Raw genomic sequence first — 72089 nt, 5'->3', positions numbered from 1 at the left:
GGGAATATACAACTCAAAGGGGGAAAAATACACCTCAAAGGGGGAAATATACACCTCAAAGGGGGGAATATACACCTCAAAGGGGGAAATATACACCTCAAAGGGGGGAATATACACCTCAAAGGGGGAAAATACACCTCAAAGGGGGAAATATACACCTCAAAGGGGGAAAATACACCTCAAAGGGGGGAATATACACCTCAAAGGGGGAAAATACACCTCAAAGGGGGAAATATACACCTCAAAGGTGGAAAATACACCTCAAAGGGGGAAATATACACCTCAAAGGGGGAAAAATACACCTCAAAGGGGGAAAATACACCTCAAAGGGGGAAATATACACCTCAAAGGGGGAAAATACACCTCAAAGGGGGAAAATATACACCTCAAAGGGGGAAAAATACACCTCAAAGGGGGAAATATACACCTCAAAGGGGGAAATATACACCTCAAAGGGGGAAATATACACCTCAAAGGGGGAAAATACACCTCAAAGGGGGAAATATACACCACAAAGGGGGAAAATACACCTCAAAGGGGGAAATATACACCTCAAAGGGGGAAATATACACCTCAAAGGGGGAAATATACACCTCAAAGGGGGAAAATACACCTCAAAGGGGGAAATATACACCTCAAAGGGGGAAAATACACCTCAAAGGGGGAAAAATACACCTCAAAGGGGGAAATATACACCTCAAAGGGGGAAATATACACCTCAAAGGGGGAAAATACACCTCAAAGGGGGAAATATACACCTCAAAGGGGGGAATATACACCTCAAAGGGGGAAATTGTAGGATAAAGCCTCACACTCTTGATCGGCGGTTACTGCAATGTATGCTGGGTAATGCATGTTTTCGTGAATTGTGCATGAAGGAATCTTACTGTAGCCCCTGTAAGTAAGAGCGGGCTACTTATCCTTCTTCTACTGGAGTAAGCCCTGGTAAGGGCAGGCGCCAGTAGCAACCATGGGTTTTTCCCCCTCACCAAGCCCCACCTCTGTGATAGAGGCAGGCCCCTTGCTCTGTGCAGGCCTAGACAGAGGGGAGGTCCTGCTGACATCATAACGGGCAGGGCTGTGTCTATTTAGTGGGCTGTCCTGTGTGTGTGTGTGTGTGTGTGTGTGAGTCAGTCTTGTGAGTTCTGAAAGCTGAGAGTTTGGAGTGGAGTGTCAGTACTGGCAGTCTGAGAGATGACCCTGTGAAAGCTGAGCGTTCAGCTTGTCAGTCTGTGGAGCGTCAAGAGAGAGTTTGTGGAGTATGGCATGGGAGCTGAGGAGTGCGTACTGGTCTGAAGTGGAGTAGGACCCAGTAGAGCGAAGGACAGAACTACAGAGGTGGACCAATGCCCTTCACCCTGCTCAGGGGGTGAGGGGAAAGACATCTAGCCTCACCCCACAGGGCCTTCCCTGTGGAGGGGGTGGAGGCAGGGGTATTGAGGCCCCATCCAGACCATCCTGTCTGAAGACATTACTGGAGGAGAGGAGAGGAGGAGGAAACATGTACATTTGTGAAGCCTGCTGCTACTGTGTGCTGCTGATTATGAACTGCTGTGTATTAGCCTAAGAGCCAATAAAGAGACTGTGCTGTTTTACCAAGAGACTGAGTGTGAGTTCTGGAGCATTCCCCTGGGACCAGGGTTTTCTCTATAAGGGTCCTATCCCACATCCCTGGGACTTATGGAGATGGAGGCGCTGCATCACTAAGAGAATGGAGGCATATACCCCAGAAGCCTGGTCCTGTATCCCCAACCCCAACGCGGGAGACTCAGGCCCTCCTGTTATCAGCAGGTATGCATCACCCAAGTACATGTAACCAGCCCTCACTACACCCTAGATATGCTATCTGTGTCTGGGGGGTGGGGGGGGAACATGGGTTACATTACCATAAGACTTTTCTACTGGCCCTTGCTTATCAGTGGAAAAGTCCACTTTGTAACTGTGTGAAACTACAAAACACTGAAATCTTGCTACTAAGCAACTATAGCAGACACACTTCTGCTTTGTTAATTCCACAGGTCCTATACATACTACACATGTAGTAGATACCATTTCTCCTACAGAGAGGAATAGGAAGTTAAACGCTTTAAATCATTTATTTGTTATTAAACTTGTTTATTTGTTTATTTTTGAGGCAAAACAGGACCATGATTTAATACTACTCAGGCCTGCGGTGCGCTATCATTAGGGACCTTTCGTGTACTCTGTACACTCCATTCCATGTATCTTACTGTAGCGGTCATGTAAAATGGCTACAGTCATCTCTCCTGCTGACAGTAAGGCCTGGTAAGTTGTGAGCATGCCAGCAGTAATTATGGAGGTTTGCCCTCACACCCTGGTGAGGTGCCCTATGTATGGGTGGGAGTGGTCACAGGCTCTGACTCCATGGTTAGTGATGTCAGAGGTGTGTCAGCTTCCAGAGTGTACATAAGGCACAGCACTGAGCCAAAGTTAGTTGTGAGAGTGTGTTCCTGGAGGAGGAGTAAGAGTAGGAGCAGTTAAGAGTTATGTTATAATAGCTGAATAAGAAGACTGTGTCCAGGGACCTGGCACAGAGTAAAGACATCCCGGCTGGGATAGGGAATCCCTATTTAAGGAGAACTACACCTTGTAAAGGGAAGTGCTGTGACAATGGAGGGCTAATACACCCCATTACAGGAACAAATCCTCCCTAAGTCTCCTGGTCAGAAAGCGTATCGCACAGCAGATGCTAATGCCAATTATTGACTATGGAGACATAGTATATGGCTCGGCTCCTCAAACCCACCTTAGCAAACTTGACACCCTCTACAATTCAATTTGTCGTTTTGTTCTCCAATGCAACTACAACACACATCACTGCAAAATGCTCAAAGAACTAGATTGGTCATCACTAGAGTCTAGGCGCAAAGTTCACCTTTCCTGTCTCACCCTCAAATACTTTCTGGGCAAGCTACCCAGCTACCTGAACAAGCTCCTCACTCCTACCACATGCAGTACCTATCACCTGAGATCAGACTCCAAAAGACTATTCATGGTCCCAAGACTCAACAAAGTATCCGGACGTTCCTCCTTCTCCTTCCGTGCACCCAAAAACTGGAACAACCTACCAGAGACCCTCATATCCACCACCAGCTTAAGTTCTTTCAAATCTAAGGCTGTCTCACACTTTAATCTGGTCTGTAACTGTTTCATACGCTCATAATATATATTTTCTTTAACTGTGCATGCAATGTCTTGTATATAATGTATACCTTGTTCATTTATGTAACTGTATTTGTAACCATGTATTATTTGTTTTACTCTGTGCCCAGGACATACTTGAAAACGAGAGGTAACTCTCAATGTATTACTTCCTGGTAAAATATTTTTATAAAAAAAAAAAAAAAAAAAAATTGTGGAGGGCAGCATGGCCCACCGTCCAATAAAGATGCTCTTAATTACAAACCCTCTCGTGTACATGTGTGAAGTGATTGTACAGAGAGGAGCACCACAGAGGAGTTCCTCGCCAGGACCATCCCCAAGTGACCGAAGGGACCCTGATGAGGTGGAGGCGCTGCACTGGATATAGGTAGGACTCAGCACACTACCTCAGCTGCCTGTCTGGACGGGTCCTCCCCACACACCATCATGCGGGAGACTCAGGAGTCCTGTTGCCAACAGGTGCACCACCAGACACTACCACACTATAATGGGGACTGGTTAGACCACAGGGGCCAATGTGAGATTGGGTGGGTCAGACCGGTTCACAAAAACCGTTACATTTGGAGGTGAGCTGCTGAGATCAGATCTGTCAACAGGACAGGCTCTAGCTAGGCACACTGGGAAACAGGGAGAGTGTCTGCTGCCACTCTGTGCTGCGTAGGGACGGACCTAGGGGTGGTCAGGGGCTGACAGGGTATTGTCAGTTCGCAGGGACGACCTAGGGGCCTGAAAGGAGTGAGGGGTTTGGAGCCGGGCTATAGCTGACCGAGTCACTTTGAGGTAGTGCTAGTTGGTAGGACGCCAGAAGGGATAGCCTGTTAACGTGGTCAGGAATCCTGGAGAGGGTCTGCGCTAGGCTGACCAAGAGAGGTAGACGCCCCAAGTACTGCATGGCAGAGCCAGAGTACTCTAGCCCATTCCAGACACTTACCATAGGGAGCACAGACTGGGAGGAAGGAGTCACAGCAGACACTGAGAGAGTGAGCCTAGCCTGAGGTAGTGCAACATGAGTCCAGCCTAGATCAGGTACACATGTGGTGGTGCATCTGAGCAAATCTTTATTGTACTGGTGTGGTGGCTGCCCCGCAGAGCGGAGCCCCATGTACGATAATTGGTACGAGAGCGTGACAACCCAAGGAATGGAGGATCCGCGTGGTGCGGGGAGCCCAAAATGGCGATCAGAGGCTGATGGGGAAGGCACCCGTGGCGTGCGCCCCACTGAAGAGCAAACTGTCGCCGAGCTGTCTCTAACTAATCTGCTCTGGAGTGGAGCGAAGGCGGTGGCTGCCCCGTTTTTGTCCTGTCTGGGACACCGAGGTGCCCCCCTTGAGGAGTGTGAGGACATTGTGATAAATGGGGTGGAGCACAGTGAGGATGGATGTCAGTGGACGTGCAACCAAATGAATGCTACCTTATCAAGAAAACAAACTGACATTTCGGACTCAAAAGCTATCCAAAATGGCGGCTCCCGCTTGCTAGGGAGACCGCGTGGGCCAGTCGCAGAGAACGTGGCTGATTCAGGACTTGCAAAAAGCTGGCCGGGAATGGCGCGAACAGCAGAGCCCCGCCCTGATGGGGGGCATGGCGCGAAAGCTATGGCTGCGCCTTCATGGACAGTGACTCACTCGGCCCCTGTGCTGAGTAAACCGCTTAGTTTATGGGACCCTCCCCTGATTTCCACCAGGGGGAGTGACTTTCAATTATGGCCTGTGGGAATGCACCCACTGGGCCCAGGGACTGATATCCAGACGGCGCCACTACAAGAAGTAGTTCCGGCCGCGGCAGTAGTGTGCAAAAAGGAGGGATATTTTGCACGCAAGGCGGCTGCCAGGAGAAGGCGGGAACTAGCCGCGGGAAAAGAACCTCACCCTGATGGGGAAACTGGCGCGAAAACGCAGATCGCGCCCACCAGGACTGAGAAAGGCGCGGCCTTAATTAAGGGGCATGCTATTCCCCTGTGGGACCCGCCCATTATTGCAACCCCTGGGGGCGGGTTCCAGCTATGTCAGCGGAGGGAGGAGCCGAAGCAGGAAGTGGCTGGCCCAGCAACTTCTACCAGTCAGTTGCGAGGAACCACTGACCTGGAGAGACCCATACAGAAAGTGGACCCTATTCAAAGAATGGCCTGCTCCTCCACTGTGGGCACTATGGTCTCCACCCAGCCCTACTCGGTACCTGGCGGGTTACTGGTAGTCAGGGTGGCCAACACCGAGACGGTGGTCGGGCTCTGCCTTCAATGCGGGCTGCCCGGAGGCACTGTTAATACAGCGGCATGTTGCCCCACTGCGGGACATTATATTTGTGGCCAATGCCGACGTTCATCCCGATCCAACCTGCTGACCCCCCGGGGGATACGGCTAGGCGCTCTGCCGAGTCCCCTGGTGCACTGTGGATCAGTCGTGCAAGTCCCGGAGAAAGGGGACTGGAGTCGATTAAATCGGCTGGGTCAGCAGCAACCGAGACGGTCGGGTCACCCCCCCGACCGAACTGAAAAGAGACTTTTGCCCCGATCGGTGATCCCTAAGTCGGGGAAGGGAGACTACTCAGATGAGGATCTCCGCGAGCTAGCGGAGGTGAAATCAAGGCCCAGGAAAGAACCCGGGGAGGACGACACCCCGTGGCGTGAGTAGCAGCCTGGAAAGCAGGGCGTCCCCCGCAGATCGGCGAGCCGAGAGACGGAGTCCCTCTGCCCCAGGATATGGCGGCGACGGGCGAGAGACGCCTACACCCCTGCGGAATGGTAAGAGAAGGCCACTTACTTACCTTGCTCCGGTAGACGGTGTAGCGGAACCAAGGCCGTGCCAGGCCCAAGACGCACGTGCGGAGAAGACATCACTTCCGGTGGAAACGACAGCGGAGCTTCCGGATGTCGTCATCGAGGAAGAGATCCCGCATGGGGGTCCAACCCAAGATGGCGGCACTTCCGGTTCCGGAGAGGACATCACTTCCGGTGGCGACGGCGGAACAGACGGGAAGGATGCAGCGACGCTTCGGCGATCGGGTGAAGGTCCCCGATCACCTCAAGGGCCCAAGAGCTGGATGGGCGAACCGCAGACTGAGGAGGGTGAGCTATCCTCATTGGATCACTCCATGGACAGCCGGGAACAGGTCGTAGCCCCGTGGCGCCCCCTCGCTTGCCCTTACGCCCAACCCCACGCCCTAGGTAAAACCCCTGCCCCCATCACCTGTTCCACGGGGTCCCCGCCTAGCCTAGAACTTGTGGACGTACCTTTGGGGGGGGAGGAGAGACGGACTGGGGAAAGACATCGCAGTTGCGCTACAGAGGGCATTTCTCGGGGTGGGGGAGAATTAGGTAAAGCCGCGGTAGGCCGGTGGTTGCCTCCTGCGACCAACAAACCAGAGGAAAAGGCCCTGGGATCATCACGGTGGTCCGTACCACGGTCGGCACGGACATCGGGGGTATTTTCGTGGGGGGATGCGGACGAGAGTGACTCAGGGGATTCGCACAGGTTCAAAGAACACCGTTGGTGGGCCCCACTCTTTGAAGGCTATGTAGCCTGGATGGACCGTACGCGGTTTCTCATCCGTAGGGAGGAGGTAGTAGATTTTTGGTGGGCCGAAGGAGAATTCACCCCTGAGCAAAGAGATAGGGAATTGCAGGACTGGTGGATAAAGATAGAGCACAGGGAGATAGAGCCCATGGGTCCCGACACACTGTCAGATCCTGTGGATCCGGACGAACCCCTGTCATGGGTGCTACCTGGGAGGGCAGGTAATGCTGATCTGACCAGGATCAGTAGAGCTGAAAGGGCCATAATGGCTAGATATAAGTCTTCCCACGGGTTGGAGTACCCTTACGTCCCTGAACCTCTCATGGAGGAGATAGAAGAAAACAGAGAAAGGTGGCTCAGGGAAAACATTGAAATGTATCTGGTCAATAAGGGGAGTGCAGTTACAGGACGGAAGGCAGAGGACAGGATAGATCACCTGATGCGAGTGTGGAGTATAGGGAGGAACATACATAAACACAAGGTGACCTATAGGCCCGAGAGGGGACTGCCTAGACATTATCATGTCACGGTCCTGGACATGGGTGGTAGAGAGGTTAGGAAGCCTGACCCGAGTCACTACTATTAGGGGGTACTGAGACATTACGCGGGCTCGTGGCTGCTGGTCGGGGCGGGCTTGGCGGGATGTCACTGTAGTAATTTTCTGTTGTATTGTGCAAATCTGTGTGATGTTAACAATTATGTTTTGTGTTACAGTGCTTCCTGGAGGAAGGTATGCAAATTTAGGTCCCAGCGAGGACGATGGGATTCACCAGGGGGAGAATGTAGCGGTCATGTAAAATAGCTACAGTCATCTCTCCTGCTGACAGTAAGGCCTGGTAAGTTGTGGGCATGCCAGCAGTAATTATGGAGGTTTGCCCTCACACCCTGGTGAGGTGCCCTATGTATGGGTGGGAGTGGTCACAGGCTCTGACTCCATGGTTAGTGATGTCAGAGGTGTGTCAGCTTCCAGAGTGTACATAAGGCACAGCACTGTGTCTAAAAGTTAGTTCTGCTAAGTGGAGGAGGAGTTCTGAGTAGTTCTGCCAGAGTTCTGAGAGGAGTAGAAGTTATGTTATAGTAGCTGAGTAAGAAGACTGTGTCCAGGGACCTGGCACAGGGTAAAGACATCCCGGCTGGGATAGGGAATCCCTATTTAAGGAGAACTACACCTTGTAAAGGGAAGTGCTGTGACAATGGAGGGCTAATACACCCCATTGTGGAGGGCAGCATGGCCCACCATCCAATAAAGATGCTCTTAATTACAAACCCTCTCGTGTACATGTGTGAAGTGATTGAACAGAGAGGAGCACCACAGAGGAGTTCCTCGCCAGGACCATCCCCAAGTGACCGAAGGGACCCTGATGAGGTGGAGGCGCTGCACTGGATATAGGTAGGACTCAGCACACTACCTCAGCTGCCTGTCTGGACGGGTCCTCCCCACACACCATCATGCGGGAGACTCAGGAGTCCTGTTGCCAACAGGTGCACCACCAGACACTACCACACTGTAATGGGGACTGGTTAGACCACAGGGGCCAATGTGAGATTGGGTGGGTCAGACCGGTTCACAAAAACCGTTACATTACCATAAGACTTTTCTACTGGCCCTTGCTTATCAGTGGAAAAGTCCACTTTGTAACTGTGTGAAACTACAAAACACTGAAATCTTCTGCCTGTGTGCAGAGAGCTTCGGCAGAGGCCTCCAAGATGGGGCCATCGCACACATAAGGGCCAACGTGCCTCAGAGGTTTAGGAACCAAGATGGCCGGCTCTCCTCCCCCTCACCACGAGGGTTTCAAATTTGTGGGGTGGGGGGGGGGGGGGCGGAAGGGGGGTATTTAAACGCTGCACCCGATGGACTCCAGCATTAATTTTCTTTTCCTTTCTCCCTGCAGGTTACCTGTGTCCTGTGTTCCGGAGTGGCCATGGATCAGTCGTCCTCCTCCAACCACCGGATAGCATGGAGACCAGCTCTGAGGAGAGAGTGGTCGGACTCGGAGGACCTCCTGCATCCTCCGGCAGAGGAAAGGAAGTTCCCCAGAGAAGCTCCGCCCCCCAGATTCACTCTGGTGCCTGCTCTCCCCGCTGAAGCTCAGTCCCCCAGCCTCACTCTGGTGCCTGCTCTCCCCACTGAAGCTCAGTCCCCTGGGCTTCACTCTGGTGCCGGCTCTCCCCACTGAAGCTCAGTCCCCCAGCCTCTCTCTGGTGCCTGCTCTCCCCGCTGAAGCTCAGTCCCCCAGCCTCACTCTGGTGCCTGCTCTCCCCGCTGAAGCTCAGTCCCCCAGCCTCACTCTGGTGCCTGCTCTCCCCGCTGAAGCTCAGTCCCCCCCAGCCTCACTCTGGTGCCTGCTCTCCCCACTGAAGCTCAGTCCCCTGGGCTTCACTCTGGTGCCTGCTCTCCCCACTGAAGCTCAGTCCCCTGGGCTTCACTCTGGTGCCTGCTCTCCCCACTGAAGCTCAGTCCCCTGGGCTTCACTCTGGTGCCTGCTCTCCCCACTGAAGCTCAGTCCCCTGGGCTTCACTCTGGTGCCTGCTCTCCCCACTGAAGCTCAGTCCCCTGGGCTTCACTCTGGTGCCTGCTCTCCCCGCTGAAGCTCAGTCCCCCAGCCTCACTCTGGTGCCTGCTCTCCCCGCTGAAGCTCAGTCCCCCCCAGCCTCACTCTGGTGCCTGCTCTCCCCGCTGAAGCTCAGTCCCCCCCAGCCGCACTCTGGTGCCTGCTCTCCCCGCTGAAGCTCAGTCCCCCAGCCTCACTCTGGTGCCTTCTCTCCCCGCTGAAGCTCAGTCCCCTGGGCTTCACTCTGGTGCCTGCTCTCCCCGCTGAAGCTGAGTCCCCCAGCTCACTCTGGTGCCTTCTCTCCCCGCTGAAGCTCAGTCCCCTGGGCTTCACTCTGGTGCCTGCTCTCCCCGCTGAAGCTCAGTCCCCTGGGCTTCACTCTGGTGCCTGCTCTCCCCACTGAAGCTCAGTCCTCTGGGCTTCACTCTGGTGCCTGCTCTCCCCACTGAAGCTCAGTCCCCTGGGCTTCACTCTGGTGCCTGCTCTCCCCACTGAAGCTCAGTACCCTGGGCTTCACTCTGGTGCCTGCTCTCCCCATTGAAGCTCAGTCCCCTGGGCTTCACTCTGGTGCATGCTCTCCCCACTGAAGCTCAGTCCCCTGGGCTTCACTCTGGTGCCTGCTCTCCCCACTGAAGCTCAGTCCCCTGGGCTTCACTCTGGTGCCTGCTCTCCCCGCTGAAGCTCAGTCCCCCAGCCTCACTCTGGTGCCTGCTCTCCCCGCTGAAGCTCAGTCCCCCCCAGCCTCACTCTGGTGCCTGCTCTCCCCACTGAAGCTCAGTCCCCTGGGCTTCACTCTGGTGCCTGCTCTCCCCACTGAAGCTCAGTCCCCTGGGCTTCACTCTGGTGCCTGCTCTCCCCACTGAAGCTCAGTCCCCTGGGCTTCACTCTGGTGCCTGCTCTCACCAGAGAAGCTCCGCCCCCTAGCCTCACTCTGGTGCCTGCTCTCCCCGGCCTGCAGCACAGGCTGCTAGGGTAGTGATAGCCCAGTGGGGAGAGAAGCTCACCGACCAGAAGCAACCACAATGGCTACCAGGGAGGTGAGCGCCGGAGCCCCCCATGCTCATACCAGAACCCCCCACACCCGCAACGAAGGCCCCCATGCCCACAACAGCCCCCCAAAACCCCTGGCTACAGCAGCCCCGCCTGTGGCAGATCCCCTGCCATGAGCGGGTGAGTGATTTTTCAACCCCAGCCGCCCGCCCTCTCGGCCCCACATCTGCAGGACCCCAGGCAGCCAACCTTTCACCCACAGAGGGGCAGTGGTGGAGCCACTGCCATCCCTTTGCAGGCCACCCCTGGGGTCAATCACCCTTTTATTCTTGGCCCCCATGGCACAAAGCAAACCACCCAGGGGGGCTTGCCACGCAATGGTGGGCTGCCCCCCCCCTCCCTACAGCACCAGCGGTGGTCCCTGGTCCAGTGGTGGCTGCCACTCCAGTTTTTTCCCCTGCTCCAGTGGTTTAAGTGGGGTTTTCAGATACCTGTGGGGGCGCAGTACCAGAGAGCCTAGCGAGAGCGAGACTGTTGTGATGAAGGGGTACCCAGGCCAGTAATAAAGATATTATGCCCGTCTGGGTTCCCCTGAGCCATATTGGTGAATTGTAGATTGCCAGCTCTGCAACCCAGTAATGGCAGTTACACTGTGATTTTAATAAAAATGTCTGTGTGTCTCCCACCAGGTATAAGGTGCGAGAATAATGTCATTTTTAAATATAATTTATAACCGTAGCAGTGTTTCCCTGTAAAGCGCGCAAAGGGAAAATGTTTTTAAAACCCAGTAGCTCACAGCACAGCGCACTGCTGTTAGCTAACTTCTGCTAGGAAGCTCCTAGCGCTGAGATTTGCTGTGAGCGGTGGCTGGGTAAAATCATGGAAAAGTTTATAGCGCAATTTTTATAAAGTTATATAAAAATTGATGAATGAATGTCCCCCTATTTTATTTGTTCCAACATTATAGGCATAAGGGGATTTTTGTACTTTAGAAATGCATAGCAGGAAATTCCTGCAAGGTAAGCGATGCATATTTAGCCCGGACTTCTAAGACACCCCGCTGGCTCAGAGCCAAGATGTCTGAAAAAGTCCGGAGTTAAAAGGCTTCGGCCAGCTAAGGTGTTAAGTGGGGAGGGGTAATGCCAGTATCCCCATCTTAGTAAATTTCCGGGCAAATAAGCCAGATGTTCCAGCCAGCTCAGACAAAATGTCTCCAGGTAAGGGGGACGTGCCTGGTATGCTAAGCGACAAAGGTGTGAGGTTCGCGCATGCCTTTAGCAAACTAAGACACCCTCTGCCAGGTTTTGCCAAGTATGGGCAACTCTGGGCTAGGTGGGAATCTTTGTTCCCACGGGGAGACTGGCTGCAGAGGTTAAAGATAGGGGTTCTTACTGCATAACAATCCCTGCAGCCGATCGAGAGTCAGTTCCATCCAAGCTTGGCTTTAAACTTTTTACCATCGTAACCCAAGTCAAGAGTTCGTAAGAACTAAGGATTCCAGAACCAATTCTACGGCGGTAGAATGAAGTAAGCAGCTGCGGAGGAGAAACAGGGGTTGCGAGAGGCGCCACTGTCCAAAGACTGTTTTTGGCTCTGTTTGCGCACAACTCCCGCTCTTGGGAAATTGTGCCTAAAGACTCTATTTCTAAAGATTTTGTTTTGGGAATAGAATATTTCGTTTTACCCTGTCCCAGTAAGTGTATTTCAAGTGTTTTTGTAAACTAATGTGTGTGTGTTCATTTCTGTAAATAAATCACAATTTATTTTATCTCTTGCTTTGCTCAATCAACGGATCCGGGTAATTTGGTGTTAAAAGTGCTGGTCTCCCGTGACAGAGACGAAATATGATATTCACCACAACACACGCAAACATAGCTAAGGAAAGATAGAGAAAGAGGTCAAATTGGGGCGCACAGCGGGCCCTTCCCGCCCCCTCCCCCCTCGCCCACCGAATTATTTTCCGCCCTGGGTGTGGTACCTGAAAAGGACCAAGGTAAATTTGCATATCATATGCTGGCTGGTCGGATAATTTGGGGGTAGTAGAGGCAGTGAATGGCCCATCGGCAACGTGACCACCGGTGAAAAGGTTATAGCGCAGGCTGGTCCTGCAGTGCATGCTGGGGAATGTAAACTTTAACGTAGTAGGGAAGTTATCTCTTCCAGTACGGGGTGCCTCACTGTCCTTCTTCCCTCTATGCCATTTGTAAACCACATTGTTCTTAAAGTCGCTAACGTCTCTTGCAAACTTCTTTTTTTTTTAAAGCGATAAGCTCTTGCTCGCACTTATCTAAATCACTTTCTATCTGGTTCATAAGGGCTTGATCAGCATTAGTCTTATCCTTGTGTACAGTCTCAGTTCTTCACTTTAATCCTCAATTTTTACTTTTATTAAATAGAATAGCTATTTATGTCCTGATTTGGACTCATTCTCTGGATGATTCATTGTGGTCCTCATAATTACTATATTACGATTGGCATTGAACCATGTTTTAATGTTGTAAATTGTTTAATTATATAATTTTTTAATTGATTGATTAATGCAAATTATCTCCTTATAAATACTGTGGAGGGGCATCCAATGAAGTCATCATAGATGACGAAACGCGTAGGGCGTGGTTAGACAGAGGCTGTCATTTGCTCACGAACTCGGCAATTGCTGTATGAGAGACGCTGCATGTTGTATGAGAGACACTGGATCCTATTCCCCCGGTACATCACTTGCCAGCACTGAGAATCTGGAGTTGCTGGTTCCCGGAGGGACTTCCTGTGCTGGGCGCCGAGTTGGAGGGACGTCACTTCCGGCCATTCGGCTACACAAAGGACAGACAGGAGAGGACGCCATAGCTGAAATCGGGCGGCAGTGTTGGCACATGAGAGCCTATCTCATACCTGCCTTTACATTTTGTACCTTTGTGAGTGGGCATTTGTTTGATTTTAGTGTTCTATAAACATTTGTTAATATGTTAATGCACTAGGTGTGCGCCTGTTTCTTTTCTTTTTTTTTCCCACAGATAGAGATATATATATATATATATATATATATATATATATATATATATATATATATATATATGTAGCCAGGTCCCCCTTCTGTTTGTGGGCCCCCCCTCTGGGTGCTCGCCATTCGACCGATCGTGGGGAGGTGTACGGGCATGAGCGCGCGTGACGCGTTCTCTCCACGTTGCGGCCGGTTGCTAGGGCCGCGGTCGGGTTGTGAGGCGCGCTGGCGGTTCCCGGTGTAGGGCACCGCCATGTCAGTCCTTCGCGCAGGCGCAGACTGCCGATGCGACGGGAGGCCCTGATGTAGATCGCGCATGCGCGGGACAAGCGCGTGAAATGCCGCCAATGAGAGGAGGGCTCTGTAAGGGGACTTCAAGTCCCATGAGCCTCTGGAGCGGCCCCATGACGCCAAGGAGCCAATAGGGCTGCAGGAGCTCTCTGCTGGCAACAAATAGATACTTTTCGCGGGCTGGAGCACGTTGGAGTTGGTGACCGGAGCAGCTAGGGGAAGGAGGTAGGGTGCAGGAGTCAGTGACTCCCTGCACTAGGCCAGCAATCCCCCTAGGCCCCAGATAGCCCTGAGTCATCCTAGTGAAGTATTGTAGGGACAGGCCCTAAGTTAGGGAATCTGCCCCATTAGCTACTTGTTAGTAAGGGATAAAGAACACTGTGTGTCTTGCTGAGCGAGCTGGACTATTATCAGGGTGGGATCGCCCCTGATGGATCATCCTGTGGTGGATCCGGATATCGTGCAGGAGTTCGCCGGGATCCTTTGTGAAGCCCGTTGCAGGTCCGAGCACTGGAGTGCTCGGCAGGTAACCCATAACCTCACGTGCACCAACAAGGCCTATCACCAGACATAGTGGCTGCGCAGTCACACACACACACTGGTATATGACTTGGGAGTGCGAGACATTGGGTTGGGGTTACTGGACACGGGGTGGGACCTCTCTGTGAACGTGTTAGCGTCCGCCGAGGCGCATAAAGTGTTAGCGTCCGCCGAGGCGCATAAAGGGTTGGCATCCGCCGTGGCGCAAGGTTAGAGTTGTGTGAGACGACGTGAGTAGTGTCTTCTATAGAGAGGGACACTGGTTATATGAAGTGTGATATATATGTGTTTCTTGTGTTTCCAAAGTAAAAGGTATTTGGTTATCTCACATACGTGTATATGGTTATTGTGATTGTCCTGCGAGGAACCACTCCCCCTCGGGTGGGAGCCATCGCAGGTGGAGGCGCTGCACCGAGTAAGTGGTTACTCATTAGTATCATAATTGCTCCAGGTTCCCTGTGGCGGAAGCTCAGCCCTCCTGCGAGCCAACAGGTAAAGCACCACACACCTGGTAACACTGTATGTTTCTCCGCACCCACCGTATAATCTACAATTGGGTGGGGGAACACCCGTTACATATATATATATGTAACGAGTTTTCCCCCACCCAATCGCTGATATTGTGTGGGTGCGAAGAACATATAGTGTTACCAGGTGTGGTGCTTTACCTGTTGGCTCGCAGGAGGGCTGAGCTTCCGCCACGGGGAACCTGGGGAATTATACTAGGAGTAATCACTTACATCGGTGCAGCGCCTCCACCTGCGATGGCTCCCACCAGAGGGGGAGTGGTTCCTCGCAGGACAATCACACAATACTCACACACCTAAAGTATGATAACCAATACTGTTTACTTAAGGAAACATAACACTCCATAACCATGCACAGAATGACGGGTGTCCCTCTCGGGAGGAGACACTACTAATGCGTCTCACAGGACGCTTCCCAACACAGGGTGATCCCACCCCGTGTGCATAAGATCCACACCCAATGTCCCGCACTCTTCTAGAGAGATAGGATATGGGTGACTGCGCAGTCACTAACTAATAGAACTGTTGGTGCACTTGATGACAAAAGGGGTTACCTGCCGAGTGCTCCTGCACTCGGGCCTGCAGCACTTCGAAAAGGATCTGTTGCTTTGGATCCCGTCTGATCCGGTGGTTCCTTGCACGGGTCCGCCGGGGCGATCCCACCCTGGAGATAGTCTCTTAGGACCCCAACTTGGGTCCGAACCTCTTAGCAGGAACCGCAGCGTCCGCTGTGTCCCTATCTATTCTACCCTACCGTGACAGGATCCCTAATCTAGGGCCTGTCCCTGTAGCACTTCGAACTGGGGAGTGAGGACCTATCTGGGACCTAAGGGGTTAATAACCTACTCCGTTCCCCTTACTCTTCCCAGTCCTGCCTCCCACTAACAATTAACTAATGGAGCAACTACACTCACAGCCACGCGCTGCAACCTTTGGAGTGCGTACAGCAAACGTGCTGCACGCTAGCACTATGCCTTCTTGTCAGGCCTCACAGCACTGCCAGCCGTGACCCTGACAAGACAGCACACAGACATGCACTAAGGGCAGCGTCCCTATCTGGGCCGTCCCTCAGCACTTACCCACTAACCTGGTGGGGAGTTGGGGCCTTACTTGGGATGTGGGGGACCTTACTCGATGCAGGAGCTGCACATGCTCTCTGCACCCTTCCTTCCCTCACAGCTCCCCAGCTCCAACTGACAAACGTGCTGCAGCCCAAACAATGTATCTCTTTCTCCCTCTGGAGAACCTTGGCCCTCATTGGCCACACTGAGGCACCTGGTGTGCTTGGCCCTAAGCCTCATGGGAGTTGTAGTCCCGTGGAGGCTGCAAATACATTGGGGCTGCGTGCGCGCTTACCTTGCACCTGTGCGAATCCCTAATGGCCGCCGCAACCTCTCCTGTACTGCCCCTACTCTCGCGCAACTTCTCTGGGGCCGCCCTGACTGCCTTACTGCTTCCCTAACTACTTGTGCGCATGCGCGATCCTGCGCACGCTCGCGCAAACCGTCATGGCGGCCCCCGCTAGCCGGGTGCGCCGCCGGAGCTCCAGGGACGCCGAGCACTCCCTGCACTGGCCCCCACCTTTGCGAACAGCCGGCGGGTCCTTTGCTGCCTCCGACGGCACCCGCGACTGGGCTGACACAAAGGAGGGGAGTCTCTGGTGCCCGAGGGGCACCAATGCTACATATATATATATATATATATATATATATATATATATATATATATATATATATATAATAACATCTCTCATTTCTTTCCCTCCTCTCTAAAGTGATGCCAGCTATCATTGTCCCATGAGACATGAAGATTTCACGACACGATATAACAATTTAATTACCAGGATTTATGTAATATTAACAGTTCCCAGTCCGCAGCTATATTAGATGCGTTATCGCTGCCGGAACAGCGTTACCGACGCGTCCTGATTAGTCCTGAGCTGATTGTCGGCGTTCTCTGCTGTTTGTTTAGGCCGTAATTATACCAGAAATCGCTAGTGACGCCGCTTGGCGCGACACCGCTTGGCGCGATGCCGCACAGCTTCAAAACAAAACAATCAAATGCAATGAAAGCGCACGTACCAATCGCGACGGTGGCGCCGAGACATGCCGCAAAGCTTCTGTCTCATGAAGAGATTTGAGATTTTGATTTTGTTTCTCACAAGCTACGGCCGCGTCACGTGATTGGCACGGCCAATCACAGCGCATCTTAAACAAACCAGGAAGTGATGAACTTGCCCGTGTCTCCCTGCAGTAGCGCTACAAATCGCTTCTGCGTGTGCACGTGTAGCGCCGCTCCGCCGCTCCGATGACATCACCGGATCTCTGCCGCTCTGCCGTTTCTGGTATAATTGAGGACTTGAGAAAACCGAGAAAAGGGGGGAGCAAAGGATGAGCAAAAGAACAGGAATAGACTCAAAATGAACAACAGCGGAGTCACCCTCAAGTGGTGGAGAGAAGGTGAAGGACAACACTCAGTGAGACACTGAGAAGGGATGGATAAAATAATATATGAACACTACTTACACGGCCATGTGTAGGTACAGGCACATAGAGGTTTCTCTCAGGGACCGCCTCCTGTTTCAATAAGATGAACTTCTATGGGTCTTCTCCAAACGTCGTAGTGTTCTGATAACCCCCGTAGGTAGGTGACGTCACTTCCACGTGTCCCCGCCAGATCCAAATACAAGATATGGAGCGTGTGTTCAAATTTGCAAGATAAAATGTAATCACAATAAAAACACATACACGCTCATCACATGTGAGGAAGCCCGTATCAGCGACCTCAGGAATCCGACCCCACTCGCGCAGTATGCAGTCCCTGCCTCCGCGTCCGGTGGAGAGAAACTGCTCAGATGGAGTGATGAGTGTACTCGGATAGCTACGGAAGCCTCCTTGGGTCAATCTTAGGCGTATTCGAGCGATACTCGCCCATTTCCATTAGGTAGTGGTTTCTTTGCGGGCGGCCGTTCCTGTTCTTGTTTGTCTCTACTCCCATCCAGGGTCTGACCGGAGGAGTTCTTCCTATTTCTGACCTCTCCTCGGGTCATCGGAAACCCTGCTCTGATTTCCATGACCTTGTACTGGAAAAGGTTACAGATCCCTCAGAGAAACTGGTTACATCTGACTTGCTATATTACTGGTTTACTCTGAAGTCAAGGGCGCCAATAAAGGGACGATGTGCCCGATTACTGCAATAAACTGTCAAACATTACACGATACTATAAAGAGAGAGAGACAGAGAGAGACAGAGAGAGACAGAGAGAGACAGAGAGAGACAGAGAGAGACAGAGAGAGACAGAGAGAGACAGAGAGAGACAGAGAGAGAGAGAGAGACAGACAGAGAGAGAGAGAGAGAGAGAGACAAAGAGTGAGACAGAGAGAGAGATGTCACAGGGATACATAACCATATCAGTTTGTTATCCTGTGGAGCGCAGCACGGAAATAACATAGTCATATCGCGTTAAGAGATGGGAAACGCGCCGTTGTTATTACACAGAACACAAAGAGAGAGAGACAGAGAGAGAGACAGAGAGAGAGAGAGACAGAGAGAGAGACAGAGAGAGACAGAGAGAGAGACAGAGAGAGAGAGAGAGACAGAGAGAGACAGAGAGTGAGACAGAGAGAGAGATGTCACGGATACATAACCATATCAGTTTATTATCCTGTGGAGCGCAGCACGGAAATATCGCGTTAAGAGATGGGAAACGCGCTGTTGTTATTACACAGAACACTACGAGAGAGAAGCAGAAACAGGGACAATTCCTCCTAATCCAAAGCACTCATTCCAGGGACATGTTTAAGGGCAGTAGGGGGGGGGGTCGAAAGCATGGGGGGCCCAAGAGTGTGGTGGGTCCGAGAGTGTGGGGGATCGGAGAGCATGGGGGGCCCAAGAGCGTGGGTGCCTGAGATTGGGGGGGGGGGCGAAGCATTGGGGGCCCAAGAACAGGGTGGGTCTGAGAGCGTGGGGGGCCTGAGTCGAGAGCATGGGGGGGCCCGAGAGTGTGGGGGGCCCAGCCGGTGCTGGAAGTTGGGCCCAGCAGCAGCTAGATATCAGGCCTAACTTCCACGTCTGGCTGCTGGGGGCCATCTGCTTCCTGCAGGGGGAAAGCCCCTCACTCCTGTCCCATACCGACGCAGCTAGGGCTGGAGAAGGCCCATCCCCATCCACACACCCTCCCCCATCCCCCCAAGGTAAAATTCATTCTTAGAGGGCAGGAGGATTGTCTAGGGGAATTGAGTGTGAGCAGGGAGGAATTGAGTGTGAGCAGGGAGGAATTGAGTGTGAGGAGGGGGATTGAGTATGAGATGAGAGGGATGGAGTATGAGAAATGAGGGGGATTGAGTATGAGAGATGAGGAGGATTGAGTGTGAGAGGAGGGCAGATTGAGTGAGAGAATGGGGATTTAGTAAGAGAGCAGGGAGGGTTGAGTGAGAGAGGAGGGAGTAATTGAGTGAGAGGAGGGGGCAAGTGAGTGAGAGAGGAGGGAGAGAAAGAGAGGAGGGGGGAAGAAAGTGAGGGAGGCTTGGGGGAGAGGGAGCGGGGGAGAGAGAGGGAGGGGGGAGATGTGGGGGAGGGGGGAGAGGTGGGGGAATTACATCATTATATAATAGTATAGAAGATGAAGTTGAAAAAAGACATACATTGGCGGCCGCCTTTAACCTCCTGCGGCCGTTTCCCCGCGATTTTTAAAATCGCGGGCAGATGCGGCATATTTTCCGCCGGTTTGGGCGCCGCAGGCTCTTTCAATGTTTAGCGCCATTAGCGCTGTCTGGTGAATTCGGCTGACGCGCGGCAAAGTCCGTGACAAACGGAAAACATCCCCCAATTTTTTCGGGGATGTAGGAGGTTAAAAGGAGCCGTGGCTGTACTGTATGCCCATCACGTTCAACCTATGCTATATTTAGGGGGGAGGGGTATATGAAAATGGTTTTCTTGCACTCAGGTAGGAACAGAACATGCAGCCAGAACGTCTAATGTTAACAGGTACGCATAAAACATGTCTGTCATCAATAACAATAGGAATACAGATTAGTTTGTGTCTCATCCCTCCTTTGCTAATTGGCAGGATTGTAAGAATTTGCAGAGAAATTAGTCACAGAAATGTGGTTTATTTATTCACAGGGCTGGGGACGAGGAAGCACGTCTGGCCTCGCGTTTCGGGAGGAGGGCAACGCAGAGGTTCAGTTTCCCCCCTGAGCATTGTATCCCACGTTTTATTTTCCGTGGGAGTATCAGGGGGGGGAGTTTTCTTTTCCTGCCCTGACCTGGTTATTACATGTTTTGCTGCTGACAATAAATAAATGAATAATTAATTGGTCTGTACAACAGCAAGAAGGAAGGCACGTGCCATACACACAGAGCAGGGTCAAAGGCAGGTCCCTACGCGTTTCATAACCTACATCACTTCATCAGGGTGAAAGCACAGACACATGCGCTACTTCCTTATATACTCATCCATCATTAAACAACGATGGGAAAGAAGATTAAACACAGTATAAAGTGGCATGCACCCCTTATTGTACTGTGCTACACACACTATATCAAATACTAATATTAAGGAGGCACAGGCGGTGTGCACAAGAAGGTCCTTTCATACATACATTTTCTTTACTATGTTACTATACAAAAGAAACACTGATATATACAGTATATATAGTGTATATAGAAAAAGAAGAGAAGACCTATAAAAAGTAATGTGAAGATATCTTAAAGTGCATTTAAATATAATCAAGAACCAAAAATGGTTCCAGCTCAAACATGTAACCCCCATCCTCAATCCCCCCTCCTCTACCACAAACCCCCTCCTCTACCCCCAACCCCCCCCCCTCTCCAGCCCCCAACACACACTGTAATGGGCAAAATGCCTATTATCCAGATCTGGATAATAGTGCATTTGCCCATCAAATATAAAACATTTGCCAGCACATAGTAAATTAAAGTTGTACTTACCCATGCAAGGATGAAGCCCTCATCTTCGGTCATCTGGTCCTCTGCATCTTCCGTGGGCAGCAACATTAAAATTAAAAAACTAACTCCTGGCCACTAACCCATTAATCACCTTAGTGGTTATTAACAACTGTGGTAATTAAGGTGTTAAACCCCCCTCCAATACCCACCCGGGAGGCCTAACCACCCTCCCTTGGGCAACTACTACAATCCGCCACCCCCTCTACCCCCATCACCACACTGTGGGCAAGACTCCTCTGTTCTCCGATATTTAAGCATTCCGTTGCTATGGGAACCCCTCCACACCAACCCAGTTCGGGAGATCTCTCCACTTATTCATTATCCCGGTAACACTACTGTTGTAAGAACAATATTTCTGATTTATATCGTCAGAACCCCCTAGGAGTCCTTATAGAGCCTGTTAAAAACAAATTCCTGGGTTTAAAACCAAATGAAATTAGACTAGACTTGTGTAGGGAGACTTGGGTTTTGAAGTTGGTTCTGTTTGCCACGGTCTGGGTTAGTTGACATATCTTTCCATTGTGTAGAGTTTTTGTGAGCCTGTTCCCTAAGCCTCTCTTGTGAAAGCGGTTTAGGGGCAGCAGAGTGGCGTCAGGCAGCGCTTTCCGTTGACGATATCTCACATGGTTGTGGAATAGACCTGGATGCCGCCTTCATGTGGTTATATTGTATCAGATTATTCTTACTCTGAAGCCAATCTTTTGGATATTGTTTAGTGACCATATCAGGGGGTGTGTATTATCCCTATACTCTGAGAGTCCGAGGGTATAGGCAGAGTGCTGATTACATTACAAGGACACATCACTTTGGGGTTGATGCTATTACCACTCGGGTTGGTTAGTTTCCATATGACCCCCTTATGTGATTTTACAGTTATTTTTATTTAGTATTCTACGGTACTGGCGCCAACACTTCTTTTTGAAGCCAAGATTGTGTCAGACCGGTTGGTTGGGTGTTATTTACAACATCTGCTTGAAATGTGGGTCCTCCCTCCGCTCTGATTACCCTATTATATACAACATCTAACTGTATCATGTTATGTATTATTTGTCAGCATTCTACCCATTTATGCTTTCCAACACCTTCTTGTCAAACCCAAGATTCGTAATTACCCCAAGCCTTCATTTAGGCCCCTTGGTGTCAGAGTACCCAGGGTATAAATTCATCTCTAAAACCAGAGACATAACATAAAACACAGAAAAAGCTCAGTGCACATCCAGAAAAACTTATATACGGTACAGTTATATTAGTGTAGGGACCCTTGAAACGTGGTCTGCCGTGAAGTTTGGCTCAAGGGCTTACAACAATTTGGCCAAAATGTTAAACTAAAAGACCATTTTATTTATTAGTTATTTATACATGTATATTTAGGCACTGTACCGTATATAAGTTTTTCTGGATGTGCACTGAGCTTTGTCTGTGTTTTATGTTATGTCTCTGGTTTTAAATATATATTGCCATGCTCAGTAGCACTCCTCTGTGAAACTTATATGCTTATATATATGTTGTGGGTATTTTGGGGGTTCAATTTGAGCTTGTAGGTGTTCTGTATGTTTTATAAATTCATCTCACCTGGTTTCTTAATAGGCAGTGGTGTGTATTCCACAAACTCACAGAGACTGGGATTTCAAATACACATAGTGGTTAGACACAATTACACTATGGATAGATGTGTCAAATATCCCAAACCTTAGCAAAGAGAACCAACTTCTATATAAAAAGAAAAAGAACAGCGAAAACTAGCGTAACCCCCTGCATAACACGGGCTTCTGCCCCATGGCAGGTTCCTCTCTACAAGACTGGTGACTGAAGCAAGCCAGTAGGAAGGTCTGAACCACACATACACCTTTTAATGAGCTCCAACGGGTGTGCCGGCACCCCTAACATGTAGGCCAGTACCCCCAGTACTTTTTTGGCCTTTGGGGCCTCATCGGTGCGAGGCTGGTTATAGCGGCTATGCAATGTGAAGCTGGGATAGGTTTAAACCACACATTAAATAAGTTATGGTGGCTTTGGTTTTAAATATAGGAATTTGTTTTTAACAGGCTCTATAAGCGCTCCTAGGGTGTTCTGACGATTAAAAGAAGAAATAGTGGACCCGCGACAGTACTGGTACCGAGAGCTCCTGCAAGTCACATATTTTTAAAAAAAATCAATGCTTGACATAGATTTACTTTCCCTAAGAGATTATTTTTAGAGTCTTGTCCTATAACAATCAAAGATGTTTTAACAATGGAGTTGCTGGCTCCCATCAGGTGGTAATAGAACAATGGCGTTTCCTCATCGCCGCGCCTGACACCGGCGCATCTGGCTTCAGGCAGAGCCGCCTCGTTTAGCGTTGTGTCAGCTCGGTTTGTATATCTATTTCTGTAATTGCATTACACTTTCTCAAAGGAAAAGCCAATTAACACTTCCTCTATGGCTGGGGGTATTTATAGGTGAGTCAATTAGTTGAGGTCTCGCCTATTAACCCCTTCCTCGCGTGGGTTGTTATTGGTAGCATGGAATAGAACAGGGGGGAGAATGTTAAAAAGGTTGGAGGAGATTTTAAACTAGGATGGAGGGGGGAGGGGAATGAAACAGGTAATGAACTAAATGTAATAGAGGAGGATACAAGGTGGTATGGAGGTAGAATGGGGGCAAGTGCGAGTTTGACAAGCAGTGAGATACCCATAGTAAATAGAGATAATACTAGAAAACTTCTAAAGACTAAACCAAGTGGGAGCAGAAAGGAAGGTGCAGATAAGATAATAGTACAGGCTGAAAAAAAGACAGAAATGCTGCTTGCTAATGCAAGAAGCCTGACAGATAAAATTGGGGAGCTTGAATTAATAGCTGCAAGGGAGCAGTATGATATCATAGGCATTACTGAAACATGGTGGGATGAAACTCATGACTGGACAGTTAATTGAGAGGGTTATTCCCTTTTTCGGAAGGATCGAACAAATAGAAGGGGAGGTGGAGTATGTCTATATGTTAAACCGGATCTAAAACCTATTATAAGGGATGATGTCTATGAAGGGAATGATGAAAATGTAGAGACCTTGTGGATAGAAATTAGCAGTGGAGGTAAAAGTATAAAGAAAATGTTTGTGGGAATATGCTATAAACCACCAAATAGCGGTGAGATTGAGGAAGCTAAAATACTTTTGCAAATGGAGAAGGCATCAAAACTGGGTCATGTTTGTATAATGGGGGATTTTAATTATCCAGACATAGACTGGGGCAATGAGATTAGCGTCACAACAAAAGGAAACAGGTTTTTGGGGGTGCTTAAAGACAATTATATGACCCAAATTATTGAGGAACTGTGAGGATCCGGGTGTCATGGCGGCCGCGGCGTGGCCTCACCTCACCTCGTGTTCCGGCCGCTACTGCGGGGCGCTCCCTACGTCGGCTCCCTCCGGTCTCGTGGTTGGGGGACTCCCACCTGGTCCCCGGCGGGCAGTTGCTGAGCCGCAAGCGGCTCGAGCTGTGACGGCTGCTGCTGTTCACGGGCGCGCGCCCTCCTCTCTTACAGAGCGCGCGTCAGATCTTTTTCATTTATTCACTGCTCCTGCAGTGAGGCTGCGCCCCAACACACACACAAGGTTCAATCAGGCGCAAAGACTGCTCACCTGTATCCTCCTTTGGACAGCCTATCCAGGACAGCTCCATGCACTCCTCCAGGCCTGCCTCCTCTTCCCAGTGGTCAGCCACGCTTTATATTACCTGTCCTGCCACTCATTCATTGCTCGACATAGTCTCCACTGCGGAGGTCTTCTCTGGCACTCTCTCTCTTTATTTACACAGGACTCTACTTGGCTTGGCGGACGTCATCTCCTGGCTCTCTATTCCTGCTTGGACTCCGACCTTCCGGAATTCTCCTACCCCGACCTTGGCTAACGGCAACGACAACGGAACTTCTTTAACCGGTACCCGCGAGTATTGCTAGCAATCACCACCTGGCCTGGCAACGCCTATTCACCACACTCCGGACACGCTTCTTTTGCTGCGGGTGCGTGTTCCTTTACGTCCCCACCTCAGTATAAGGGACGGGTCTGGTCTGCGGGCAGCACCGGCGTAACAGGAACCAACCAGGAGAGGGGCAGTTCTGGATTTGGTCATATCAAACAATGTAGAAGTAATAACAAATATTCAAGTCCTGGAACATTTGGGTAACAGTGATCATAACATGGTCCCATTTGAAATAAATTATCAAAAAACAGATTACTTGGGTTCAACAAAGACCTTAAACTTTAGAAAGGCAGATTTTAATAAACTGAGGTCTAATCTAGTAGTAATACAATGGGATGATGTTTTTGCCGGGAAAAATGTAGAAGATAAATGGGCAGTCTTTAAAACATTGTTAGAAAAGCACACTTATCAGTGAATACCCTTGGGTAATAAGTATAAAAGAAATAAGTCAAAACCAATGTGGCTAAATAAACAGGTAGGGGAGGAAATGGACAAGAAGAGGAAGGCGTTTAGATTCTTTAAGTCAGAAGGGACAGAGACATCGTATCAGAATTATAAGGAATGTAACAAAAATTGCAAAAGGGCAATTAAATTAGCAAAAATGGATAATGAAAAAAGGATTGCAATAGAAAGTAAGGTCAACCCTAAAAAGTTCTTTAAGTACCTTAATAACAAAAAAATGAGAAAAGAAAATATATTACCCTTTCAGTGTGAGGTGGGTAGGCAGATTATTGGAGATAAGGAAAAAGCTGAGGTATTAAACAAATTCTTTGCCTCTGTGTTTACCAGGGAAGAATCAAGTTCAATAGTAGCACCGCAGGAGGAAGCCACAACCTCCATATTAATGAACAATTGGTTAACTGAGGAAGAAGTTCATAAGCGACTTGAAAAAAATAAAGTAAATAAGGCACCTGGCCCCGATGGCATACATCCAAGTGTTCTCAAGGAGTTAAGCTCAGTAATAGCAAAACCATTATATTTAATATTCAAGGACTCCATTTCCACAGGCTCAGTACCACAAGATTGGTGTAAAGCAGATGTGGTGCCTATATTTAAAAAGGGAGCTAGATCACAACCGCGAAATTACAGACCTGTAAGCCTGACTTCAATAATAGGGAAACTACTTGAAGGTTTAATACGGGATAATATTCAGGAATACCTAATGGAAAACAAAATTATTAGTAATAGTCAGCATGGATTTATGAAGGATACATCTTGCCAAACTGTAAGGAGCCGTGACTCGCCCTCCTCGGTGCACTTTCTCCTTACCTAGACCCGCGACTGAGTGCTCCGCTCCCGGCAGCACGTCTTCCGCACCTGCCACCTCCAGCCGTCCCATTAGGTGCGCGCGCATCCTGCGTGGGGATAAGTACGCAGTCCTCTGGCCAGCCTCTGGCTTGCGTCCTCGCGCTGGCATCGGGGATGCGCAGCGCGCATTCGGTGCGTACAGTGTCTGCCTCCTCAGACCTCGTCAGGAAGCCTCATCCCACCTGTTCCCTGCTCCGGGTTCACCAATCACAGGCCTCGCTGCTGACGCATCTCCACGCTGCAGGTTACTCATTGGTTGTTCTCTCCTACTTATGCTCAGCTGCCCCACTGGCAAATTGCCTGAGCATAATCCTATGTTCCGTTGTGTTCATTGCTTCCTAGCCTCGCAGTCTTGTCCTCTTGTTCGCAGCTCTCGTTTATTGACCCGGCTGTTTTTGGACTCCGCTCTTCTGTACTCCTGACCTCGGCTATCTACGACAATCCGCACCTCTCCAACCCTGTCCTCGGCATCCGTACAACGACTATTCTCCTCTCTCCAACCCGGACCCCGGCTAATAGTACCTGCAACAATCCGCACCTCTCCAACCCCGACCTCGGCACCCGTAAAGTGACTATTCTCCTCTCTCCAACCCGGACCCTGGCTAATAGTACCTCTCCAACCCAGATCCCGGCAAGTATATCGACTATCCGTACCTCTCCAACCCAGACCCGGCTACCTTGTCCAAACTACACACCAGACGCGCCCACTCGGCTGTGGGTGGTGTTTATATCCATCCCCACCTCTGCCCCGCGGTCACGCATTGTTTGTGGCGAGCACATCGTGACAGTATGCTCAGCCCAACAAACATGGACCCGGCCGAGGTGGGGCGAGTCTTGAGCATGCACGCCATCATGTTCTCTAAAATAGAGAAGTATCGTGAACAGAACGACCGACGAATGGACCTGTTACAATAGAACCTTCTCTCTCTCTCTCTCTGTCCAGGCGCAAGCCCCTCTTCCTATTCCCGTTCCATCGGGTTCTTCCACTCCTACACCTACCTTTATGTCTGTGACTACGACTTCTGAACCCTGACTCCCGACTCCTAACTGCTATCCTGGAGATCCGCATGCATGCAGAGGGTTCTTGAACCAATGCTTCATCCAGTTCGAGATCATGCCTTCTCGCTTTCCTTCCCAGAGATCCAAGGTGGCGTATAATATTTCACTACTCACCGACGAAGCCCTTGCCTGGGCTTCTCCCATCTGGGAACAAAGATCGGACCTATCTCGGTACATCAAACTATTCACCAGGGAGTCTTTAACACACCTGGTCACAAGGTAACTCCTTCCTCCTCTCTTTTCCATATCTCCACCATGAGTACAAATCAGTTACTACCCCAGAAGCCTGTTCTGTTCTCCCCTACAACAACGCAGGAGACTCAGATCTACTGTGAGCCAGCAGGTATGCCCCACACTACACCGTATAGCAGTCAAATCTCCTAGAGGGTGGGAGAACATGTGTTACATTTGGAGGTGCTACTGAGATAATCAGGACAGGCTTTCAGCGAAGTAAAACTCGAAGACATAAGGTATGCTTCCAGCGAGGGTACCAAGGAAGGAGGGAGGCTATGTGTAGTGTCCAGTGGACTCCAGCATACCATAACCGGGGCCCAACTTCCCGGCCAGGGAGCTACAGCCTATGCTGACCTAATGGACAAACTATGCTGAAGCAGAGGGCTATTGCTGTACTGAGTCACCCTTGGGTACTGATAGCTCTGGAAGGCATAGTCTGTTTAACTTGGTCCAAATATTCCTGAAGGGGTCCACAGTGTCAGTGCTAGAACAGGGTGGTGTAAGGTGCTGCCACAGGGGTTGTAGGCGGTGTGCCTGGACCTACTCAGGTGCCTGAACCTCCATATAGAGACCCACCACAGTGCTACTAGCTGTGGATGCACAGGGAGCCACAGGGTACTCAAACTGGACTGTTATCGTGTGCAGTGTACCACAGAAAGAGTTTTGCTGAGCCTGGTGTGTCTTGATGTTCTACTGGTCAGAGACTACCATGTGCTGCAGATGTCCCAGGAGAGCGGGCTCCCTACAACATCGTGGGGGTCGCGCTTCACGTAATCACTTTATTCCTCTCAAAATGGCGGCTGCTCAGCAGGGGAGTGAACCACGCTGACTGTGTGATCTTAAAAGGCGGTTCCCGCCAAACTGGGAGACCGCGTGGACAGTTTGCAGAAAGTTGCAAGCTTTCCTCTTCAAAGCCTGCGCGGGGCTTGGCGCGAAAGCTGGAGCCGCGCCCACCTAGTCTGTGACTGGCTCTGAGCGGAGCTGAAGTCACGCCTTGCTACTGTCTGCCCCTCCTCTAAACTCCACCAGAGGGAGGGGGCACAGTGAGCACCAATCAGAGAGCTCTATCTACACTGAGGGAGGAGCCGGATGCCAGCTTCCGCACCCTCAGTTCCTCGGAGCTGGTGAACAAGACAGTGCCTTCTAACAGTGCTGCTGCTCGAATTTGCCTTAACCAAATACAGAATGGCTGAATGTCGCCTAACACCATATCAACTCCCAGGAGGCTTCCTGGTAGTGGAGATAGCCGGCCAAGAATTTCTGCGGTGCCTGTGCTCCCAATGCAGGACACCCGGAGGTGAACCAAGTACTATGGCTCGCTTGCGGAACCTACTACCTATGGCGGGTAGTACCGCTCGTCGCTATCGGTGCCCAGCCGGAAGGCTCCAGAGCTACGCTCATCGAGGTGGACGGCCTCGATGCTACGACCACCAAGGGCCCATGTGCCCTAACGGACATTCCAAGGGGTCAGTACGCCCCGGTTCCTGAGGCTGGAACCAAAAGACCACCGGATGAGGTGACAGGCCTAGGAGAGACCAGACCATGTCCCCTGGCAGCATCAGAGCAGGAAGGCTTCAGACCCATTGCCCCCAGTGCAGTTGAAGTGCTGCGGACCCTCTCCCCGAAAGAGCCGTCCCTACCACCATCATCCGATGACAACGACAGCCTCTCATCAGTGGTGATGCGCCAACCGGCAGACCACTCTAGCGATCCTGTAAAAAGAGAGCCACCTACCTGCGAAGTAGAGAGGCCAAGTCCAGAGGTCACAAGACAGCAAGCGCTGGTGCTGTCTAAACCGTGGAGAAGCCCCAAGGCCGTGGAGGCTCCCAGTGCTGTCAAGGAGGTACCTGAGACTGTTCCGGACGACCGTCGTGAACAAGCGGAGCGGTGAGGAACCATTCCCTTACTTCCAGCAGTCAGCTACGGAGGAATCCGGAGACGAGGCCTTGCCAGGCACCTACTTCCGTGCGGAGGACCATGCCGACCTTCTGGTACCATGCCCTGTGGAAGACGTGCTTCTAGTGCGGGACTTGGACCTGTACCGAGATCCCGCGATGTCTCAGCCAGATGATGTCACTTCCGAGACGACCGCCGGAGCGGACCGGGACTGTGCTGTGACCGCTCCGGTGAGTACTGCCCTCTCCATGGAAGACCTGGAGTATTACATACATGAGGAAAGAGGAAGCCTGTGAACCCCGGGTCCAAGAAGGCCGCAACTGGTTGGGCCTAGCCAGGCTCAAGGACTTTGCCCCAGACACTGTTGCTTCTAAGGCCCCAGCCACTAGTTCTACTGCCACTGGCCCTGCCCCTGTCCCTATCCCATCTAGCTCGGGTTCCCGACACAGTCACCATGGGTCAGTGGGAAAGAAGAAGATCCCTAAACCATCTACTGACTGGAGTGACTGGGTGGAATCAGATGAGGGGTCAGAGGGAGAAATTCCTGCTTCCAGTAGGATTCCGGTAAAGGACCCCACTTCATATCGGGAAATGTTTAAGGGCAAATCTAGCAGCTCTCTCTCCTGTCCCTCTGGGGCTTCTGGTGTGTCCTCTAGGGTAGATACAGAGGATGAGACCGCTTCCTCCATAGTGTCCCAATGCACCACATGCAAATGGTGGGTTCCCCTATTCCAAGTATACTCTGTGCCCATGAAACCCACTCAATTTGTGTTCATTGATGGGGAAACGGTTGACCACTGGTGGAAGGATGGAACTTTTACCACAGAGGAGGTAGCAGAAGCACTCAGGAAAAAGGTTAGAGAAACACAGTTAGGTATTGTAACGCCTGCCAGACCCTCCATACTATACCAGGAGGTGGCCCCAGAAGAACCTACATACTGGGTTTTACCAGGAAAGGCTCAGGGCAAGAAACTGACCAAGCTCAGTAGAGCAGATACAGTAGGGCCATAGTGTCCAGATACAGGCAGTCTCATGGGTATGAGTACCCTTATGTTCCCGAGCCTATTATGAGGGAGATTGAGGCTAATAGAGAGTCTTGGCTCCGAGACTCTGTCATTGACTATCTGAGTTCTAAAAGCAGCTTCTCTGCCTATCAAACTGAGGAAAGGATATGCTATCTCATGAGGGTCTGGAGTGTAGGCCGTGGGATCTTTATGGATAGGGTAGAATACCGACCTGAGAATGGTCCAGTTAGGGCCTACTTTGTCCAAGTGGCAGACCATGAGGGGAGGATAGTAAAGAAACCTGACCCCAGGCATTATCATTAAAATGGCATTCTTCATGTTGGAGTAATCCATGTTATTGTCATCACCATCCCAAGGTGGGTGGGTAAAAACCTGCTTGTGCACATGACGGTTTGATTAACTATATAGCACTGTTATTGGTTGTTAATGTCATTGTTGTACTGTTGTTCCAGATTACTCATCTGCAGGATGGACCTGTAAATTTGGCTCCAAGTGAGGACCATTAGATTCCACAAGAGGGAGAGTGTAGCCAGGGCTGGTTTCTGGCTACCAGTCTGCCTTTCTCCTGGCAGTAAGCCCTGGTAAGAGCAGGCCTGCCATGACTAATCCTGGGTTTTCCCCACCCCCAGCAGCTTCAGTGAGTCACAGGGGGGAGGAAAGGGGGCAGTTCAACTAGGCCTGTGTGTCCAATCAGGGACTCAGACCTGGTTCCTGCTTTTCCCTGTACTTAAGAAGCTGCACACACCAAATTCATCAGTTGTCTCTACCTTTGAGAGAGACATGTTCTCACCCAGAAGTGCGGATTCCTGTGCACTTGCTGCCTTCTCCCCTTGGGGAGCTAGGAGTGAGACCATACCCCTGGCTCTAATAGGGAGCCAGGGAAAAGCAAGGACTGCTGTGGGGGCTCTGTACCCGCAGTGGAGGTCCAGGGTGCATCCTGAGGGTGAAGCCCCAAGAACCTGCTGTAACCACTGTGTGAGCTGTTGTATGCTGACCATCTGCAGTGTAAGAATAAAGTGTATTCTGTAAGAATAAAGTGTATTCCTGTTTACATATACCTTCCTGCCTGAGACGGAAATCTATTGGGGGGGGGGACAAGATGTTCTGCTGTAGGGATTGTCCCAAACATCCCTGGGGCCTGCAAGAGATGGAGGTGCTGTCACAGTGAGTACGAATCGGTTACTACCCCAGAAGCCTGTCCTGTTCTCCCCTACAACACCGCAGGAAGCTCAGATCTACTGTGAGCCAGCAGGTATGCCCCACACCACCCCGTGTAACAATGCAATCTCCCAGAGGGTGGGGGAACATGTGTTACATACATATTCACTTAAAGATTGTCACTTTACAATGCACACTCTTAAGATGCAATGCACAGACCCTTGCAATGCTTTCCTTCAACGTAATTTAGGGTTATTAGAGTAATTAAACCCCAACAACAGCGGAATCAATAAAGAAAGAGGTTCTATGCCACCTGCTAGACCTCAAGTACTATTTAGGAAACCTAGCAACTTCAAAAATGCATTGGCTCTCAGTGAGATGGGTATTAATCCTTTCCAGGCTGCCGTCTCCACCTGGGTACCTGCCAAACCCCATGGCAGTTTCCCACGTGGTAAATGCTCAGCTTGTCAATATTTATATAATGACCGCAAAACTTTCTGCTCTCCCACTTCCTCTATTAAATATACTATTAAGGAATGCATGTCTTGTAGGACTACACATGACATGTTTACCTCATCGAGTGTCCCCGAGGTCTCCTCTGTGTAGGTAGGACTGGCAGACACTTGAGGAGGCGAATACTAGAACGTGTACGGAATATTAGAATTGGCTCTGGCTATCACCGCGTCTCACGACACTTTGCGACGCGTCTTGGCCAGGATTCCTCTTTGTCCAGTATAAAGTTATTCCGGTTGTTTAAAAAGATAGGAGGGGGCGACGACAGTCAAAGCCTTTTCTGAACAGGAAGTTGTTGCATTTTCCAACTGAATCCTCTGGTCCTGTTAGGCCCGAATGAGGTTCTTGTTGTCCTTTCTCGTTATTGATTCCGCTGTTGTTGGGGTTTAATTATTTTAATACCCCTACATTCTACTGATAAGTTCAGAAAGAAAGGGGGGGGGGGATCCTCCGGGGCGTAGTTTCACTCGTATTCCGGAACACATGCAATGTAAACAAAAAGAGGGACCACAATCAGGAGTGGTTAAATCACAATGGTATAACGTGTGGTGTTATATGGGTAACACACTTACATTAAAGCAACAAGTCTCCAAATAAGGAATGGCGAGCACTTCTTGATGTTACCTATTACCACACGTGTGGGCCAATAGGAGCTCGCCACGATGCCAAATCCACTCGCCCGGGGCGTGCAAATGTATAGGTTTGTCGAACACTCTCTCTCGCCGGCAAACAAAAATCCTCTCTCTCCATTTCTTTCTGTGACTCTATACAGAGGTTGGTGAATCACCTCTGAGAGAAGCTCTGGCAGCAGGATCACACTCTATGAAGGACTGAACATTTTGAATCCACTTTATCACGGTTGGCGCAGTTATTATATTATTTCTTGTACTGATAAGTTTAATCTATCTGCACTGGGTTACCTAGCGTTTGATATTGTTCATCAGTTTGCACACACACACACGATTTAAATAATTTTTGGGTGGTCATTATATAAAAAAATAATAAAACATTTTTTTGAACACCTTTGTTGGTGTGACGCCCCCTCCCCCTCATCCTTCTCTCCCCCCCCCCACCCTCCCCTTCTCTTCCCCCTTCCCCCCTTTCCTTTCCCTTCATGCTGTGGCCCCTCTGACTGCTTTTCTCCTCTACTCCCTATGTTGGTGCCTTTGGAGATTTTGTCTGATGTTGGATGTATTGCTTAGGATCCAGTTTATACCACGTGCACATGTTCCATAGAACCAATATCTTTGGTCATTTTCAATATGTTTCTATCGTTTTTATAATTTTACAAATATATCCTGTATGTTTGTAATAAATATTTGTTACATTCTATATCTAATTTCTGTGATTTATATGGTTTACTCTATAGAGAGGTAGAATTATGGAATGTATCTCCTGTGTCATATCAATATTATACCTTTTGGGGATCTTTGTATAAACCAATCAAGTAAATGTACCTGTTATCAATTACACCCCTTATCAATTACATAGTTACATAGTTACACTGTTACATAGTTACACTGTTACATAGTTACACTGTTACATAGTAGATGAGGTTGAAAAAAGACGTAGGTCCATCAAGTTCAACCTATGCTAAATTTAGACAACAGATACTTTATCCTATATCTATACTTACTTATTGATCCAGAGAAAGGCAAACAAAAAATACAGTTTCATATCAACCAATGATATCTCATAATGGGGAAAAATAAATTCCTTCCCGACTCCAAGAATTGGCAATCGGATTAATCCCTGGATCAACATCCTTCCCATGTATACTTATTTTGTATATCCCTATAAACCTTTTTTTGAACAAATCTATTGTATCTGCCATCACAGTCTCCATGGGTAATGAATCCCACACTGTAACTGCCCTTACTGTAAAGAACCCTTTCCTTTGTTGCTGGTGAAATCTCCTTTCCTCCAACCTTAAGGGATGGCCCCGAGTCCTTTGTACTGCCCGTGGGATGAATAGTTCTTTTGAAAGCTCCTTGTATTGTCCCCTAATATATTTGTATATAGTTATCATATCCCCTCTTAGATGCCTCTTTTCTAATGTAAATAAATCTAATTTAGCTAGCCTCTCCTCATAAGTTAGAATGTCCATCCCCTTTATTAATTTGGTGGCTCTTCTCTGCACTCTCTCTAGTTCCATAATGTCTTTTCTGAGGATTGGTGCCCAAAATTGTACTTCATATTCAAGGTGTGGTCTTACTAATGCTTTGTAAAGGGGCATAATTATGTTTACTTCCCTTCCATCCATTGTCTGTTTAATGCAAGATAAGATCTTGTTTGCCTTTGCAGCTACTGCATGACTTTGGGCACTATTGCTAAGCCTGCTGTCTACAAGCTGTGAAGATTGAGATAATGTGTGTGGCTATCATCACCTCCATTTTGGCCTATACCACCATTTTGAGTGTTTGTATGTATGCTAATCCGTTTATTCGTGTATGAACTATGAATGTTTGAGTCTGCAGAGTATCGCTCCTAGATATAATTAACCCTTGTGTAATTCCTACAAGGCATACAAGATTTGAAATAGCATTTGTAAGCGGTATCTCCTTTCTTAGACATTCCTGCTGACCGCAGGATCTATTATCTAACAGTTACAGTGTATACAGGGCTGAACAGAGTAACTCCCTTATGTCACAAGGTTAAGAGGCCCACATTATGATAAATTATCGATAAGAATATAGCATATGCAGCATATTTATGTATCAACCAATATGTATTTTTGCATGTCATCATATTATCATTTATCTCTAAGCCAGCCCCCTTAAGGGGTGTATTACTCATTTTGAAATGTATAAAAATGTGATCCAAGCAATATGTTTTCAGAGGCCTGAGTTCCTTGTTGGAATTCTATTCTCTCAATGGTACCATGGTGCTGATAAACTCATGTTGTTACTTTTGAACCCTTGACTCATTGATTTTGTTTCTACGCTTTCACAAAGCACTCCTAAATCCTCCTCCATCAAGGATTCCCCCAATTTATCCCCATTTAATTTGTAAGTCGCCTGTTTATTCTTGCATCCCAAATGCATAACCTTACATTTATCTGTATTAAACCTCATCTGCCATTTACCTGCCCACGTTTCCAGTCTCTCCAAGTCCTTCTGAAGAGAAATTACATCCTGCTCTGATTCTATTACCTTACACAATTTAGTATCATCAGCAAAGATGGAGACTTTGCTCTCAATGCCAACCTCAAGGTCATTAATAACCAAGTTAAAAAGCAGGGGTCCCAGTACCGATCCCTGAGGTACTCCAATCACGACCTTAGCCCAACCTGAAAAAGTTCCATTTATGACAACCCTCTGTTGTCTGTCCTTTAACCAGTTTTCAATCCAGGTGCATATATTATTACTGAGTCCAATTTGCTTTATTTTGTACAACAACCTCTTGTGTGAAACCGTATCAAAAGCCTTTGCAAAATCTAAGTAGACCACATCAACTGCATTACCCTGGTCTAAATTCCTACTTACCTCCTCAAAGAAACAAATAAGGTTACACCCGTTATGAATTACACCTGTTATCAATTACACCTGCTATCTCTCCCAATCCCTGCTCACAAAGAGATTAAATAGTACACATTGTCACTGTCACACTGTCACTATTCAATCACTCCCTGATGAAGTAGCACCTGCTGAGAAACACGTTGGATGTACTGTGCACTGTTAGAAAAGCCTCGGGAATCAGGTTCAGTTCAAAATCAGCAGTCTTTTATTACTCTTTGTAACGCTCGGCCTGCCCACAAGCCAGACGAGACCCCGGGACTGAGGTGGAAAGGGTAAAACCACACACCTAGCAGCAAACGGGGGCACGGCCTGAGTGTGGAAGTAGCGTAGATGGTCCGGGTAACAAGAATGTAAATGATACTGTACTTGACAGCTCCGGCATAGAAGGGTTAAGTTCGTATTCCAGGGGTCGTGGGTTGGAGAGGGCAGCGTAATCGATTGTCCGTAAGCCTGGGTCGTGGAGTGGAGAGAGCAGCGTAGTAGTTTGTCCGTGTGCCGTGTCCAAGGGTTGTAGATGTCTGCAGCGTAGAAGGCCAAAGCAGGGTCCAAAGGGTTCCAGAGAGCAGCGTAGTAGAGTTCCAAGCAAGGGTCAAATCCAAGGAGGTCAGCAAGGGTTCCAGGGACAGGAGCAGCATTGAAAAGACAAGAGAGGCCAGGCAACAGCAGACAGCACCAAGGTACAGAAGCTATGCAGAGCAAAGAGGAAATGGAGAAGAGGGATTATATAGGGGGCTGGGGCCAATCAGAGAAAGGGGAGTGATGGAGGAGCGACCTGAAGAGGAACCTAATAGGAGAGCAGAGTGAGGAAGTTTAAAACCAATTGGAGTTTGCCCCTGGAGATGCGAGAATCAATGATAGATTGAATTTCAAAGTCCTGTTGTCCAGATACAATGGGAGGAGGTCGAAGGGAAGGGTGAGCGAACCGTTTGCCTTGAATAAAAGGTTTCAAAAGGGAAACGTGGAAGACGGGTGAAATCTTCATAGAGGGAGGCAGGTGGAGTTGATAGGCCACAGGGTTAATCTGTTTCAGAATAGAAAAAGGGCCCAGGAAGACAATTTAGGGGTTGGGGCCTTCAATTTGATATTTTTTTAAGAAAGCCAGACCTTCTCTCCAGGGATGAACTTATGGCCCTTCTGACGGAGCCTATCAGCTTGTTTCTTCTGCCATAACACGGATTTTTGAAGCACTGCTTGAATCCTTTTCCATGACTCCTGTAAGGAAGATACCCTCTCATCTGCTGCCGGAACTCCGGACCTGGAAGGATGCATGGGAAGACGAGTAGGGTGAAATCCGCCATCTCCGCTCAGGACTTTGCGGACTATTTTAAGGAAAAGGTGGAATCCATACGTCAGAACATCCCCTCTGTTTCTTCCTCCCATCCTACACCTCTTCCTAACTCTCCTCCTACCTTCCTTGACTCTTTTCCCACTAACTCAGAGGAGGATATGTCGCTGTTGATCGCCTCTTCTCCCTCTACCACTTGCCATCTTGACCCCATTCCCTCCCATCTCCTAAAACCTCTTGCTCCTACTATAATCCCTACGCTCACACACATTTTTAACTCCTCCCTCTGCTCTGGAACCTTTCCATCCTCCTTCAAACATGCAACAGTCATACCATTACTCAAAAACAGCAAGCTTGACCCTACCTGTCCTTCTAACTATCGACCTGTCTCCCTCCTGCCTTTTACCTCCAAACTCCTTGAACGTCTTGTATTCTCTCGCTTGCTCCATTTTCTCAACACCGATTCTCTCCTAGACCCTCTACAATCTGGCTTCCGCACTGCTCACTCCACGGAAACAGCCCTCACTAAAATAACTGACGACCTCCATGCTGCCAAAGACAGAGGTCATTACACTCAGCTCATATTACTCGACCTCTCTGCAGCATTTGACACCGTGGACCACCCTCTTCTCCTTCACATTCTCCATACTCTTGATATTCGGAACAAAGCTCTATCCTGGATCTCCTCTTACCTCTCCCATCGTACTTTCAGTGTCTCTTCTGCTAACACCTCCTCCTCCTCTATTGATCTCTCTGTGGGGGTACCCCAGGGCTCTGTCCTGGGACCTCTTCTCTTTTCTCTGTACACACTCTCTCTAGGTGGTGGAAATATAGGTGCAAAATAGCGCTCATGCAAACAATGATAATTTAGAAACCTGTGATATAAAGTCCAATAGGTAGTCCTGGAGCTGCCCAAAGAGGTTATTCTGGTATCTCCTAACCAGACTTGGAATTGTAGAAGAAAAAAACCCTCCTGTGGCGCTGAGGCAAGGGTAAGGATGGGATTGTAGACAGAGTTCTTCTCTTGATTGATTACCTCAAGAAAAAATGACAAAACATGCAGACAACACTGCAATGGTGCATTACCCAGGGACAACAAGGATTATAAATAAAGAGAGCAGTTTAATATGAGACAATTGGACCATACATTATAAAAAAATACATTATAAAACACAATGATTCCAATAAAATACTTTTCTGTGCCTCTGCACTTGAACAATGAATCTTGAAACTTGCTCCGCCTTAATAAAAATTAGAATCCTACTCACCAAAAGTGACTAGGACATGCGCATTTGTTTAAGGGTCTTTTCGCCAGGTGAACCGCATGCCGTGGGGTGAATTACGTCAGTCAATGAAGGAGGATCACCTTCTATGCTCGGAGTCTGCTTGCTGCCAGAGTCTGGTCGATCAACTCCTCCGCTGACGTCACCACTCATATTTCACAGCTACAGTGTCCGTGCGATGCCAAAAAAAACCTCCTACGCGTTTCGAAACTCCAAATAGTCAATCAAGAGAAGAACTCTGTCTACAATCCCACCCTTATCCTTGCCTCAGCGCCACAGGAGTTTTTTTTTTTCTTCTACTCTCTCTAGGTGACCTAATAACATCTTTTGGGTTTAAATATCACCTCTATGCTGACGACACACAAATATACTTTTCAACACCCGACCTTACACCTGCTGTACAGACCAAAGTTTCTGAATGTCTCTCTGCTATATCATCCTGGATGGCCCTCCGCCGCCTTAAACTCAACATGGCTAAAACAGAGCTCCTCATACTTCCTCCCAAACCTAGCCCTACTACCTCCTTACACATTACTGTTGGAACTACGATCATTCACCCAGTAGCCCAAGCACGCTGCCTATGGGTCACACTCGACTCCTCTCTCACATTCGCCCCTCACATTCAAAACATTTCTAAAACCTGTCGCTTTTTCCTCCGCAATATAACAAAGATACGCCCTTTCCTCTGTTGCTCGACTGCTAAAACTCTGACTCAGGCCCTCATTCTCTCCCGTCTTGATTACTGTTGACAAAGTGAGAATATGACGTAAAGGGGAGGTCTGACATAAACAGCACTGGGATCTAAGCCGCCATTTTGAGTCAGCATCCATCTTAGGTGCCTGATATTGTCTATTGTCTGTATGAAAGTTGGTATGGACGTTAGTTTAAAAACATTTTTTTCTGCTGAAGTTCCAATTGATATTGAGCTGTTCAACTAAGCCACAAGACCTTGAAGAGGGAAGGAAAGTGCCAATGTTATGAAAATAAGAGACAGATAGGCACTGTGTCGCATTCCGAGGGGGGGGGGGGCATGAAGTTCTGTATGTAGAGTAAAAGTCACCGGCTTGTATAAGGAATATTAGCTGAGTCATTTCATTTCATTTAGGCATCCCATAATAATGCTTTAACTCAATGTGTTCATGTTCATATTTTGTTTACGTAGTGACGTACACGCAACCTCGTATAGGGGGCATGGGTTTAGTATTTTGTGTATAAATAAGGCCTGTATGCCACCATGTCGTTGGGAGAGTTTTATTTTGAAACTCTCCTCTGCGTGTGCACCGTACACTGCAATAAACTTATTTGTCATTCTGCAAAACATATCCTCAGACTTGTGTTTTTTATTCACAACTTTCACACAGATGGCGCACCGAATAGGAATCCAGATATACCGGAAGCTGAGCACTTGAAAAAAACACTCCTCGGTCACTCAAATCTGAGCGCTCGTAAGAATCAAGGTAAAAGGCACCTTTTGAGGAAAGCCTGAGTTTAAAAAGTTGTTTTGAGTGGTGTGTAGAGAGATGTGTTTTGAAGGGTGTCTCAATCTGTGTTGACGGGTTTACCTAGCAGTTTCAAATAAGTTTATTTGTCTGTTCCTGTATCCATTTTAAAGTGTTATAGTTGTTAAGTTTTATTGGGATTAGGGTGAGAGTCCCGTTAAAAGTTTTGGTGTTTTGGTGATGAAGGTGAGTGTTTGTATGCTTAAGGGATTGTTTAACACATAGGATACTTGCCAAGGCAAGTGGAAGAACCCCTTTCGAACAAGCACTCGTAGGGTGAAAAAAAGGGTGTGAATAACTAAACCTTTAATGAATACTTAGGGTAACAGTGAACACAAAACTATTAAAAAGCAAATTAAACAGGTAACTTCCAGTCCTATGAACCAAGGCTGGTTGACAATAGAATCTAGGGAATAGTAATTTCCTGGCATCAGCAGTATGGATGTTTAGCTTGATGCCTCAGTGTGGTATATATAGCTGTAACAATGATTCTATATCTATCACGGAAAACCGGACCAAACATATAGATATGTACCTACACTGACTGAATTGATTCAAAGGGTGTTTGCATACCAGTACATTGAAGTGCTTAATATATATGAATCAACCATGATATATGTAAAAAAATCCCTAGAAACGGCGCGTAGGTAAAGAATGAGTTAAAAAGGCTACTATGTAGCTAGAAATGAGCTAAGGATTGGATACATAGTGTAATTTTGATATCAACATGTCATTTACACATAATCTGTTTATAATCCAATGTCTTAGCGTATTCAGGAGTTCTCACAGAGGTGATTCTAAACTAGTGAGATACTCCCCACGAACTTCCGTGGAACCTGCACCATATGATAGGACGAAGTTGTATAGGTAGTTAACACTAAATAGTGCAGTTGTTGTAGGGTTCTTGTGCCCACGGTATACACTGATATATTAAACGTATCAAACGTATCAAATCTAAAGATTCAGATATATATATTGAAAAAAGAGGCAAAGTGGATTTATACACTGGGCACGTTATATCCACAGGGCCTGAACGAAGGCTTTATGTTTGCACCATTCATTGGCTGAAACAACTAAGGCACTAAGCCAGTAGTAGGTATGTACCCGTTCTGAGCCAGGCTGTCCCATTACTTCACTTGTTATTTTTTGCGGAAAGAACAAATGTCAACTGAATACACCAGGTTGACGATGCCCCTATTCGTCGTCTTACATTCATCCATTTTTGCAGTTTAATAAAGTTCCAACAGACTTTTTCCCTCAAAACCCCCAACCCCACCTCCTCCAACCCCCCCACACACCCCCCTTCCCCCCTCCCTATTTCCCCCCCCCCCCTTCCATACCCTTAATACTACAAACCCCCCCCCTCTTGTGTATACATGAATTAATACGTGTATATATACATATACACTCAGTATATATCCATCCACTGGCCCCCTAACAACGGGGATTAATAAATACACTGACATCTGTAGATTACTGTTTGGGTATGACCACGTGGACAACTGTGCTACTATGCCATCAGCACTGATCATGTTCTCAATCAGTGGACTAAATACATATCCCTGATTCTATCAATATCCCAAAGGTTAAATGTTCAGACCCCCGCTGCCATCTATGCTTGTAAAATTACCAATTCTGTGCATTACCCCCACTCCCCATTTAACTACTCAAGTAATGGTCTTGAGATACCTGCCACCACTTTATAGAACAAAGGAGACACAAAACTTTAATTTTTATTATACTTACCCTAGTGCCGAGCGTTGCTATGACAACGCGTGCCTATTTAAACACATGGGCTATCATGGAGGCGGGACCACCTTGAGAAAGCGTCAGAGCGACACGAAACAGCTGTCGGTGGAGGACGCACTTCCGTGACGTCAGCGCTTACCAGTGCGGTGTTGAATACAGCTCAGAGAGAACTCCTGCAAGGGTGAGCTGTATCTGCGCCTCTTTACCCCCACTGAGACTTCCCCCCACCCGGCTAACTAACGTTCTGTGGTGTTCATTAATACACCACGCCGGGTGGCGTCTCTGCTACTTATACTGAGTACACATAGTAACATAGATTATGCGTTTCTGTGTTTTGGGTATACCAATGAATTGGGCAGAGGTCTCAACACAGAACTAACGCGATTACTAATAGAACTCAATACATCTATCTGCATAGGGGGTCACGCGCCATTAACACCATCAGACTCTGCTCACAAATTGTTTCACCAACCTGACAGAGTGTTGAGTATTTTATTCACTCTATCCGGTGTGTTAATATGTTTGGTGGTGTTTATTAATACACCACACCGGACTGGAGCTGTTTATAGTAGATTACATAAACATTAAGAGGATACAACTATCTGGTATATATGCTCGAGGCTCTGTTCATTTACACACTAACTATCTAGTGAGTCCCAGGTTTGATTTCTAGGCAGACTCCAGATAATTTAGTCTGAGCACTACCCTGCATTAACCCCTTCCTTACCCGGCTAATTAAAGATACGGTGGTGTTCACAAATACACCACACCGGGTGGAAGGTAGATATAGCTCTACAGCATTACACCAAGCTTAACCTCTTCCTCACCCGGTTAACTAAATATTCGGTGGTGTTCATGAATACACCACACCGGGTGGGAGGTGCCTACTTTGAGTGCCACAGTATATATATCTGAATCTTTAGATTTGATACGTTTAATATATCAGTGTATACCGTGGGCACAAGAACCCTACAACAACTGCACTATTTAGTGTTAACTACCTATACAACTTCGTCCTATCATATGGTGCAGTTTCCACGGAAGTTCGTGGGGAGTATCTCACTAGTTTAGAATCACCTCTGTGAGAACTCCTGAATACGCTAAGACATTGGATTATAAACAGATTATGTGTAAATGACATGTTGATATCAAAATTACACTATGTATCCAATCCTTAGCTCATTTCTAGCTACATAGTAGCCTTTTTAACTCATTCTTTACCTACGCGCCGTTTCTAGGGATTTTTTTTACATATATCATGGTTGATTCATATATATTAAGCACTTCAATGTACTGGTATGCAAACACCCTTTGAATCAATTCAGTCAGTGTAGGTACATATCTATATGTTTGGTCCGGTTTTCCGTGATAGATATAGAATCATTGTTACAGCTATATATACCACACTGAGGCATCAAGCTAAACATCCATACTGCTGATGCCAGGAAATTACTATTCCCTAGATTCTATTGTCAACCAGCCTTGGTTCATAGGACTGGAAGTTACCTGTTTAATTTGCTTTTTAATAGTTTTGTGTTCACTGTTACCCTAAGTATTCATTAAAGGTTTAGTTATTCACACCCTTTTTTTCACCCTACGAGTGCTTGTTCGAAAGGGGTTCTTCCACTTGCCTTGGCAAGTATCCTATGTGTTACCTAGTTATACTAACCCCTGGCACCGTTCCTAGGACAGTAGCAAGAGCTCATCTCCCCACTCCCCCATTTCCCTCATTGCAAATCATAAGGGATTGTTTTTCAGACTGTCCTGGGTTGTGATAAATATTTTTGTTGTCTGAGCAGGAAGGGTCCCTGATTGTACATTTGCTCTGTCTTGTCATTAACATACCAAGTGAGTTTATTTGTGGATATCTGTTTAGAAGGTCTTATCTGTATCCATGTTATAAAAGTATAAGGTTTATCAGGACTGGGTTGGACCCACTGAAGTAATTCAAGTGTTTTCTTAGGTATAGTTATGGTGAAAAAATCAGAACAATAACATGCCAAAAGAGTTGCACGCAATCAGCTTGCGCTGATTATTGTATCAGGAGTATTGTACAGGTCAATTAAATGTGATTACTGTAACAGGAGAATAATGGGAAACCAAAGTTCTCAAAATTTGCTGTTAGAGGTTGTGTGTCTGCAGACAAAAATAATAAAGAATGGATACAGAGAACAAGAAGAGACAATATAAATATGTTTGGTTGGCCAATGAAAATACATGCAAGGCCAATGAAAATACACATGCAAGTTCAAGTGAAAAAACACATGCAAGTTCAAGTGAAAAAACACATGCAAGTCCCAGTGAAAAACATGCCACCCCAATGAAAAAAGTTTGTTTGCAATAAATTACTATGGAAGGAAGCGTGAACCTATGGGCAGCCGCACCGGTTTTCTTATTCGTAAGAATGCGAACGCAAGGGCTCATAGTGGAACCTTCTAACTTTCAGTAATCCTTGTGTGTCTGTGGCAGTATAAATCTTTGGATTTTATGAGGTTTTTGTGGCTAAAGTTAGACATGGCATGCCCGGCTGACTGGATGATGCAGAAATCAGTTATAAACATATGAGCTTTTCCTTCCATTTCCCCACATGCAATAATAAATAATTTCCTGATATAAACTCAAGTTTCGGTGCCGGCAAGTAAAATTGTTGCGCCCTTAAAGGAGAGTTGCCAGATGGATTTGATACCCTAATGAATTTTTCCTGAATGATTACATGTGTGAAAGATAAACCATGCTAAGTATCATGTATGCACAAATCACCATCCAAAAACTTGCAAGTACGTACAAAAACATGAATATTATTTGCTCACAATTAAGTCAAATGTCTGCAAGAAAGAGCATCAGAAACGCAGCAGCACAGAGCGTGCCCTCACCTTTTTCTCCAGCCGAGGAATGTGCTCAGATACGAAAGTTAACTCAAAAGCTCCGGAGCATCAGAGTAGTTTTAAATTCAGGTTATTTATGAGATTAAAGAAAGAGGAGAGGACATTTTTATTAATTTAGTTGCAGGGTGAAATTGTTTGGTAATAGGGGAGAAATGTTTTTCTTTTATTTGTTCGTTATTTTTGTGATGTTGTGTGGCTGGGTATGAGAGAAGTTTTTTGTATTTTGTGTTCTGTATTGTGTGTAACCAGTAAAAACACATTTCAATTTTATTTCTAGGGGATTAGGATATGTTTGGGAATATTTTGTGTTTAAAAATTCGGGTAAAAGCTCATAAGCATTGTTTGAAGTATATATTGTATTGTATGTTTTTATGTATATAACGCCATTAATATGCACATATAGGTAGCAAATGGTAAAGGTAAGAGGTCATGGAATAAGTGATCCAGACATAAAAGTAACATTGAGCAAAGAGAAGTCCCTGCTCTGAGGAGCTTACAATCTAATTGGTAGGTAGGGAAAGTGTACAGAGATAGTAGGATTTGATTAGTAGAAAGGAGAGGAATTTCAGGAGGGGAAACGCAGAATCAGAGTTTAAAGAGTAGAGTGATTCTGGCAGCAGCGTTTGGGATAGATAGTAGGGAATACAGGTGAAAGTCAGGAAAGCGAGATAGCAGGGGATTACAGTTATCAAGATGGGAGAGAATGAGGGTCTGAATCAGAGTGTTTAACAGTTGAGCAACAGAGGAACAGGTGTATCTTTGTGATATTGTGGAGGAAAAAGCAACAGTTATAGAAATGTTTTGAATGAAAGAGGAGAATATGAGAGAGGAGTTGGGAGTGACCCCTAAGCAGAGTGCTTGGGCTACTGGATGGAAGATTCAAGAGTAATGTGGAAGGAGATAATAGGGTCAGGTTTGGGAGGAAGTATGAGGAACTCTGTTTTTGCCATGTTAAATTTAAGGCGAAAGAGGGCCTTCCAGGATGAGATAACAGAGAGACATTAAGAAACTTAGGTTTGTATGGCAGGTGTAAGGTCAGGGGTTGAAAAGTAAATGAGGGTGTCGTCAGCATAGTGGTGATATTTAAACCCAAGAGATGTTATTAGGTCACCTAGAGAGAGTGTGTACAGAGAAAAGAGAAGAGTGTGGTCCACAAAGTCAAATGCTTCAGAGAGTAATATGAGCAGAGTGTAATGACCTCTGTCTTGGGCAGCATATAGGTCATCAGTTATTTTAGTGAGAATTGTCTCCGTGGAGGGAGCAGTGCAGAAGTCAGATTGTAGAGGGTTAAGGAGAGAATGGGTGTTGAGAAAATGGAGCAAGCTGGAGAATACAAGACAAGTTCAGTAGTTAGAAAGACAGGTAGGGTCAAGCTTGCTATTTTTGAGTCATGGTATAACTATTGCATGTTTGAAGGAGAATGGAAATGTAGCAGATTAGAGGGAGAAAGGAGATCAACAGTGATGGTGACATTCTCTTTTGAGACAGTGGAAAAAGAGTCAAGGAAAGCAGGAAGAGAGTAGGAAGCGGAGTAGGATAGGAGGAAACAGAGGGAATGTTCTGGTGTATGGATTCAACCTCTTTCTTAAAATAGTCAGCAAAAGTCCTGAGGTGAGATGAAGGAAGAGTTTGTGTGGGTTAGACTTGTGAGTGTTGATTAATGGAGAGAAATAGGTTTGTGTAGCTTGTGAAAGGACAGAATTGCAACAGGATAGCATAAATTTGTAGTGAATGAAGTCAGTGAAACTATGAAAGTTCAAACAGAAGGCATTAAAAAGAACTGAGTGGAGGGAAATAGCATGAGCGTGTGGAGTTATTTGTGTGTTAAAAAGTTATATAAGCCTCAGCTATATAAAAGCCCATTGGTTAATTTTTGAGAGGCCATAAAAAATGTAGTTCTTAGGGCTCTGGATAAAGCTCCATGTATTTAAACTTTAAGCAAAAGTTCCAATCCAATAATTATTATTTTTCAGGAAGAAGCCGTGGTGTGCCGTTATCTTATCTGTTCAGGGTCAATTGGCGAAACGCCCAGAAACAAAATGGCTTTTTGCCCGGAAACAAGCTTTGAAAATATTTTTTCTTTAGTCAGATGAATATGCAGTGTCTTTAAAATTATAAAGCTGACCGTGTGCTCAGCACTGTGCAAAGAGATTATATAAAGCAAGACATTAGTGTGAAGTCTTATATAAAATCATTTGTCTATTAACTGAATATGTGATGTATGTTATAACTTTTAACCATTTATTTTTTCCAAAGGTGACCGTAAGCAGTGGTTATTGTCAAAAATTGATGTGTAATCTAGAAGGGGTTTGCCAATAAGTGGTGAATTTGGGAGTCACCTCGCATTTGTGGGTGTGTCTTGTGCAAAGGGTTAAATACAGGGGATACATAGTTGCAAAAGTGGTTACATAAGTGAATAAGGTATGCATTATATACAAGGCATTTCAAAAAATTTAGCAGAATAGTTACAGTGGAGTGTTTGGGGTAAAAGCCAGATAGGGATTGGCTAGGGAAATTTGTATGGGTAAAATAATGGCTTAATGGGGAGTGAATATTTTTTCCATAACTGTGGATAGGATTGGGAGAAGAGGGATTGGTCTGTAGTTTGAGACAGTGTTTTTTGTCCCCACTTTTGAAGATTGGGACAAACTCTGGCAGTTTCCCAGGTCTTAGGGATATGGCCTGCAGACAGGATAGAATTAATTATGGAAGCAAGTGGTTTGGCAAGGGATGAGGCCCCAAAGTTTCAGGAACTTAGATTGTATCAAAGTCAGGTGCACAGTGGCTACTTAGTTTTAATTTGAGGAACATTAATAAGGAATACCTCTGTCTATATGTGGATGCTAAGACAGGAGTAAACACATTGATACAATAATTTATTCCTAGGTATAAATTATCTCCCTGTGAGACACTTATGGGATGACTTGTGACTATCAGCAGTCCAACGGAACGAATTAAGGACCATGTTATTGGTAATAAAACAATAAGTTGTATGCAACTAATACATTTTTTGAGTCTCTCTAGGCAAAGTTGAAAGTGCACCTACTCGAGATGGGGTTAATAGTCACATATTTCCTGCGCAAGCATGCTCTTCATCCCAGGTGAAAAGGCCTAAAGGCAATTAAAGTGGCAGAGTTCTTTTCCTGGACCCAAAGCACGTAAAGCTCGTTCCAGCTCCACCAAAGACCAAAGTCACCTAAAGCACAGCCGCAGCAAGTTAACGTCTTGCCGAGTCACAACTCTAACCCGTTAACCAACGAGGAAAATAAGACACCAGGCTAAGACCCGGTCTTAATCAGAACATTTCATTTTTTCAGAGACTCAATATTTTTATTCTTTAGAGTGTGTTTAAGTTAGAAATTTAAGGTGTATGTACAATTGAGCCTTGATGGGAGGATTGGTTTCCTGGAAGCGTGGCTTGTGAAAGCTCTTGTATGTGTTTTGGCAGTACTCATCACTCTCTATGTATGTGTCATGTACAGCAAAACTTTGATCCAGAAGTGTGTTGCGCCTCCACCGAGAGGAGGGGGTCACCCAGGGGCGTGTGTCAGCCACAAGGAAAGGATCATAAGTCAGCCATGTTGACCATCGCAGACATTGTCTGTTCTGATATTCTGAGTGAATGATGTATACAATGCGTGCAGGGGTGAGGATCACGCATTCGCTTCCACCGATACCAAACCCCCTCAATTCTCAGTAATAGAATGTTGTGATGATTCTGAAAATGTATGATGATAGATATAGATGCCATTTCCTTTATCTAGCAACTGCATATCCAAAGAAAGGTTGCTTGCATAAAATAAGGTTTTTAGTATTATGTGTATAATTTCTGTATTTTTCCAATTTTTTAAGGGAACCTCTTTAAAGGGTGTATCACACACTAGGAACAAGAATCAATTTATGGGTCAAGTGTCTCCACCAACCAATGGAACCTGTGTAAAAATGTATGTTCAGTCAGATAACAATTTACAGGAAGGATGTGGCCTTAATTTTGCAGGTTTTAATTTCATCATTAAACCAAGAACAGGTTCAGATTAGGCTTATGGCCTTACAAAACAGAATTGCTTTAGACTATGTTTTAGCTTCAAAAGGAGGGGTATGTGCTTTGATTAAAGACAATGTTGTGTTTTTATTCCAGATCAGTGTAGCAATGTGCAGCATGAACTAGATGAAATACAAGAGATCCAAAAGAGGTTTACAAAGGGAAGTGACAGAATATCACCCTTGGGGTTAGGTGAATGGCTTAGATCACTTGGAGCAAAAACTTATGAATGCTTTGGTGTGTTTGGGAGTGTTACTTGTTGTCATATATGTGTGTGTCACGTGTTGCAGACGTATGATCCACAAATTGCGACCCCCTCCCCCAATCTGATGCCACTCTTTACAGATGCCAGAAACAGCAGTCCCTTGAAGAAAGAAGATGTCGATCACAGTTACTCAACTCCAAAAGACATGTTGGGGCCGCAGCACCTTTACGAGACTATGACAGTGAAGGGCACGCGCCCTTGTCCTCTGAGTTATACCACTGAGCAGTATCAGATGATGGAGCACCCCAGTATACAATATGAGTCTGTCTATGTGTCCCTTGACTATCATCATAAACTTAATTCTCAAAAGCGATGTTTTAAGAATAAAAAAAGGAGGGAGTGACAAAGTGAGAATATGACGTAAAGGGGAGGTCTGACATAAACAGCACTGGGATCTAAGCCGCCATTTTGAGTCAGCATCCATCTTAGGTGCCTGATATTGTCTATTGTCTGTATGAAAGTTGGTATGGACGTTAGTTCAAAAACATTTTTTTCTGTTGAAGTTCCAATTGATATTGAGCTGTTCAACTAAGCCACAAGACCTTGAAGAGGGAAGGAACATGCCAATGTTATGAAAATAAGAGACAGATAGGCACTGTGTCGCATTCCGAGGGGGGGCCCATGAAGTTCTGTATGTAGAATAAAAGGAATATTAGCTGAGTCATTTCATTTCATTTATGCATCCCATAATAATGCTTTAACTCAATGTGTTCATGTTCATATTTTGTTTACGTAGTGACGACACGCAACCTCGTATAGGGGGCGTGGGTTTAGTATTTTGTGTATAAATAAGGCCTGTATGCCACCATGTCGTTGGGAGAGTTTTATTTTGAAACTCTCCTCTGCGTGTGCACCGTACACTGCAATAAACTTATTTGTCATTCTGCAAAACATATCTTCAGACTTGTGTTTTTTATTCACAACTTTCACACTGTAACCTCCTGCTGTCCGGCCTTCCTGCCTCTCACCTGTCTCCCCTACAATCTATCCTAAACGCTGCTGCCAGAATCACTCTACTCTTTCCTAGATCCGTCTCAGCATCTCCCCTCATGAAATCCCTCTCCTGGCTTCCTATCAAATCCCGCATCTCACACTCCATTCTTCTCCTCACTTTTAAAGCTTTACATTCTTCTGCCCCTCCTTACATCTCAGCCCTAATTTCTCGCTATGCACCATCCCGACTCTTGCGTTCTTCTCAAGGATGTCTTCTCTCTACCACTTTGTATCTAAAGCCCTCTCCCGCCTTAAACCCTTTTCACTGACTGCCCCAAACCTCTGGAATGCCCTTCCCCTCAGTACCCGACTAGCACCCTCTCTATCCACCTTTAAGACCCACCTTAAGACACACTTGCTTAAAGAAGCATATGAATAGCACTGTGGATATTCTGAACACATGATACATAAAGCCTGGCCCCCTGCAGACGCACTTACCAGAACTCCCTCCTACTGTCTCTGTACGTTCTCCCTACCTACCAATTAGACTGTAAGCTCCTCGGGGCAGGGACTCCTCTTCCTTAATGTTACTTTTATGTCTAAAGCACTTATTCCCATGACCTGTTATTTATATTATCTGTTATTTATATTATCTGTTATTGATGTGATTACCACATGTATTACTGCTGTGAAGCGCTATGTACATTAATGGCGCTATATAAATAAAGACATACAATACAATACAATACACAGTGACATCCCCCGCACAGTGACACCTCCCGCACTCAGTGACACAGAGTGACCCCCTGCACACAGTGACACACAGTGACACCCCCCGCACACAGTGACACACAGTGACACCCCCCGCACACAGTGACACACAGTGGCACCCCCCGCACACAGTGACACACAGTGACACCCCCGCACACAGTAACACACAGTGACACCCCCCGCACACAGTGACACAGTGACACCTGCCACACACAGTGACACCCCCCACACACAGTGACACATAGTGACACCCCCCGCACACAGTGACACACAGTGACACCCCCCACACACAGTGACACCCCCCACACACAGTGACACACAGTGACACCCCCCGCACACAGTGACACACAGTGACATCCCCCTGCACACAGTAACACACAGTGACACCCCCTGCACACAGTGACACAGTGACACCCCCCACACACAGTGACACCACCCACACACAGTGACACAGTGACACCCCCCACACACATTGGCACACAGTAGCACACAGTGACACACAGTGACACCCCCTGCACCCAGTGACACACAGTGACACCCCCCGTACACAGTGACACACAGTGACACCCCCCACACCCAGTGGCACACAGTGACACCCCACACACACAGTGACACACAGTGACACCCCCCACACACAGTGACACACAGTGACACCCCCCGCACACAGTGACACACAGTGATACCCCCGCACACAGTAACACACAGTGACACCCGCTGCACACAGTGACACAGTGACACCCGCCACACACAGTGACACCCCCCACACACAGTAACACATAGTGACACCCCCCGCACACAGTGACACACAGTGACACCCCCCACACACAGTGACACCCCCCACACACAGTGACACCCCCCACACACAGTGACACACAGTGACACCCCCACACACAGTGGCACACAGTGGCACACAGTGACACCCCCCGCGCCCAGTGACACACAGTGACACCCCCCGCACACAGTGACACACAGTGACACCCCCCACACACAGTGACACCCCCACACACAGTGACACACAGTGACACCCCCCGCACACGGTGACACACAGTGACACCCCCGCACACAGTGACACAGTGACACACCCCGCACACAGTGACACACAGTGACACCCCCCGCACACAGTAACACACAGTGACACCCCCCGCACACAGTGACACAGTGACACCCCCACACACAGTGACACATAGTGACACCCCCCACACACAGTGACACACAGTGACACAGTGACACCCCCCACACACAGTGGCACACAGTGACACCCCCCGCACCCAGTGACACACAGTGACACCCTCGCACACAGTGACACATAGTGACACCCCCCACACACAGTGACACACAGTGACACCCCCCACACACAGTGACACAGTGACACCCCCCACACACAGTGGCACACTGTGACACACAGTGACACCCCCCGCACCCAGTGACAAACAGTGACACCCCCCGCACACAGTGACACAGTGACACCCCCCACACCCAGTGGCACACAGTGACACCCCCCACACACAGTGACATACAGTGACACTCCCCACACACAGTGACACACAGTGACACACAGTGACATCCCCGCACACAGGGACATACAGTGACACCCCCCACACACAGTGAAACACACAGTGACACCCCCCACACACAGTGACACTGCCCACACACAGTGACACCCCCACACACAGTGACACCCCCCACACACAGTGACACTCCCCACACACAGTGACACCCCCACACACAGTGACACCCCCCACACACAGTGACACACAGTGACACCCCCCGCACACAGTGACACACACTGACACCCCACACACACAGTGACACACTGTGACACCCCCCGCACATAGTGACACACAGTGACACCCCCCGCACACAGTGACACACAGTGACACCCCCCGCACACAGAAACACACAGTGACACCACCCGCACACAGGGCCCCCCCCGCACACAGTGACACAGTGACACCCCCACACAAAGTGACACCCCCCACACACAGTGACACATAGTGACACCCCCCACACACAGTGACACACAGTGACACCCCCACACACAGTGACACAGTGACACCCCCCACACACAGTGGCACACAGTGACACAAAGTGACACCCCCCGCACCCAGTGACACACAGTGACACCCCCCGCACACAGTGACACACAGTGACACCCCCCACACCCAGTGACATACAGTGACACTCCCCACACACAGTGACACACAGTGACACACAGTGACACCCCCCACACACAGTGACATACAGTGACACCCCCTAAACACAGTGACACCCCCCACACACAGTGACACCCCCCCAACACAGTGACACCCCCCACACACAGTGACACCCCCCACACACAGTGACACTCCCCACACACAGTGACACCCCCCACACACAGTGACACACAGTGACACACAGTGACACCCCCCGCACACAGTGACACACAGTGACATCCCCCTGCACACAGTAACACACAGTGACACCCCCCACACACAGTGACACAGTAACACAGTGACACAGTGACACCTCGCACACACAGTGACACCCCCCACACACAGTGACACATAGTGACACCACACACAGTGACACACAGTGACACCCCCCACACACAGTGACACCCCCTGCACACAGTGACACCCCCGCACACAGTGACACAGTGACACCCCCCACACACAGTGACACCCCCTCCACACAGTGACACAGTGACACCCCCCACACACAGTGACACACAGTGACACCCCCCGCACACAGTGACACACAGTGACACACCCCACGCACAGTGACATACAGTGACACCCCCGCACACAGTGACACAGTGACACCCCCCACACACAGTGACACACAGTGACACCCCCCACACACAGTGACACAGTGACACCCCCCACACACAGTGACACCCCCCCACACACAGTGACACATAGTGACACCCCCCGCACACAGTGACACACAGTGACACCCCCCACACACAGTGACACAGTGACACCCCCCACACACAGTGACACCCCCCACACACAGTGACACATACACTGGCGACACACTTTATTCGAGCTCGGCTAGTCCCACGAATTCGGGTATACCCGGGTGTATTGAGGTTTGTGACTGTTTTCTGCCCGAGTGCATTGGGTTATTTTCCAGGCAGGGATTGAAGCATTTTATTCCCGCTGGCTGCAATACTGCACAGTATATATATATATATATACTGCATTACAATTCATGAATTTATGCCATCTGGTAGACACGCGAAGCATTGCAGCCTATTAAATCCTAATCATGATCATTTAACAGATCAGCCGCCCGTCAGCCAGGCATGAACCCAGGCTGGGAAGGCAAACGCAACGGGGCTTGTCAGAGGTGAGGAGCGGCGCATTCCAGGTATCTGCCAGGTACATACTGGGTATTTGCTCGAATAAAGTGTGTCGGTGCAGTAGTGACACCCCCCGCACACAGTGACACACAGTGACACCCCCCGCACACAGTGACACACAGTGACACCCCCCGCACACAGTAACACACAGTGACACCCCCCGCACACAGTGACACAGTGACACCCCCCACACACAGTGACACCCCCCACACACAGTGACACCCCCCGCACACAGTAACACACAGTGACACCCCCCGCACACAGTGACACAGTGACACCCCCCACACACAGTGACACCCCCTGCACACAGTGACACAGTGACACCCCCCACACACAGTGACACCCCCCACACACAGTGACACCCCCCGCACACAGTGACATACAGTGACACCCCCGCACACAGTGACACAGTGACACCCCCCACACACAGTGACACACAGTGACACCCCCCACACACAGTGACACAGTGACACCCCCCACACACAGTGACACCCCCCCACACACAGTGACACATAGTGACACCCCCCGCACACAGTGACACACAGTGACACCCCCCACACACAGTGACACAGTGACACCCCCCATACACAGTGACACCCCCCACACACAGTGACACATAGTGACACCCCCCGCACACAGTGACACACAGTGACACACAGTGACACCCCCCGCACACAGTGACACACAGTGACACCCCCCGCACACAGTAACACACAATGACACCCCCCGCACACAGTGACACAGTGACACCCCCCACACACAGTGACACCCCCCACACACAGTGACACACAGTGACACCCCCCGCACACAGTGACACACAGTGACACACCCCGCACACAGTGACATACAGTGACACCCCCCGCACACAGTGACACAGTGACACCCCCCACACACAGTGACACCCCCCACACACAGTGACACGTAGTGACACCCCCCGCACACAGTGACACACAGTGACACCCCCCACACACAGTGACACAGTGACACCCCCCACACACAGTGACACCCCCCACACACAGTGACACATAGTGACACCCCCCGCACACAGTGACACACAGTGACACCCCCCGCACACAGTGACACACAGTGACACACAGTGACACCCCCCGCACACAGTAACACACAGTGACACCCCCCACACACAGTGACACCCCCCGCACACAATGACACAGTGACACCCCCCACACACAGTGACACCCCCCACACACAGTGACACACAGTGACACCCCCCGCACACAGTGACACAGTGACACCCCCCACACACAGTGACACCCCCCCACACACAGTGACACATAGTGACACCCCCCGCACACAGTGACACACAGTGACACACAGTGACACACAGTGACACCCCCCGCACACAGTAACACACAGTGACACCCCCCGCACACAGTGACACACAGTGACACACAGTGACACCCCCCGCACACAGTGACACACAGTGACACACAGTGACACCCCCCACACACAGTGACACCCCCTGCACACAGTGACACAGTGACACCCCCCACACACAGTGACACCCCCCACACACAGTGACACCCCCCGCACACAGTGACATACAGTGACACCCCCGCACACAGTGACACAGTGACACCCCCCACACACAGTGACACACAGTGACACCCCCCACACACAGTGACACAGTGACACCCCCCACACACAGTGACACCCCCCCACACACAGTGACACATAGTGACACCCCCCACACACAGTGACACACAGTGACACCCCCCACACACAGTGACACAGTGACACCCCCCATACACAGTGACACCCCCCACACACAGTGACACATAGTGACACCCCCCGCACACAGTGACACACAGTGACACACAGTGACACCCCCCGCACACAGTGACACACAGTGACACCCCCCGCACACAGTAACACACAGTGACACCCCCCGCACACAGTGACACAGTGACACCCCCCACACACAGTGACACCCCCCACACACAGTGACACACAGTGACACCCCCCGCACACAGTGACACACAGTGACACACCCCGCACACAGTGACATACAGTGACACCCCCCGCACACAGTGACACAGTGACACCCCCCACACACAGTGACACCCCCCACACACAGTGACACGTAGTGACACCCCCCCGCACACAGTGACACACAGTGACACCCCCCACACACAGTGACACAGTGACACCCCCCACACACAGTGACACCCCCCACACACAGTGACACATAGTGACACCCCCCGCACACAGTGACACACAGTGACACCCCCCACACACAGTGACACACAGTGACACCCCCCGCACACAGTAACACACAGTGACACCCCCCGCACACAGTGACACAGTGACACCCCCCACACACAGTGACACCCCCCGCACACAGTGACACAGTGACACCCCCCACACACAGTGACACCCCCCACACACAGTGACACACAGTGACACCCCCCGCACACAGTGACACACAGTGACACACCCCGCATACAGTGACATACAGTGACACCCCCGCACACAGTGACACAGTGACACCCCCCACACACAGTGACACACAGTGACACCCCCCGCACACAGTGACACAGTGACACCCCCCACACACAGTGACACCCCCCCACACACAGTGACACACAGTGACACACAGTGACACACAGTGACACCCCCCGCACACAGTAACACACAGTGACACCCCCCGCACACAGTGACACACAGTGACACACAGTGACACCCCCCGCACACAGTAACACACAGTGACACCCCCCACACACAGTGACACAGTGACACAGTGACACCCCCCACACACAGTGACACCCCGCACACAGTGACACCCCCCACACACAGTGACACCCCCCGCACACAGTGACACCCCCCGCACACAGTGACACACAGTGACACACAGTGACACCCCCACACACAGTGACACACAGTGACACCCCCCGCACACAGTGACACACAGTGACACACAGTGACACCCCACGCACACAGTGACACCCCCACACACAGTGACACACAGTGACACCCCCCGCACACAGTAACACACAGTGACACCCCCCGCACACAGTGACACACAGTGACACACACTGACACCCCACGCACACAGTGACACCCCCCGCACACAGTGACACACACTGACACCCCACACACACAGTGACACACAGTGACACCCCCCGCACACAGTGACACACAGTGACACACACTGACACCCCACGCACACAGTGACACCCCCCGCACACAGTGACACACACTGACACCCCACACACACAGTGACACACAGTGACACACAGTGACACCCCCACACACAGTGACACACAGTGACACCCCCCGCACACAGTGACACACAGTGACACACACTGACACCCCACGCACACAGTGACACCCCCCGCACACAGTGACACACACTGACACCCCACACACACAGTGACACACAGTGACACACAGTGTATTGAACTCCTGTCTCCTCCTGATACAAAGCTCAGGGTCAGGTTGGATAATAGTTTCCTGGAAACCCTCCAGAGAGGGGAGACGGGAGGAAGGGGGGGGGGGGGAGGGGGAGAGGGGGGAGAGAAGAGAGGGGGGGCGGGAGGAAGGTGGGGGGGGAGAGGGGGAGAGGAGGGAGAGAGGAGAGGGGGGACGATACTCTCCTGAGTGGGGATTAAACCCAAATTAAAAAGTAGTGATACTGAGTTAGTCTTCAAAAAGTCTGTGAGTCTGAGTAGAGGGAGGTAAACTGTGGCCATGAAGCAGAACGTGTAGTGCCCACTTACATCCTACTCATCACTCACATCCAGCTCCCACTCACATCCAGCTCCCACTCACATCCTACTCATCACTCACATCCAGCTCACACTCACACCCAGCTCACACTCACATCCAGCTCACACTCACACCCTACTCCCCACTCACATCCTACTCATCTCTCACATTCTACTCCCCACTCACATCCTACTCATCACTCACATCCAGCTACCACTCACATCCAGCTCCCACTCACATCCTACTCATCACTCACATCCAGCTCCCCACTCACATCCTACTCCCGACTCACATCCTACGCCCCACTCACATCCTACTCCCCACTCACATCCTACTCATCACTCACATCCAGCTCCCACTCACATCCTACTCTTCACTCACATCCAGCTCACACTCACATCCAGCTCACACTCACATCCAGTTCACACTCACATCCTACTCCCCACTCACATCCTACTCCCCACTCGCATCCTACTCCCCACTCACATCCTACTCTCCACTCGCATCCTACTCCCCACTCCCATTCTACTCCCCACTCACATCCAGCTCCCACTCACATCCAGCTACCACTCACATCCAGCTCCCACTCACATCCAGCTCCCCACTCACATCCTACTCATCACTCACATCCAGCTCCCACTCACATCCTACTCTTCACTCACATCCAGCTCACACTCACATCCAGCTCACACTCACATCCAGTTCACACTCACATCCTACTCCCCACTCACATCCTACTCCCCAGTCACATCCTACTCATCACTCACATCCTACTCCCCACTCACATCCTACCCATCACTCACATCCTACTCCCCACTCACATCCAGCTCCCACTAACATCCAGCTCCCACTAACATCCTACTCACCACTCACATCCTACTCACCACTCACATCCAGCTCCCACTCACATCCAGCTCCCACTCACATCCTACTCATCACTCACATCCAGCTCCCACTCACATCCAGCTCCCACTCACATCCAGCTCCCACTCACATCCAGCTCCCACTCACATCCTACTCATCACTCACATCCTACTCATCACTCACATCCAGCTCCCACTAACATCCAGCTCACACTCACATCCTACTCACCACTCACACCCTACTCCCCACTCACATCCTACTCCCCACTCACATCCTACTCATCACTCACATCCAGCTCCCACTCACATTCAGCTCCCCACTCACATCCAGCTCCCCACTCACATCCAGCTCCTCACTCACATCCTACTCCCCACTCACATCCTACTCCCCACTCACATCCTACTCCCCACTCACATCCTACTTCCCACTCACATCCAGCTCCCACTGATATCCAGCTCCCACTCACATCCTACTCCCCACTCACATCCAGCTCCCACTGATATCCAGCTCCTCATCACATTCTACTCCCCACTCGCATCCTACTCAACACTCACATCCAGCTCCCCACTCACATCCAGCTCCCCACTCACATCCAGCTCCCCACTCACATCCAGCTCCCCACTCACTCCCAGCTCCTCACTCACTCCCAGCTCTCCACTCACTCCCAGCTCTCCACTCACATCCTACTCATCACTCAGATCCTGTTCCCCACTCACACCCTACACCCCACTCACATCCCGCTCCCCACTTAACCTCCAGCTCCCCACTCACATCCAGCTCCCCACTCACATCCAGCTTCCCACTCACATCCAGCTCCCCACTCACATCCAGCTCCCCACTCACTCCCAGCTCCTCACTCACTCCAAGCCCCCCACTCACTCCCAGCTCTCCACTCACATCCTACTCATCACTCAGATCCTGTTCCCCACTCACATCCTACACCCCACTCACATCCCGCTCCCCACTTAACCTCCAGCTCCCCACTCACATCCAGCTCCCCACTCACATCCTACTCCCCACTCAAATCCAGCTCCCCACTCACCTCCTACACCTCACGCATCTCCTTCTACCTACTCACCTCTTGCTCCCTACTATTGCCCTACTCCCCCCTCACCTCCTACTCTCCACTCAGCCCATCTCCCCAGTCACCTCCTCAACCCCATTAACCTTCAGTTCCCCCACTCACTAGCTGCTCCCCACTCACTAGCTGCTCCCCCAATGACTCTCTCCCCCCTCCCTCCCGATCTCCACTCAAACCCGTACTCCTCTGCACCCTAATATTAGTGATAAATCCACCAGCATGTGAACCATAAGACGCGGGTCCCAATGGTGGTAACTCACGAGGTGCCTGCGTGCTGGCTCTACGGGGAGAGAGGGGGTTAATAACCCAATGCTCCCGACCCAACCAGACCTGCTCTACCAGTGCCAGCGCCTCCGTGACACCGCCCGCAATGTATTTATTTATGAAAAGTGAGAGGGGAGAGCAGCCTTAGGTATAAAGGGGGGGATGGCGCTGCAGGTAAGGGGGGAGAAGCCTCAGACAATGGGGGGCAGAGAAGCCACAGGTGAGAAAGGGAGGGAGAGAAGCCTCAGGTGAGGGGGGGGGGAGAAAGCAGTCTCAGGTAAGGGGGGAGAGGAACTTCAGGTGAGAGAGGGGGGAGAGAAGCCTTAGGTGAGAGGGGGAGAGGAGCTTCAGGTGAGAGAGAAAGGGAGGGAGAGATGCCTCAGGTGAGAGGGGGGAAGGAGCTTCAGGTGAGAGGGATGGGGGGCGAGGAGCTTCAGGTGAGTGAGGGAGGAAGAGAAGAGCTTCAGGTGAGAGGGAGGGAAGCTTCAGGTGAGAGGCTGGCAGAGAAGACTCAGGTGAGAGGGGGAGATGGCTTCAGGTGAGAGAGAAGCCTCAGGTGAGGGAGGGAGGGAGAGGAGCTTCAGGTGAGAGGGGGAGAGGAGCTTCAGGTGAGAGGGAGGGAGGGAGAGAAGCCTCAGGTGAGTGAGGGAGAGAAGCTTCAGGTGAGAGGGTGGGAGAGAAGCCTCAGGTGAGTGAGGGAGGGAGAGGAGCTTCAGGTGAGAGGGTGGGAGAGAAGCCTCAGGTGAGTGAGGGATATGGCTTCAGGTGAGAGAGAAGCCTCAGGTGAGAGGGGGGAGAGGAGCTTCAGGTGAGAGGGAGGGAGAGAAGCCTCAGGTGAGTGAGGGAGGGAGAGGAGCTTCAGGTGAGAGGTGGGAGAGAAGCCTCAGGTGAGTGAGGGAGGGAGAGGAGCTTCAGGTGAGAGGGTGGGAGAGAATCCTCAGGTGAGTGAGGGAGGGAGAGGGAGGTGCGATGGCTTAATTAGCAGAACGAGAGTCTGCGTTCCATTCTCAATCAGCAGCCAATCACAGGGAGCCTGAGGGACACATACAGAGATACCGACAGGGCTGGCCGGTGTCACTGTCACTGGTCCCAGGACACAGCTGGTCACCCCAAAACAGCCAGAGTCCACCTGTGTCCCCAACACCCCCTATGTGTCCCAATCTAACCCCTGGGCATCTCTGGCCATGTGTGGTCCTCCTGGTCCTGTGTCCGGTGGTCCGAGCGGGGTCAGGGGAGAAGATATTCGGGAGGGTGCTGGACCTCTTCTCCCCAGGACAGGCGTTTCTGAACGAGAGCGGGCTGAGCGCTCTTATAAAGCGTCTGGAGGAGCGTGTGCAGTGCGACGGGCCGTGTGAAAAGGTGAGCGCAGAAAAGAGACAGTCGTGTGCAAAACTGCGGGGGGAAGAGAGAGAGCGGGGAGCGAATGAGAGAGCAAAGTACAGAGCCATAAAGTGCAGAGATATGTGTCATATCAACAACTCTACAGATAAACCCCAGGACACGGAGTCCTGTGATAGGGGAGCGGCAGTTATAGGGTGAGGGGTCCCTGTAATAGTGATAGGGGCAGTTATAGGGTGAGGGGTCCCTGTAATAGAGGAGAGATACAGTAGGTACAGGGCAGTTATAGGGCGAGGGGTCCCTGTAATAGAGATAGGGAAGCGGCAGTTATAGGGCGAGGGGTCCCTGTAATAGAGATAGGGGAGCGGCAGTTATAGGGTGAGGGGTCCCTGTAATAGTGATAGGGGCAGTTATAGGGTGAGGGGTCCCTGTAATAGAGGAGAGATAGGTACAGGACAGTTATAGGGCGAGGGGTCCCTGTAATAGTGATAGGGGAGGGACAGTTATAGGGTGAGGGGTCCCTGTAATAGTGATAGGGGAGGGGCAGTTATAGGGTGAGGGGTCCCTGTAATAGTGATAGGGGAGTGACAGTTATAGGGGAGGGGTCCCTGTAATAGTGATAGGGACAGTTATAGGGGGAGGGGTCCCTGTAATAGTGATAGGGGAGGGGCAGTTATAGGGTGAGGGGTCCCAGTAATAGTGATAGGGGAGGGGCAGTTATAGGGTGAGGGGTCCCTGTAATAGTGATAGGGGAGGGACAGTTATAGGATGAGGGGTCCCTGTAATAGTGATAGGGGAGGGGCAGTTATAGGGTGAGGGGTCCCTGTAATAGTGATAGGGGAGGGGCAGTTATAGGGTGAGGGGTCCCTGTAATAGTGATAGGGGAGGGGCAGTTATAGGGTGAGTGGTCCCTGTAATACTGATAGGGGAGGGACAGTTATAGGGTGAGGGGTCCCTGTAATAGTGATAGGAGAGGGGCAGTTATAGGGCGAGGGGTCCCTGTAATAGTGATAGGGGAGGGACAGTTATAGGGGAGTGGTCCCTGTAATAGTGACAGGGGAGGGGCAGTTATAGGGGAGGGGTCCCTGTAATAGTGATAGGGGAGGGACAGTTATAGGGTGAGGGGTCCCTGTAATAGTGATAGGGGAGGGACAGTTATAGGGTGATGGGTCCCTGTAATAGTGATAGGGGCAGTTATAGGGTGAGGGGTCCCTGTAATAGTGATAGGGACAGTTATAGGGTGAGGGGTCCCTGTAATAGTGATAGGGACAGTTATAGGGGAGGGGTCCCTGTAATAGTGACAGGGGAGGGGCAGTTATAGGGGAGGGGTCCCTGTAATAGTGATAGGGGAGGGACAGTTATAGGGTGAGGGGTCCCTGTAATAGTGATAGGGGAGGGACAGTTATAGGGTGAGGGGTCCCTGTAATAGTGATAGGGGAGGGGCAGTTATAGGGTGAGGGGTCCCTGTAATAGTGATAGGGGAGGGACAGTTATAGGGGAGGGGTCCCTGTAATAGTGATAGGGACAGTTATAGGGGAGGGGTCCCTGTAATAGTGACAGGGGAGGGGCAGTTATAGGGGAGGGGTCCCTGTAATAGTGATAGGGGAGGGGCAGTTATAGGGGAGGGGTCCCTGTAATAGTGATAGGGGAGGGGCAGTTATAGGGTGAGGGGTCCCTGTAATAGTGATAGGGGAGGGGCAGTTATAGGGTGAGGGGTCCCTGTAATAGTGATAGGGGAGGGACAGTTATAGGGTGAGGGGTCCCTGTAATAGTGATAGGGGAGGGACAGTTATAGGGGAAGGGTCCCTGTAATAGTGATAGGGACAGTTATAGGGGAGGGGCCCTGTAATAGTGATAGGGGAGGGACAGTTATAGGGTGAGAGGTCCCTGTAATAGTGATAGGGGAGGGACAGTTATAGGGTGAGGGGTCCCTGTAATAGTGATAGGGGCAGTTATAGGGTGAGGGGTCCCTTGAATAGTGATAGGGACAGTTATAGGGTGAGGGGTCCCTGTAATAGTGATAGGGGAGGGACAGTTATAGGGGAGGGGTCCCTGTAATAGTGATGGGCAGTTATAGGGGGAGGGGTCCCTGTAATAGTGATAGGGACAGTTATAGGGGAGGGGTCCCTGTAATAGTGATAGGGGAGGGGCAGTTATAGGGTGAGGGGTCCCTGTAATAGTGATAGGGGAGGGACAGTTATAGGGGAGGGGTCCCTGTAATAGTGATAGGGGAGGGACAGTTATAGGGTGAGGGGTCCCTGTAAAAGTGATAGGGGAGGGACAGTTATAGGGGAGGGGTCCCTGTAATAGTGATAGGGGAGGGACAGTTATAGGGGAGAGGTCCCTGTAATAGTGATAGGGGAGGGACAGTTATAGGAGAGGGGTCCCTGTAATAGTGATAGGGGAGGGACAGTTATAGGGTGAGGGGTCCCTGTAATAGTGATAGGTACAGGACAGTTATAGTGGGAGGGGTCCCTGTAATAGAGGAGAGATAGGTACAGGACAGATATAGGGGGAGGGGTCCCTGTAATAGAGGAGAGATAGGTACAGGAGAGTTATAGGGGGAGGGGTCCCTGTAATAGAGGAGAGATAGGTACTGGACAGTTATAGGGGGAGGGTCCCTGTAATAGAGGAGAGAGAGGTACAGGACAGTTATAGAGGGGGGGGGGTCCCTGTAATAGGGGAGAGATAGGTACAGGACAGTTATAGGGGAGGGGTCCCTGTAATAGAGGAGAGATAGGTACAGGACAGTTATAGTGGAATGGTCCCTGTAATAGATGAGAGATAGGTACAGGACAGTTATAGGGGGAGGGGTCCCTGTAATAGAGGAGAGATAGGTACAGGACAATTATAGGGGGAGGGGTCCCTGTAATAGAGGAGAGATAGATACAGGACAGTTATAGGGGGAGGGGTCACTGTAATAGAGAGATAGGTACAGGACAGTTATAGGGGGAGGGTCCCTGTGATAGAGGAGAGATAGGTACAGGAAAGTTATAGGGGGAGGGTCCTGTAATAGAGGAGAGATAGGTACATGACAGTTATAGGGGGAGGGGTCCCTGTAATAGAGGGGTGATAGGTACAGGGCAGTTATAGGGGGAGGGGTCCCTGTAATAGGGGAGAGATAGGTACAGGACAGTTATAGGGGGAGGGGTCCCTGTAATAGAGGAGAGATAGGTACAGGACAGTTATAGGGGGAGGGGTCCTGTAATAGAGGAGAGATAGGTACAGGACAGTTATAGGGGGAGGGGGCCCTGTAATAGAGGAGAGATAGGTACAGGACAGTTATAGGGGGGAGGGGTCCCTGTAATAGAGGAGAGATAGGAACAGGACAGTGATAGGGGGGAGGGGTCCCTGTAATAGAGGAGAGATAGGAACAGGACAGTGATAGGGGGAGGGGTCCCTGTAATAGAGGAGAGATAGGTACAGGACAGTTATAGGGGGAGGGGTCCCTGTAATAGAGGAGAGATAGGTACAGGACAGTTATAGGGGGAGGGGTCCCTGTAATAGAGAGATAGGTACAGGACAGTTATAGGGGGATGGGTCCCTGTAATAGAGGAGAGATAGGTACAGGACAGTTATAGGGGGAGGGGTCCCTGTAATAGAGAGATAGGTACAGGACAGTTATAGGGGGAGGGGTCCCTGTAATAGAGGAGAGATAGGTACAGGACAGTTATAAGGGGAGGGGTCCCTGTAATAGAGGAGTGATAGGTACAGGACAGTTATAGGGGAGGGGTCCCTGTAATAGAGAGATAGGTACAGGACAGTTATAGGGGGAGGGGTCCCTGTAATAGGGGAGAGATAGGTACAGGACAGTTATAGGGGGAGGGGTACCTGTAATAGAGGAGACATAGGTACAGGACAGGGAGGGGTCCCTGTAATAGGGGAGAGATAGGTACAGGACAGTTATAGGGGAAGGGTCCCTGTAATAGAGGAGAGATAGGTACAGGACAGTTATAGGGGGAGGGGTCTCTGTAATAGAGGAGAGATAGGTACAGGACAGTTATAGGGGGAGGGGTCTCTGTAATAGAGGAGAGATAGGTACAAGACAGTTATAGGGGGAGGGGTCCCTGTAATAGAGGGATAGGTACAGGACAGTTATAGGGGGAGGGGTCCCTGTAATAGAGGAGATAGGTACAGGACAGTTATAGGGGGAGGGGGGGGTCCCTGTAATAGAGGATAGATAGGTACAGGACAGTTATAGGGGGAGGGGTCCCTGTAATAGAGGAGAGATAGGTACAGGACAGTTATAGGGGGGGGGTCCCTGTAATAGAGGAGAGATAGGTACAGGACAGTTATAGGGGGAGGGGTCCCTGTAATAGAGGAGAGATAGGTACAGGACAGTTATAGGGGGAGGGGTCCCTGTAATAGAGGAGAGATAGGTACAGGACAGTTATAGGGGGAGGGTCCCTGTAATAGAGGAGAGATAGGTACAGGACAGTTATAGGGGTAGGGGCCCCTGTAATAGAGGAGAGATAGGTACAGGGCAGTTATAGGGGGAGGGGTCCCTGTAATAGAGGGGTGATAGGTACAGGACAGTTATAGGGGGAGGGGTCTCTGTAATAGAGGAGAGATAGGTACAGGACAGTTATAGGGGGAGGGGTCCCTGTAATAGAGGAGAGATAGGTACAGGACAGTTATAGGGGAGGGGTCCCTGTAATAGAGGAGAGATAGGTACAGGACAGTTATAGGGGGAGGGGTCCCTGTAATAGAGGAGAGATAGGTACACGACAGTTATAGGGGGAGGGGTCCCTGTAATAGAGGAGAGATAGGTACACGACAGTTATAGGGGGAGGGGTCCCTGTAATAGAGGAGAGATAGGTACAGGACAGTTATAGGGGGAGGGTCTCTGTAATAGAGGAGAGATAGGTACAGGACAGTTATAGGGGTAGGGGCCCCTGTAATAGAGGAGAGATAGGTACAGGGCAGTTATAGGGGGAGGGGTCCCTGTAATAGAGGAGAGATAGGTACAGGGCAGTTATGGGGGGGGTCCCTGTAATAGAGGAGAGATAGGTACAGGACAGTTATAGGGGGAGGGGCCCCTGTAATAGAGGAGAGATAGGTACAGGACAGTTATAGGGGAGGGGTCCCTGTAATAGAGGAGAGATAGGTACAGGACAGTTATAGGGGGAGGGGTCCCTGTAATAGAGGAGAGATAGGTACATTACAGTTATAGGGGGAGGGGTCCTGTAATATAGGAGAGATAGGTACAGGACAGTTATAGGGGGAGGGGGCCCTGTAATAGGGGAGAGATAGGTACAGGACAGTTATAGGGGGAGGGGTCCCTGTAATAGAGGAGAGATAGGTACAGGACAGTTATAGGGGGAGGGGTCCTGTAATAGAGGAGAGATAGGTACAGGACAGTTATAGGGGGAGGGGGCCCTGTAATAGAGGAGAGATAGGTACAGGACAGTTATAGGGGGGAGGGGTCCCTGTAATAGAGGAGAGATAGGAACAGGACAGTGATAGGGGGAGGGGTCCCTGTAATAGAGGAGAGATAGGTACAGGACAGTTATAGGGGGAGGGGTCCCTGTAATAGAGGAGAGATAGGTACAGGACAGTTATAGGGGGAGGGGTCCCTGTAATAGAGAGATAGGTACAGGACAGTTATAGGGGGATGGGTCCCTGTAATAGAGGAGAGATAGGTACAGGACAGTTATAGGGGGAGGGGTCCCTGTAATAGAGAGATAGGTACAGGACAGTTATAGGGGGAGGGGTCCCTGTAATAGAGGAGAGATAGGTACAGGACAGTTATAAGGGGAGGGGTCCCTGTAATAGAGGAGTGATAGGTACAGGACAGTTATAGGGGAGGGGTCCCTGTAATAGAGAGATAGGTACAGGACAGTTATAGGGGGAGGGGTCCCTGTAATAGGGGAGAGATAGGTACAGGACAGTTATAGGGGGAGGGGTCCCTGTAATAGAGGAGAGATAGGTACAGGACAGTTATAGGGGGGGGGTACCTGTAATAGAGGAGAGATAGGTACAGGACAGTTATAGGGGGAGGGGTCCCTGTAATAGAGGAGAGATAGGTACAGGACAGTTATAGGGGGAGGGGTCCCTGTAATAGAGGAGAGATAGGTACAGGACAGTTATAGGGGGAGGGTCCCTGTAATAGAGGAGAGATAGGTACAGGACAGTTATAGGGGTAGGGGCCCCTGTAATAGAGGAGAGATAGGTACAGGGCAGTTATAGGGGGAGGGGTCCCTGTAATAGAGGGGTGATAGGTACAGGACAGTTATAGGGGGAGGGGTCTCTGTAATAGAGGAGAAATAGGTACAGGACAGTTATAGGGGGAGGGGTCCCTGTAATAGAGGAGAGATAGGTACAGGACAGTTATAGGGGAGGGGTCCCTGTAATAGAGGAGAGATAGGTACAGGACAGTTATAGGGGGAGGGGTCCCTGTAATAGAGGAGAGATAGGTACACGACAGTTATAGGGGGAGGGGTCCCTGTAATAGAGGAGAGATAGGTACACGACAGTTATAGGGGGAGGGGTCCCTGTAATAGAGGAGAGATAGGTACAGGACAGTTATAGGGGGAGGGTCTCTGTAATAGAGGAGAGATAGGTACAGGACAGTTATAGGGGTAGGGGCCCCTGTAATAGAGGAGAGATAGGTACAGGGCAGTTATAGGGGGAGGGGCCCCTGTAATAGAGGAGAGATAGGTACAGGACAGTTATAGGGGGGGGTCCCTGTAATAGAGGAGAGATAGGTACAGGACAGTTATAGGGGGAGGGTCCCTGTAATAGAGGAGAGATAGGTACAGGACAGTTATAGGGGTAGGGGCCCCTGTAATAGAGGAGAGATAGGTACAGGGCAGTTATAGGGGGAGGGGTCCCTGTAATAGAGGGGTGATAGGTACAGGACAGTTATAGGGGGAGGGGTCTCTGTAATAGAGGAGAGATAGGTACAGGACAGTTATAGGGGGAGGGGTCCCTGTAATAGAGGAGAGATAGGTACAGGACAGTTATAGGGGAGGGGTCCCTGTAATAGAGGAGAGATAGGTACAGGACAGTTATAGGGGGAGGGGTCCCTGTAATAGAGGAGAGATAGGTACACGACAGTTATAGGGGGAGGGGTCCCTGTAATAGAGGAGAGATAGGTACACGACAGTTATAGGGGGAGGGGTCCCTGTAATAGAGGAGAGATAGGTACAGGACAGTTATAGGGGGAGGGTCTCTGTAATAGAGGAGAGATAGGTACAGGACAGTTATAGGGGTAGGGGCCCCTGTAATAGAGGAGAGATAGGTACAGGGCAGTTATAGGGGGAGGGGTCCCTGTAATAGAGGAGAGATAGGTACAGGGCAGTTATGGGGGGGGGGGTCCCTGTAATAGAGGAGAGATAGGTACAGGACAGTTATAGGGGGAGGGGCCCCTGTAATAGAGGAGAGATAGGTACAGGACAGTTATAGGGGAGGGGTCCCTGTAATAGAGGAGAGATAGGTACAGGACAGTTATAGGGGGAGGGGTCCCTGTAATAGAGGAGAGATAGGTACATTACAGTTATAGGGGGAGGGGTCCTGTAATATAGGAGAGATAGGTACAGGACAGTTATAGGGGGAGGGGGCCCTGTAATAGGGGAGAGATAGGTACAGGACAGTTATAGGGGGAGGGGTCCCTGTAATAGAGGAGAGATAGGTACAGGACAGTTATAGGGGGAGGGGTCCTGTAATAGAGGAGAGATAGGTACAGGACAGTTATAGGGGGAGGGGGCCCTGTAATAGAGGAGAGATAGGTACAGGACAGTTATAGGGGGGAGGGGTCCCTGTAATAGAGGAGAGATAGGAACAGGACAGTGATAGGGGGAGGGGTCCCTGTAATAGAGGAGAGATAGGTACAGGACAGTTATAGGGGGAGGGGTCCCTGTAATAGAGGAGAGATAGGTACAGGACAGTTATAGGGGGAGGGGTCCCTGTAATAGAGAGATAGGTACAGGACAGTTATAGGGGGATGGGTCCCTGTAATAGAGGAGAGATAGGTACAGGACAGTTATAGGGGGAGGGGTCCCTGTAATAGAGAGATAGGTACAGGACAGTTATAGGGGGAGGGGTCCCTGTAATAGAGGAGAGATAGGTACAGGACAGTTATAAGGGGAGGGGTCCCTGTAATAGAGGAGTGATAGGTACAGGACAGTTATAGGGGAGGGGTCCCTGTAATAGAGAGATAGGTACAGGACAGTTATAGGGGGAGGGGTCCCTGTAATAGGGGAGAGATAGGTACAGGACAGTTATAGGGGGAGGGGTCCCTGTAATAGAGGAGAGATAGGTACAGGACAGTTATAGGGGGGGGGTCCCTGTAATAGAGGAGAGATAGGTACAGGACAGTTATAGGGGGAGGGGTCCCTGTAATAGAGGAGAGATAGGTACAGGACAGTTATAGGGGGAGGGGTCCCTGTAATAGAGGAGAGATAGGTACAGGACAGTTATAGGGGGAGGGTCCCTGTAATAGAGGAGAGATAGGTACAGGACAGTTATAGGGGTAGGGGCCCCTGTAATAGAGGAGAGATAGGTACAGGGCAGTTATAGGGGGAGGGGTCCCTGTAATAGAGGGGTGATAGGTACAGGACAGTTATAGGGGGAGGGGTCTCTGTAATAGAGGAGAAATAGGTACAGGACAGTTATAGGGGGAGGGGTCCCTGTAATAGAGGAGAGATAGGTACAGGACAGTTATAGGGGAGGGGTCCCTGTAATAGAGGAGAGATAGGTACAGGACAGTTATAGGGGGAGGGGTCCCTGTAATAGAGGAGAGATAGGTACACGACAGTTATAGGGGGAGGGGTCCCTGTAATAGAGGAGAGATAGGTACACGACAGTTATAGGGGGAGGGGTCCCTGTAATAGAGGAGAGATAGGTACAGGACAGTTATAGGGGGAGGGTCTCTGTAATAGAGGAGAGATAGGTACAGGACAGTTATAGGGGTAGGGGCCCCTGTAATAGAGGAGAGATAGGTACAGGGCAATTATAGGGGGAGGGGCCCCTGTAATAGAGGAGAGATAGGTACAGGACAGTTATAGGGGGGGGTCCCTGTAATAGAGGAGAGATAGGTACAGGACAGTTATAGGGGGAGGGGCCCCTGAAATAGAGGAGAGATAGGTACAGGACAGTTATAGGGGAGGGGTCCCTGTAATAGAGGAGAGATAGGTACAGGACAGTTATAGGGGGAGGGGTCCCTGTAATAGAGGAGAGATAGGTACATTACAGTTATAGGGGGAGGGGTCCTGTAATATAGGAGAGATAGGTACAGGACAGTTATAGGGGGAGGGGTCCCTGTAATAGAGGAGAGATAGGTACAGGACAGTTATAGGGGGAGGGGTCCCTGTAATAGAGGAGAGATAGGTTCAGGACAGTTATAGGGGGAGGGGCCCCTGTAATAGAGGAGAGATAGATACAGGACAGTTATAGGGGGAGGGGTCTCTGTAATAGAGGAGAGATAGGTACAGGACAGTTATAGGGGGAGGGGCCCTGTAATAGAGGAGAGATAGGTACAGGACAGTTATAGGGGGGAGGGGTCCCTGTAATAGAGGAGAGATAGGTTCAGGACAGTTATAGGGGGAGGGGTCCCTGTAATAGAGAGATAGGTACAGGACAGTTATAGAGGGAGGGGCCCCTGTAATAGAGGAGAGATAGGTACAGGACAGTTATAGGGGGAGGGGTCCCTGTAATAGAGGAGAGATAGGTACAGGACAGTTATAGGGGGAGGGTCCCTGTAATAGAGGAGAGATAGGTACAGGACAGTTATAGGGGAGGGGTCCCTGTAATAGAGGAGAGATAGGTACAGGACAGTTATAGGGGGAGGGGTCCCTGTAATAGAGGAGAGATAGGTTCAGGACAGTTATAGGGGGATTGGTCCCTGTAATAGAGTGATAGGTACAGGACAGTTATAGGGGGAGGGGACCCTGTAATAGAGGAGAGATAGGTACAGGACAGTTATAGGGGGAGGGGTCCCTGTAATAGAGGATGGATAGGTACAGGACAGTTATAGGGGGAGGGGTCCCTGTAATAGAGGAGAGATAGGTACAGGACAGTTATAGGGGGAGGGGTCCCTGTAATAGAGGAGAGATATGTACAGGACAGTTATAGGGGGAGGGGTCCCTGTAATAGAGAGATAGGTACAGGACAGTTATAGGGGGAGGGGTCCCTGTAATAGAGGAAAGATAGGTACAGGACAGTTATAGGGGGAGAGGTCCCTGTAATAGAGGTGGATAGTTACAGGACAGTTATAGGGGGAGGGGTCCCTGTAATGGAGGAGAGATAGGTACAGGACAGTTAAAGGGGGAGGGGTCCCTGTAATAGAGGAGAGATAGGTACAGGACAGTTATAGGGGGAGGGGTCCCTGTAATAGAGGAGGGATAGGTACAGGACAGTTATAGGTGATGGGTTCCTGTAATATAGGAGAGATAGGTACAGGACAGTTATAGGGGAAGGGTCCCTGTAATAGAGGAGAGATAGGTACAGGACAGTTATAGGGGGAGGGTCCCTGTAATAGAGGAGGGATAGGTACAGGGCAGTTATAGGGGGAGGGTCCCTTGTAATAGAGGAGAGATAGGTACAGGACAGGTATAGGGGGAGGGTCCCTGTAATAGAGGAGAGATAGGTATAGGACAGTTATAGGGGGAGGGGTCCCTGTAATAGAGGAGAGATAGGTACAGGACAGTTATAGGGGGAGGGGTCCCTGTTATAGAGGAGAGATAGGTACAGGGCAGTTATAGGGGGAGGGGTCCCTGTAATAGAGGAGGGATAGGTACAGGACAGTTATAGGGGGAGGGGTCCCTGTAATAGAGGAGAGATAGGTACAGGACAGTTATAGGGGAGGGGTACCTGTAATAGAGGAGAGATAGGTACAGGACAGTTATAGGGGGAGGGGTCCTGTAATAGAGGAGAGATAGGTACAGGACAGTTATAGGGGGAGTGTCCCTGTAATAGAGGAGAGATAGGTACAGGACAGTTATAGGGGGAGGGGTCCCTGTAATAGAGGAGAGATAGGTACAGGACAGTTATAGGGGGAGGGGTCCCTGTAATAGAGAGATAGGTACAGGACAGTTATAGGGGGAGGGGTCCCTGTAATAGAGGAGAGATAGGTACAGGACAGTTATAGGGGGAGCGGTCCCTGTAATAGAGGTGGATAGTTACAGGACAGTTATAGGGGGAGGGGTCCCTGTAATGGAGGAGAGATAGGTACAGGACAGTTATAGGGGGTGGGGTCCCTGTAATAGAGGAGAGATAGGTACAGGACAGTTATAGGGGGAGGGGTCCCTGTAATAGAGGAGGGATAGGTACAGGACAGTTATAGGGGATGGGTTCCTGTAATATAGGAGAGATAGGTACAGGACAGTTATAGGGGAAGGGTCCCTGTAATAGAGGAGAGATAGGTACAGGACAGTTATAGGGGGAGGGTCCCTGTAATAGAGGAGGGATAGGTACAGGGCAGTTATAGGGGGAGGGTCCCTTGTAATAGAGGAGAGATAGGTACAGGACAGTTATAGGGGGAGTGTCCCTGTAATAGAGGAGAGATAGGTACAGGACAGTTATAGGG

General features: G+C 49.5%; 1 long non-coding RNA gene across 1 annotated transcript; it reads right to left on the bottom strand.

Moving 5' to 3' along the window:
* Positions 1-35076: 35076 nt before the first annotated feature.
* Positions 35077-60595, bottom strand: LOC142474696 (uncharacterized). Its single transcript, XR_012790594.1, has 2 exons — positions 60273-60595; positions 35077-36489 (listed from the first exon to the last, which is right to left on the bottom strand). It is a non-coding gene; the product is annotated as an uncharacterized LOC142474696 (long non-coding RNA).
* Positions 60596-72089: the final 11494 nt, after the last annotated feature.

The sequence above is a fragment of the Ascaphus truei genome, chromosome 2, assembly GCF_040206685.1.
Source record: "Ascaphus truei isolate aAscTru1 chromosome 2, aAscTru1.hap1, whole genome shotgun sequence".
In the NCBI taxonomy this organism is placed as follows: Eukaryota; Metazoa; Chordata; class Amphibia; order Anura; family Ascaphidae; genus Ascaphus; species Ascaphus truei.
The sequence above is the reverse complement of the archived record's forward strand: the minus strand, read 5'-3'. Positions and strand labels throughout refer to the sequence as shown.